This window comes from Schistocerca serialis, chromosome 3 (assembly GCF_023864345.2).
Source record: "Schistocerca serialis cubense isolate TAMUIC-IGC-003099 chromosome 3, iqSchSeri2.2, whole genome shotgun sequence".
Classification (NCBI taxonomy): Eukaryota; Metazoa; Arthropoda; class Insecta; order Orthoptera; family Acrididae; genus Schistocerca; species Schistocerca serialis.
In genome coordinates this window covers 972,067,146-972,139,234 of record NC_064640.1, presented here as the reverse complement: position 1 = coordinate 972,139,234, position 72,089 = coordinate 972,067,146, and positions in this window count along the sequence as shown.

Sequence of the window (72,089 nt, the reverse complement as noted above, 5' to 3'; positions counted from 1 at the left end):
AGTCTATAGGTTGACAAATAATGGCGTATCGCTTCAGGGGAACTGGCGAGAGGAAGCTTAAAATTGTGACTGTGGTGAAACGGGGAGCAACTGACAGGAGTAACTATGACTCTCTTAAGGTAGCCAAATGCCTCGTCAACAGGCGAAATACATCGGCAAACTCGAGAAGCTCCTGGCAAGAGTACTGTGAAAGACATTAGGTTGACAGACAATGGCGTATCGCGTCAGGTGAACTGGCTAGAGGAAGCTTGAAAATGTGACTTAGGTAAAACGGGGAGCAACTGACAGGAGTAACTATGACCCTCTTAAGGTAGCCAAATGCCTCGTCAACCGGAGAAATACATCGGCAAACTCGAGAAGCTCCCATCAGGAGTGCTGTGAAAGTCTTTAGGTTGACAGATAATAGCGTATCGCGTCAGGGGACTGGCTCGTGGAACGTTGAAAATGTGACAGTGGTAAAACGGGGAGCAACTGACAGGAGTAACTATGACTCTCTTAAGGTAGCCATATGCCTCGTCAACAGGCGAAATACATCGGCAATCTCGAGAAGCTCCCACCAGGAGTACTGTGACAGTCTATAGGTTGACAGATAATGGCGTATCGCTTCAGGGGAACTGGCTAGTGGAACCTTGAAAATGTGACTGTGGTAAAACGGGGAGCAACTGACAGGAGTAACTATGACTCTCTTAAGGTAGCCATATGCCTCGTCAACAGGCGAAATACATCGGCAATCTCGAGAAGCTCCCACCAGGAGTACTGTGACAGTCTATAGGTTGACAGATAATGGCGTATCGCTTCAGAGGAACTGGCTAGTGGAACGTTGAAAATGTGACTGTGGTAAAACGGGGAGCAACTGACAGGAGTAACTATGACTCTCTTAAGGTAGCCATATGCCTCGTCAACAGGCGAAAAACATCGGCAATCTCGAGAAGCTCCCACCAGGAGTACTGTGACAGTCTATAGGTTGACAGATAATGGCGTATCGCTTCAGGGGAACTGGCTAGTGGAACCTTGAAAATGTGACTGTGGTAAAACGGGGAGCAACTGACAGGAGTAACTATGACTCTCTTAAGGTAGCCAAATGCTTCGTCAACAGGCGAAATACATCGGCAAACTCGAGAAGCTCACGGCAGGAGTACTGTGAAAGACATTAGGTTGACAGACAATGGCGTATCGCGTCAGGTGAACTGGCTAGAGGAAGCTTGAAAATGTGACTGTGGTAAAACGGGGAGCAACTGACAGGAGTAACTATGATCTCTTAAGGTAGCCAAATGCCTCGTCAACAGGCGAAATACATCGGCAAACTCGAGAATCTCCCACCAGGAGTACTGTGACAGTCTATAGGTTGACAAATAATGGCGTATCGCTTCAGGGGAACTGGCTCGTGGAACGTTGAAAATGTGACAGTGGTAAAACGGGGATCAACTGACAGGAGTAACTATGACTCTCTTAAGGTATCCATATGTCTCGTCAACAGGCGAAATACATCGGCAATCTCGAGAAGCTCCCACCAGGAGTACTGTGACAGTCTATAGGTTGACAGATAATGGCGTATCGCTTCAGGGGAACTGGCTAGTGGAACCTTGAAAATGTGACTGTGGTAAAACGGGGAGCAACTGACAGGAGTAACTATGACTCTCTTAAGGTAGCCATATGCCTCGTCAACAGGCGAAATACATCGGCAATCTCGAGAAGCTCCCACCAGGAGTACTGTGACAGTCTATAGGTTGACAGATAATGGCGTATCGCTTCAGGGGAACTGGCTAGTGGAACCTTGAAAATGTGACTGTGGTAAAACGGGGAGCAACTGACAGGAGTAACTATGACTCTCTTAAGGTAGCCAAATGCTTCGTCAACAGGCGAAATACATCGGCAAACTCGAGAAGCTCACGGCAGGAGTACTGTGAAAGACATTAGGTTGACAGACAATGGCGTATCGCGTCAGGTGAACTGGCTAGAGGAAGCTTGAAAATGTGACTGTGGTAAAACGGGGAGCAACTGACAGGAGTAACTATGATCTCTTAAGGTAGCCAAATGCCTCGTCAACAGGCGAAATACATCGGCAAACTCGAGAATCTCCCACCAGGAGTACTGTGACAGTCTATAGGTTGACAAATAATGGCGTATCGCTTCAGGGGAACTGGCGAGAGGAAGCTTAAAATTGTGACTGTGGTGAAACGGGGAGCAACTGACAGGAGTTACTATGACTCTCTTAAGGTAGCCAAATGCCTCGTCAACAGGCGAAATACATCGGCAAACTCGAGAAGCTCCTGGCAAGAGTACTGTGAAAGACATTAGGTTGACAGACAATGGCGTATCGCGTCAGGTGAACTGGCTAGAGGAAGCTTGAAAATGTGACTTAGGTAAAACGGGGAGCAACTGACAGGAGTAACTATGACTCTCTTAAGGTAGCCAAATGCCTCGTCAACCGGAGAAATACATCGGCAAACTCGAGAAGCTCCCATCAGGAGTGCTGTGAAAGTCTTTAGGTTGACAGATAATAGCGTATCGCGTCAGGGGACTGGCTCGTGGAACGTTGAAAATGTGACAGTGGTAAAACGGGGAGCAACTGACAGGAGTAACTATGACTCTCTTAAGGTAGCCATATGACTCGTCAACAGGCGAAATACATCGGCAATCTCGAGAAGCTCCCACCAGGAGTACTGTGACAGTCTATAGGTTGACAGATAATGGCGTATCGCTTCAGGGGAACTGGCTAGTGGAACCTTGAAAATGTGACTGTGGTAAAACGGGGAGCAACTGACAGGAGTAACTATGACTCTCTTAAGGTAGCCATATGCCTCGTCAACAGGCGAAATACATCGGCAATCTCGAGAAGCTCCCACCTGGAGTACTGTGACAGTCTATAGGTTGACAGATAATGGCGTATCGCTTCAGAGGAACTGGCTAGTGGAACGTTGAAAATGTGACTGTGGTAAAACGGGGAGCAACTGACAGGAGTAACTATGACTCTCTTAAGGTAGCCATATGCCTCGTCAACAGGCGAAATACATCGGCAATCTCCAGAAGCTCCCACCAGGAGTACTGAGACAGTCTATAGGTTGACAGATAATGGCGTATCGCTTCAGGGGAACTGGCTAGTGGAACCTTGAAAATGTGACTGTGGTAAAACGGGGAGCAACTGACAGGAGTAACTATGACTCTCTTAAGGTAGCCAAATGCTTCGTCAACAGGCGAAATACATCGGCAAACTCGAGAAGCTCACGGCAGGAGTACTGTGAAAGACATTAGGTTGACAGACAATGGCGTATCGCGTCAGGTGAACTGGCTAGAGGAAGCTTGAAAATGTGACTGTGGTAAAACGGGGAGCAACTGACAGGAGTAACTATGATCTCTTAAGGTAGCCAAATGCCTCGTCAACAGGCGAAATACATCGGCAAACTCGAGAATCTCCCACCAGGAGTACTGTGACAGTCTATAGGTTGACAAATAATGGCGTATCGCTTCAGGGGAACTGGCGAGAGGAAGCTTAAAATTGTGACTGTGGTGAAACGGGGAGCAACTGACAGGAGTAACTATGACTCTCTTAAGGTAGCCAAATGCCTCGTCAACAGGCGAAATACATCGGCAAACTCGAGAAGCTCCTGGCAAGAGTACTGTGAAAGACATTAGGTTGACAGACAATGGCGTATCGCGTCAGGTGAACTGGCTAGAGGAAGCTTGAAAATGTGACTTAGGTAAAACGGGGAGCAACTGACAGGAGTAACTATGACTCTCTTAAGGTAGCCAAATGCCTCGTCAACCGGAGAAATACATCGGCAAACTCGAGAAGCTCCCATCAGGAGTGCTGTGAAAGTCTTTAGGTTGACAGATAATAGCGTATCGCGTCAGGGGACTGGCTCGTGGAACGTTGAAAATGTGACAGTGGTAAAACGGGGAGCAACTGACAGGAGTAACTATGACTCTCTTAAGGTAGCCATATGCCTCGTCAACAGGCGAAATACATCGGCAATCTCGAGAAGCTCCCACCAGGAGTACTGTGACAGTCTATAGGTTGACAGATAATTGCGTATCGCTTCAGGGGAACTGGCTAGTGGAACCTTGAAAATGTGACTGTGGTAAAACGGGGAGCAACTGACAGGAGTAACTATGACTCTCTTAAGGTAGCCATATGCCTCGTCAACAGGCGAAATACATCGGCAATCTCGAGAAGCTCCCACCAGGAGTACTGTGACAGTCTATAGGTTGACAGATAATGGCGTATCGCTTCAGGGGAACTGGCTAGTGGAACGTTGAAAATGTGACTGTGGTAAAACGGGGAGCAACTGACAGGAGTAACTATGACTCTCTTAAGGTAGCCATATGCCTCGTCAACAGGCGAAATACATCGGCAAACTCGAGAAGCTCCTGGCAAGAGTACTGTGAAAGACATTAGGTTGACAGACAATGGCGTATCGCGTCAGGTGAACTGGCTAGAGGAAGCTTGAAAATGTGACTTAGGTAAAACGGGGAGCAACTGACAGGAGTAACTATGACTCTCTTAAGGTAGCCAAATGCCTCGTCAACCGGAGAAATACATTGGCAAACTCGAGAAGCTCCCATCAGGAGTGCTGTGAAAGTCTTTAGGTTGACAGATAATAGCGTATCGCTTCAGGGGAACTGGCTCGTGGAACGTTGAAAATGTGACAGTGGTAAAACGGGGAGCAACTGACAGGAGTAACTATGACTCTCTTAAGGTAGCCATATGCCTCGTCAACAGGCGAAATACATCGGCAATCTCGAGAAGCTCCCACCAGGAGTACTGTGACAGTCTATAGGTTGACAGATAATGGCGTATCGCTTCAGGGGAACTGGCTAGTGGAAAGTTGAAAATGTGACTGTGGTAAAACGGGGAGCAACTGACAGGAGTAACTATGACTCTCTTAAGGTAGCCATATGCCTCGTCAACAGGCGAAATACATCGGCAATCTCGAGAAGCTCCCACCAGGAGTACTGTGACAGTCTATAGGTTGACAGATAATGGCGTATCGCTTCAGGGGAACTGGCGAGAGGAAGCTTAAAATTGTGACTGTGGTGAAACGGGGAGCAACTGACAGGAGTAACTATGACTCTCTTAAGGTAGCCAAATGCCTCGTCAACAGGCGAAATACATCGGCAAACTCGAGAAGCTCACGGCAGGAGTACTGTGAAAGACATTAGGTTGACAGACAATGGCGTATCGCGTCAGGTGAACTGGCTAGAGGAAGCTTGAAAATGTGACTGTGGTAAAACGGGGAGCAACTGACAGGAGTAACTATGATCTCTTAAGGTAGCCAAATGCCTCGTCAACAGGCGAAATACATCGGCAAACTCGAGAATCTCCCACCAGGAGTACTGTGACAGTCTATAGGTTGACAAATAATGGCGTATCGCTTCAGGGGAACTGGCGAGAGGAAGCTTAAAATTGTGACTGTGGTGAAACGGGGAGCAACTGACAGGAGTAACTATGACTCTCTTAAGGTAGCCAAATGCCTCGTCAACAGGCGAAATACATCGGCAAACTCGAGAAGCTCCTGGCAAGAGTACTGTGAAAGACATTAGGTTGACAGACAATGGCGTATCGCGTCAGGTGAACTGGCTAGAGGAAGCTTGAAAATGTGACTTAGGTAAAACGGGGAGCAACTGACAGGAGTAACTATGACCCTCTTAAGGTAGCCAAATGCCTCGTCAACCGGAGAAATACATCGGCAAACTCGAGAAGCTCCCATCAGGAGTGCTGTGAAAGTCTTTAGGTTGACAGATAATAGCGTATCGCGTCAGGGGACTGGCTCGTGGAACGTTGAAAATGTGACAGTGGTAAAACGGGGAGCAACTGACAGGAGTAACTATGACTCTCTTAAGGTAGCCATATGCCTCGTCAACAGGCGAAATACATCGGCAATCTCGAGAAGCTCCCACCAGGAGTACTGTGACAGTCTATAGGTTGACAGATAATGGCGTATCGCTTCAGGGGAACTGGCTAGTGGAACCTTGAAAATGTGACTGTGGTAAAACGGGGAGCAACTGACAGGAGTAACTATGACTCTCTTAAGGTAGCCATATGCCTCGTCAACAGGCGAAATACATCGGCAATCTCGAGAAGCTCCCACCAGGAGTACTGTGACAGTCTATAGGTTGACAGATAATGGCGTATCGCTTCAGAGGAACTGGCTAGTGGAACGTTGAAAATGTGACTGTGGTAAAACGGGGAGCAACTGACAGGAGTAACTATGACTCTCTTAAGGTAGCCATATGCCTCGTCAACAGGCGAAAAACATCGGCAATCTCGAGAAGCTCCCACCAGGAGTACTGTGACAGTCTATAGGTTGACAGATAATGGCGTATCGCTTCAGGGGAACTGGCTAGTGGAACCTTGAAAATGTGACTGTGGTAAAACGGGGAGCAACTGACAGGAGTAACTATGACTCTCTTAAGGTAGCCAAATGCTTCGTCAACAGGCGAAATACATCGGCAAACTCGAGAAGCTCACGGCAGGAGTACTGTGAAAGACATTAGGTTGACAGACAATGGCGTATCGCGTCAGGTGAACTGGCTAGAGGAAGCTTGAAAATGTGACTGTGGTAAAACGGGGAGCAACTGACAGGAGTAACTATGATCTCTTAAGGTAGCCAAATGCCTCGTCAACAGGCGAAATACATCGGCAAACTCGAGAATCTCCCACCAGGAGTACTGTGACAGTCTATAGGTTGACAAATAATGGCGTATCGCTTCAGGGGAACTGGCGAGAGGAAGCTTAAAATTGTGACTGTGGTGAAACGGGGAGCAACTGACAGGAGTAACTATGACTCTCTTAAGGTAGCCAAATGCCTCGTCAACAGGCGAAATACATCGGCAAACTCGAGAAGCTCCTGGCAAGAGTACTGTGAAAGACATTAGGTTGACAGACAATGGCGTATCGCGTCAGGTGAACTGGCTAGAGGAAGCTTGAAAATGTGACTTAGGTAAAACGGGGAGCAACTGACAGGAGTAACTATGACTCTCTTAAGGTAGCCAAATGCCTCGTCAACCGGAGAAATACATTGGCAAACTCGAGAAGCTCCCATCAGGAGTGCTGTGAAAGTCTTTAGGTTGACAGATAATAGCGTATCGCTTCAGGGGAACTGGCTCGTGGAACGTTGAAAATGTGACAGTGGTAAAACGGGGAGCAACTGACAGGAGTAACTATGACTCTCTTAAGGTAGCCATATGCCTCGTCAACAGGCGAAATACATCGGCAATCTCGAGAAGCTCCCACCAGGAGTACTGTGACAGTCTATAGGTTGACAGATAATGGCGTATCGCTTCAGGGGAACTGGCTAGTGGAAAGTTGAAAATGTGACTGTGGTAAAACGGGGAGCAACTGACAGGAGTAACTATGACTCTCTTAAGGTAGCCATATGCCTCGTCAACAGGCGAAATACATCGGCAATCTCGAGAAGCTCCCACCAGGAGTACTGTGACAGTCTATAGGTTGACAGATAATGGCGTATCGCTTCAGGGGAACTGGCTAGTGGAACCTTGAAAATGTGACTGTGGTAAAACGGGGAGCAACTGACAGGAGTAACTATGACTCTCTTAAGGTAGCCAAATGCTTCGTCAACAGGCGAAATACATCGGCAAACTCGAGAAGCTCACGGCAGGAGTACTGTGAAAGAAATTAGGTTGACAGACAATGGCGTATCGCGTCAGGTGAACTGGCTAGAGGAAGCTTGAAAATGAGACTGTGGTAAAACGGGGAGCAACTGACAGGAGTAACTATGATCTCTTAAGGTAGCCAAATGCCTCGTCAACAGGCGAAATACATCGGCAAACTCGAGAATCTCCCACCAGGAGTACTGTGACAGTCTATAGGTTGACAGATAATGGCGTATCGCTTCAGGGGAACTGGCGAGAGGAAGCTTAAAATTGTGACTGTGGTGAAACGGGGAGCAACTGACAGGAGTAACTATGACTCTCTTAAGGTAGCCAAATGCCTCGTCAACAGGCGAAATACATCGGCAAACTCGAGAAGCTCCTGGCAAGAGTACTGTGAAAGACATTAGGTTGACAGACAATGGCGTATCGCGTCAGGTGAACTGGCTAGAGGAAGCTTGAAAATGTGACTTAGGTAAAACGGGGAGCAACTGACAGGAGTAACTATGACTCTCTTAAGGTAGCCAAATACCTCGTCAACCGGAGAAATACATCGGCAAACTCGAGAAGCTCCCATCAGGAGTGCTGTGAAAGTCTTTAGGTTGACAGATAATAGCGTATCGCGTCAGGGGACTGGCTCGTGGAACGTTGAAAATGTGACAGTGGTAAAACGGGGAGCAACTGACAGGAGTAACTATGACTCTCTTAAGGTAGCCATATGCCTCGTCAACAGGCGAAATACATCGGCAATCTCGAGAAGCTCCCACCAGGAGTACTGTGACAGTCTATAGGTTGACAGATAATGGCGTATCGCTTCAGGGGAACTGGCTAGTGGAACCTTGAAAATGTGACTGTGGTAAAACGGGGAGCAACTGACAGGAGTAACTATGACTCTCTTAAGGTAGCCATATGCCTCGTCAACAGGCGAAATACATCGGCAATCTCGAGAAGCTCCCACCTGGAGTACTGTGACAGTCTATAGGTTGACAGATAATGGCGTATCGCTTCAGAGGAACTGGCTAGTGGAACGTTGAAAATGTGACTGTGGTAAAACGGGGAGCAACTGACAGGAGTAACTATGACTCTCTTAAGGTAGCCATATGCCTCGTCAACAGGCGAAATACATCGGCAATCTCGAGAAGCTCCCACCAGGAGTACTGTGACAGTCTATAGGTTGACAGATAATGGCGTATCGCTTCAGGGGAACTGGCTAGTGGAACCTTGAAAATGTGACTGTGGTAAAACGGGGAGCAACTGACAGGAGTAACTATGACTCTCTTAAGGTAGCCAAATGCTTCGTCAACAGGCGAAATACATCGGCAAACTCGAGAAGCTCACGGCAGGAGTACTGTGAAAGACATTAGGTTGACAGACAATGGCGTATCGCGTCAGGTGAACTGGCTAGAGGAACCTTGAAAATGTGACTGTGGTAAAACGGGGAGCAACTGACAGGAGTAACTATGATCTCTTAAGGTAGCCAAATGCCTCGTCAACAGGCGAAATACATCGGCAAACTCGAGAATCTCCCACCAGGAGTACTGTGACAGTCTATAGGTTGACAAATAATGGCGTATCGCTTCAGGGGAACTGGCGAGAGGAAGCTTAAAATTGTGACTGTGGTGAAACGGGGAGCAACTGACAGGAGTAACTATGACTCTCTTAAGGTAGCCAAATGCCTCGTCAACAGGCGAAATACATCGGCAAACTCGAGAAGCTCCTGGCAAGAGTACTGTGAAAGACATTAGGTTGACAGACAATGGCGTATCGCGTCAGGTGAACTGGCTAGAGGAAGCTTGAAAATGTGACTTAGGTAAAACGGGGAGCAACTGACAGGAGTAACTATGACTCTCTTAAGGTAGCCAAATGCCTCGTCAACCGGAGAAATACATCGGCAAACTCGAGAAGCTCCCATCAGGAGTGCTGTGAAAGTCTTTAGGTTGACAGATAATAGCGTATCGCGTCAGGGGACTGGCTCGTGGAACGTTGAAAATGTGACAGTGGTAAAACGGGGAGCAACTGACAGGAGTAACTATGACTCTCTTAAGGTAGCCATATGCCTCGTCAACAGGCGAAATACATCGGCAATCTCGAGAAGCTCCCACCAGGAGTACTGTGACAGTCTATAGGTTGACAGATAATGGCGTATCGCGTCAGGTGAACTGGCTAGAGGAAGCTTGAAAATGTGACTTAGGTAAAACGGGGAGCAACTGACAGGAGTAACTATGACTCTCTTAAGGTAGCCAAATGCCTCGTCAACCGGAGAAATACATTGGCAAACTCGAGAAGCTCCCATCAGGAGTGCTGTGAAAGTCTTTAGGTTGACAGATAATAGCGTATCGCTTCAGGGGAACTGGCTCGTGGAACGTTGAAAATGTGACAGTGGTAAAACGGGGAGCAACTGACAGGAGTAACTATGACTCTCTTAAGGTAGCCATATGCCTCGTCAACAGGCGAAATACATCGGCAATCTCGAGAAGCTCCCACCAGGAGTACTGTGACAGTCTATAGGTTGACAGATAATGGCGTATCGCTTCAGGGGAACTGGCTAGTGGAACCTTGAAAATGTGACTGTGGTAAAACGGGGAGCAACTGACAGGAGTAACTATGACTCTCTTAAGGTAGCCATATGCCTCGTCAACAGGCGAAATACATCGGCAATCTCGAGAAGCTCCCACCAGGAGTACTGTGACAGTCTATAGGTTGACAGATAATGGCGTATCGCTTCAGAGGAACTGGCTAGTGGAACGTTGAAAATGTGACTGTGGTAAAACGGGGAGCAACTGACAGGAGTAACTATGACTCTCTTAAGGTAGCCATATGCCTCGTCAACAGGCGAAATACATCGGCAATCTCGAGAAGCTCCCACCAGGAGTACTGTGACAGTCTATAGGTTGACAGATAATGGCGTATCGCTTCAGGGGAACTGGCTAGTGGAACCTTGAAAATGTGACTGTGGTAAAACGGGGAGCAACTGACAGGAGTAACTATGACTCTCTTAAGGTAGCCAAATGCTTCGTCAACAGGCGAAATACATCGGCAAACTCGAGAAGCTCACGGCAGGAGTACTGTGAAAGACATTAGGTTGACAGACAATGGCGTATCGCGTCAGGTGAACTGGCTAGAGGAAGCTTGAAAATGTGACTGTGGTAAAACGGGGAGCAACTGACAGGAGTAACTATGATCTCTTAAGGTAGCCAAATGCCTCGTCAACAGGCGAAATACATCGGCAAACTCGAGAATCTCCCACCAGGAGTACTGTGACAGTCTATAGGTTGACAAATAATGGCGTATCGCTTCAGGGGAACTGGCGAGAGGAAGCTTAAAATTGTGACTGTGGTGAAACGGGGAGCAACTGACAGGAGTAACTATGACTCTCTTAAGGTAGCCAAATGCCTCGTCAACAGGCGAAATACATCGGCAAACTCGAGAAGCTCCTGGCAAGAGTACTGTGAAAGACATTAGGTTGACAGACAATGGCGTATCGCGTCAGGTGAACTGGCTAGAGGAAGCTTGAAAATGTGACTTAGGTAAAACGGGGAGCAACTGACAGGAGTAACTATGACTCTCTTAAGGTAGCCAAATGCCTCGTCAACCGGAGAAATACATTGGCAAACTCGAGAAGCTCCCATCAGGAGTGCTGTGAAAGTCTTTAGGTTGACAGATAATAGCGTATCGCTTCAGGGGAACTGGCTCGTGGAACGTTGAAAATGTGACAGTGGTAAAACGGGGAGCAACTGACAGGAGTAACTATGACTCTCTTAAGGTAGCCATATGCCTCGTCAACAGGCGAAATACATCGGCAATCTCGAGAAGCTCCCACCAGGAGTACTGTGACAGTCTATAGGTTGACAGATAATGGCGTATCGCTTCAGGGGAACTGGCTAGTGGAAAGTTGAAAATGTGACTGTGGTAAAACGGGGAGCAACTGACAGGAGTAACTATGACTCTCTTAAGGTAGCCATATGCCTCGTCAACAGGCGAAATACATCGGCAATCTCGAGAAGCTCCCACCAGGAGTACTGTGACAGTCTATAGGTTGACAGATAATGGCGTATCGCTTCAGGGGAACTGGCTAGTGGAACCTTGAAAATGTGACTGTGGTAAAACGGGGAGCAACTGACAGGAGTAACTATGACTCTCTTAAGGTAGCCAAATGCTTCGTCAACAGGCGAAATACATCGGCAAACTCGAGAAGCTCACGGCAGGAGTACTGTGAAAGAAATTAGGTTGACAGACAATGGCGTATCGCGTCAGGTGAACTGGCTAGAGGAAGCTTGAAAATGAGACTGTGGTAAAACGGGGAGCAACTGACAGGAGTAACTATGATCTCTTAAGGTAGCCAAATGCCTCGTCAACAGGCGAAATACATCGGCAAACTCGAGAATCTCCCACCAGGAGTACTGTGACAGTCTATAGGTTGACAGATAATGGCGTATCGCTTCAGGGGAACTGGCGAGAGGAAGCTTAAAATTGTGACTGTGGTGAAACGGGGAGCAACTGACAGGAGTAACTATGACTCTCTTAAGGTAGCCAAATGCCTCGTCAACAGGCGAAATACATCGGCAAACTCGAGAAGCTCCTGGCAAGAGTACTGTGAAAGACATTAGGTTGACAGACAATGGCGTATCGCGTCAGGTGAACTGGCTAGAGGAAGCTTGAAAATGTGACTTAGGTAAAACGGGGAGCAACTGACAGGAGTAACTATGACTCTCTTAAGGTAGCCAAATACCTCGTCAACCGGAGAAATACATCGGCAAACTCGAGAAGCTCCCATCAGGAGTGCTGTGAAAGTCTTTAGGTTGACAGATAATAGCGTATCGCGTCAGGGGACTGGCTCGTGGAACGTTGAAAATGTGACAGTGGTAAAACGGGGAGCAACTGACAGGAGTAACTATGACTCTCTTAAGGTAGCCATATGCCTCGTCAACAGGCGAAATACATCGGCAATCTCGAGAAGCTCCCACCAGGAGTACTGTGACAGTCTATAGGTTGACAGATAATGGCGTATCGCTTCAGGGGAACTGGCTAGTGGAACCTTGAAAATGTGACTGTGGTAAAACGGGGAGCAACTGACAGGAGTAACTATGACTCTCTTAAGGTAGCCATATGCCTCGTCAACAGGCGAAATACATCGGCAATCTCGAGAAGCTCCCACCTGGAGTACTGTGACAGTCTATAGGTTGACAGATAATGGCGTATCGCTTCAGAGGAACTGGCTAGTGGAACGTTGAAAATGTGACTGTGGTAAAACGGGGAGCAACTGACAGGAGTAACTATGACTCTCTTAAGGTAGCCATATGCCTCGTCAACAGGCGAAATACATCGGCAATCTCGAGAAGCTCCCACCAGGAGTACTGTGACAGTCTATAGGTTGACAGATAATGGCGTATCGCTTCAGGGGAACTGGCTAGTGGAACCTTGAAAATGTGACTGTGGTAAAACGGGGAGCAACTGACAGGAGTAACTATGACTCTCTTAAGGTAGCCAAATGCTTCGTCAACAGGCGAAATACATCGGCAAACTCGAGAAGCTCACGGCAGGAGTACTGTGAAAGACATTAGGTTGACAGACAATGGCGTATCGCGTCAGGTGAACTGGCTAGAGGAAGCTTGAAAATGTGACTGTGGTAAAACGGGGAGCAACTGACAGGAGTAACTATGATCTCTTAAGGTAGCCAAATGCCTCGTCAACAGGCGAAATACATCGGCAAACTCGAGAATCTCCCACCAGGAGTACTGTGACAGTCTATAGGTTGACAAATAATGGCGTATCGCTTCAGGGGAACTGGCGAGAGGAAGCTTAAAATTGTGACTGTGGTGAAACGGGGAGCAACTGACAGGAGTAACTATGACTCTCTTAAGGTAGCCAAATGCCTCGTCAACAGGCGAAATACATCGGCAAACTCGAGAAGCTCCTGGCAAGAGTACTGTGAAAGACATTAGGTTGACAGACAATGGCGTATCGCGTCAGGTGAACTGGCTAGAGGAAGCTTGAAAATGTGACTTAGGTAAAACGGGGAGCAACTGACAGGAGTAACTATGACTCTCTTAAGGTAGCCAAATGCCTCGTCAACCGGAGAAATACATCGGCAAACTCGAGAAGCTCCCATCAGGAGTGCTGTGAAAGTCTTTAGGTTGACAGATAATAGCGTATCGCGTCAGGGGACTGGCTCGTGGAACGTTGAAAATGTGACAGTGGTAAAACGGGGAGCAACTGACAGGAGTAACTATGACTCTCTTAAGGTAGCCATATGCCTCGTCAACAGGCGAAATACATCGGCAATCTCGAGAAGCTCCCACCAGGAGTACTGTGACAGTCTATAGGTTGACAGATAATGGCGTATCGCGTCAGGTGAACTGGCTAGAGGAAGCTTGAAAATGTGACTTAGGTAAAACGGGGAGCAACTGACAGGAGTAACTATGACTCTCTTAAGGTAGCCAAATGCCTCGTCAACCGGAGAAATACATTGGCAAACTCGAGAAGCTCCCATCAGGAGTGCTGTGAAAGTCTTTAGGTTGACAGATAATAGCGTATCGCTTCAGGGGAACTGGCTCGTGGAACGTTGAAAATGTGACAGTGGTAAAACGGGGAGCAACTGACAGGAGTAACTATAACTCTCTTAAGGTAGCCATATGCCTCGTCAACAGGCGAAATACATCGGCAATCTCGAGAAGCTCCCACCAGGAGTACTGTGACAGTCTATAGGTTGACAGATAATGGCGTATCGCTTCAGGGGAACTGGCTAGTGGAAAGTTGAAAATGTGACTGTGGTAAAACGGGGAGCAACTGACAGGAGTAACTATGACTCTCTTAAGGTAGCCATATGCCTCGTCAACAGGCGAAATACATCGGCAATCTCGAGAAGCTCCCACCAGGAGTACTGTGACAGTCTATAGGTTGACAGATAATGGCGTATCGCTTCAGGGGAACTGGCTAGTGGAACCTTGAAAATGTGACTGTGGTAAAACGGGGAGCAACTGACAGGAGTAACTATGACTCTCTTAAGGTAGCCAAATGCTTCGTCAACAGGCGAAATACATCGGCAAACTCGAGAAGCTCACGGCAGGAGTACTGTGAATGACATTAGGTTGACAGACAATGGCGTATCGCGTCAGGTGAACTGGCTAGAGGAAGCTTGAAAATGAGACTGTGGTAAAACGGGGAGCAACTGACAGGAGTAACTATGATCTCTTAAGGTAGCCAAATGCCTCGTCAACAGGCGAAATACATCGGCAAACTCGAGAATCTCCCACCAGGAGTACTGTGACAGTCTATAGGTTGACAGATAATGGCGTATCGCTTCAGGGGAACTGGCGAGAGGAAGCTTAAAATTGTGACTGTGGTGAAACGGGGAGCAACTGACAGGAGTAACTATGACTCTCTTAAGGTAGCCAAATGCCTCGTCAACAGGCGAAATACATCGGCAAACTCGAGAAGCTCCTGGCACGAGTACTGTGAAAGACATTAGGTTGACAGACAATGGCGTATCGCGTCAGGTGAACTGGCTAGAGGAAGCTTGAAAATGTGACTTAGGTAAAACGGGGAGCAACTGACAGGAGTAACTATGACTCTCTTAAGGTAGCCATATGCCTCGTCAACAGGCGAAATACATCGGCAATCTCGAGAAGCTCCCACCAGGAGTACTGTGACAGTCTATAGGTTGACAGATAATGGCGTATCGCTTCAGGGGAACTGGCTAGTGGAACCTTGAAAATGTGACTGTGGTAAAACGGGGAGCAAGTGACAGGAGTAACTATGACTCTCTTAAGGTAGCCAAATGCTTCGTCAACAGGCGAAATACATCGGCAAACTCGAGAAGCTCACGGCAGGAGTACTGTGAAAGACATTAGGTTGACAGACAATGGCGTATCGCGTCAGGTGAACTGGCTAGAGGAAGCTTGAAAATGTGACTGTGGTAAAACGGGGAGCAACTGACAGGAGTAACTATGATCTCTTAAGGTAGCCAAATGCCTCGTCAACAGGCGAAATACATCGGCAAACTCGAGAATCTCCCACCAGGAGTACTGTGACAGTCTATAGGTTGACAAATAATGGCGTATCGCTTCAGGGGAACTGGCGAGAGGAAGCTTAAAATTGTGACTGTGGTGAAACGGGGAGCAACTGACAGGAGTAACTATGACTCTCTTAAGGTAGCCAAATGCCTCGTCAACAGGCGAAATACATCGGCAAACTCGAGAAGCTCCTGGCAAGAGTACTGTGAAAGACATTAGGTTGACAGACAATGGCGTATCGCGTCAGGTGAACTGGCTAGAGGAAGCTTGAAAATGTGACTTAGGTAAAACGGGGAGCAACTGACAGGAGTAACTATGACTCTCTTAAGGTAGCCAAATGCCTCGTCAACCGGAGAAATACATCGGCAAACTCGAGAAGCTCCCATCAGGAGTGCTGTGAAAGTCTTTAGGTTGACAGATAATAGCGTATCGCTTCAGGGGAACTGGCTCGTGGAACGTTGAAAATGTGACAGTGGTAAAACGGGGAGCAACTGACAGGAGTAACTATGACTCTCTTAAGGTAGCCATATGCCTCGTCAACAGGCGAAATACATCGGCAATCTCGAGAAGCTCCCACCAGGAGTACTGTGACAGTCTATAGGTTGACAGATAATGGCGTATCGCTTCAGGGGAACTGGCTAGTGGAAAGTTGAAAATGTGACTGTGGTAAAACGGGGAGCAACTGACAGGAGTAACTATGACTCTCTTAAGGTAGCCATATGCCTCGTCAACAGGCGAAATACATCGGCAATCTCGAGAAGCTCCCACCAGGAGTACTGTGACAGTCTATAGGTTGACAGATAATGGCGTATCGCTTCAGGGGAACTGGCTAGTGGAACCTTGAAAATGTGACTGTGGTAAAACGGGGAGCAACTGACAGGAGTAACTATGACTCTCTTAAGGTAGCCAAATGCTTCGTCAACAGGCGAAATACATCGGCAAACTCGAGAAGCTCACGGCAGGAGTACTGTGAAAGACATTAGGTTGACAGACAATGGCGTATCGCGTCAGGTGAACTGGCTAGAGGAAGCTTGATAATGTGACTGTGGTAAAACGGGGAGCAACTGACAGGAGTAACTATGATCTCTTAAGGTAGCCAATTGCCTCGTCAACAGGCGAAATACATCGGCAAACTCGAGAAGCTCCTGGCAAGAGTACTGTGAAAGACATTAGGTTGACAGACAATGGCGTATCGCGTCAGGTGAACTGGCTAGAGGAAGCTTGAAAATGTGACTTAGGTAAAACGGGGAGCAACTGACAGGAGTAACTATGACTCTCTTAAGGTAGCCAAATGCCTCGTCAACCGGAGAAATACATCGGCAAACTCGAGAAGCTCCCATCAGGAGTGCTGTGAAAGTCTTTAGGTTGACAGATAATAGCGTATCGCTTCAGGGGAACTGGCTCGTGGAACGTTGAAAATGTGACAGTGGTAAAACGGGGAGCAACTGACAGGAGTAACTATGACTCTCTTAAGGTAGCCATATGCCTCGTCAACAGGCGAAATACATCGGCAATCTCGAGAAGCTCCCACCAGGAGTACTGTGACAGTCTATAGGTTGACAGATAATGGCGTATCGCTTCAGGGGAACTGGCTAGTGGAAAGTTGAAAATGTGACTGTGGTAAAACGGGGAGCAACTGACAGGAGTAACTATGACTCTCTTAAGGTAGCCATATGCCTCGTCAACAGGCGAAATACATCGGCAATCTCGAGACAGTCTATAGGTTGACAGATAATTGCGTATCGCTTCAGGGGAAGTGGCGAGAGGAAGCTTAAAATTGTGACTGTGGTGAAACGGGGAGCAACTGACAGGAGTAACTATGACTCTCTTAAGGTAGCCATATGCCTCGTCAACAGGCGAAATACATCGGCAATCTCGAGAAGCTCCCACCAGGAGTACTGTGACAGTCTATAGGTTGACAGATAATGGCGTATCGCTTCAGGGGAACTGGCTAGTGGAACCTTGAAAATGTGACTGTTGTAAAACGGGGAGCAACTGACAGGAGTAACTATGACTCTCTTAAGGTAGCCATATGCCTCGTCAACAGGCGAAATACATCGGCAATCTCGAGAAGCTCCCACCAGGAGTACTGTGACAGTCTATAGGTTGACAGATAATGGCGTATCGCTTCAGGGGAACTGGCTAGTGGAACCTTGAAAATGTGACTGTGGTAAAACGGGGAGCAACTGACAGGAGTAACTATGACTCTCTTAAGGTAGCCAAATGCTTCGTCAACAGGCGAAATACATCGGCAAACTCGAGAAGCTCACGGCAGGAGTACTGTGAAAGACATTAGGTTGACAGACAATGGCGTATCGCGTCAGGTGAACTGGCTAGAGGAAGCTTGAATATGTGACTGTGGTAAAACGGGGAGCAACTGACAGGAGTAACTATGATCTCTTAAGGTAGCCAAATGCCTCGTCAACAGGCGAAATACATCGGCAAACTCGAGAATCTCCCACCAGGAGTACTGTGACAGTCTATAGGTTGACAGATAATGGCGTATCGCTTCAGGGGAACTGGCGAGGGGAAGCTTAAAATTGTGACTGTGGTGAAACGGGGAGCAACTGACAGGAGTAACTATGACTCTCTTAAGGTAACCAAATGCCTCGTCAACAGGCGAAATACATCGGCAAACTCGAGAAGCTCCTGGCAAGAGTACTGTGAAAGACATTAGGTTGACAGACAATGGCGTATCGCGTCAGGTGAACTGGCTAGAGGAAGCTTGAAAATGTGACTTAGGTAAAACGGGGAGCAACTGACAGGAGTAACTATGACTCTCTTAAGGTAGCCAAATGCCTCGTCAACCGGAGAAATACATCGGCAAACTCGAGAAGCTCCCATCAGGAGTACTGTGAAAGTCTTTAGGTTGACAGATAATAGCGTATCGCTTCAGGGGAACTGGCTCGTGGAACGTTGAAAATGTGACAGTGGTAAAACGGGGATCAACTGACAGGAGTAACTATGACTCTCTTAAGGTATCCATATGTCTCGTCAACAGGCGAAATACATCGGCAATCTCGAGAAGCTCCCACCAGGAGTACTGTGACAGTCTATAGGTTGACAGATAATGGCGTATCGCTTCAGGGGAACTGGCTAGTGGAACCTTGAAAATGTGACTGTGGCAAAACGGGGAGCAACTGACAGGAGTAACTATGACTCTCTTAAGGTAGCCATATGCCTCGTCAACAGGCGAAATACATCGGCAATCTCGAGAAGCTCCCACCAGGAGTACTGTGACAGTCTATAGGTTGACAGATAATGGCGTATCGCTTCAGGGGAACTGGCTAGTGGAACCTTGAAAATGTGACTGTGGTAAAACGGGGAGCAACTGACAGGAGTATCTATGACTCTCTTAAGGTAGCCAAATGCTTCGTCAACAGGCGAAATACATCGGCAAACTCGAGAAGCTCACGGCAGGAGTACTGTGAAAGACATTAGGTTGACAGACAATGGCGTATCGCGTCAGGTGAACTGGCTAGAGGAAGCTTGAAAATGTGACTGTGGTAAAACGGGGAGCAACTGACAGGAGTAACTATGATCTCTTAAGGTAGCCAAATGCCTCGTCAACAGGCGAAATACATCGGCAAACTCGAGAATCACCCACCAGGAGTACTGTGACAGTCTATAGGTTGACAGATAATGGCGTATCGCTTCAGGGGAACTGGCGAGAGGAAGCTTAAAATTGTGACTGTGGTGAAACGGGGAGCAACTGACAGGAGTAACTATGACTCTCTTAAGGTAGCCAAATGCCTCGTCAACAGGCGAAATACATCGGCAAACTCGAGAAGCTCCTGGCAAGAGTACTGTGAAAGACATTAGGTTGACAGACAATGGCGTATCGCGTCAGGTGAACTGGCTAGAGGAAGCTTGAAAATGTGACTTAGGTAAAACGGGGAGCAACTGACAGGAGTAACTATGACTCTCTTAAGGTAGCCAAATGCCTCGTCAACCGGAGAAATACATCGGCAAACTCGAGAAGCTCCCATCAGGAGTGCTGTGAAAGTCTTTAGGTTGACAGATAATAGCGTATCGCTTCAGGGGAACTGGCTCGTGGAACGTTGAAAATGTGACACTGGTAAAACGGGGAGCAACTGACAGGAGTAACTATGACTCTCTTAAGGTAGCCATATGCCTCGTCAACAGGCGAAATACATCGGCAATCTCGAGAAGCTCCCACCAGGAGTACTGTGACAGTCTATAGGTTGACAGATAATGGCGTATCGCTTCAGGGGAACTGGCTAGTGGAACCTTGAAAATGTGACTGTGGTAAATCGGGGAGCAACTGACAGGAGTAACTATGACTCTCTTAAGGTAGCCATATGCCTCGTCAACAGGCGAAATACATCGGCAATCTCGAGAAGCTCCCACCAGGAGTACTGTGACAGTCTATAGGTTGACAGATAATGGCGTATCGCTTCAGGGGAACTGGCTAGTGGAACGTTGAAAATGTGACTGTGGTAAAACGGGGAGCAACTGACAGGAGTAACTATGACTCTCTTAAGGTGGCCATATGCCTCGTCAACAGGCGAAATACATCGGCAATCTCGAGAAGCTCCCACCAGGAGTACTGTGACAGTCTATAGGTTGACAGATAATGGCGTATCGCTTCAGGGGAACTGGCTAGTGGAACCTTGAAAATGTGACTGTGGTAAAACGGGGAGCAACTGACAGGAGTAACTATGACTCTCTTAAGGTAGCCAAATGCTTCATCAACAGGCGAAACACATCGGCAAACTCGAGAAGCTCACGGCAGGAGTACCGTGAAAGACATTAGGTTGACAGACAATGGCGTATCGCGTCAGGTGAACTGGCTAGAGGAAGCTTGAAAATGTGACTGTGGTAAAACGGGGAGCAACTGACAGGAGTAACTATGACTCTCTTAAGGTAGCCATATGCCTCGTCAACAGGCGAAATACATCGGCAATCTCGAGAAGCTCCCACCAGGAGTACTGTGACAGTCTATAGGTTGACAGATAATGGCGTATCGCTTCAGGGGAACTGGCTAGTGGAACCTTGAAAATGTGACTGTGGTAAAACGGGGAGCAACTGACAGGAGTAACTATGACTCTCTTAAGGTAGCCAAATGCTTCGTCAACAGGCGAAATACATCGGCAAACTCGAGAAGCTCACGGCAGGAGTACTGTGAAAGACATTAGGTTGACAGACAATGGCGTATCGCGTCAGGTGAACTGGCTAGAGGAAGCTTGAAAATGTGACTGTGGTAAAACGGGGAGCAACTGACAGGAGTAACTATGATCTCTTAAGGTAGCCAAATGCCTCGTCAACAGGCGAAATACATCGGCAAACTCGAGAATCTCCCACCAGGAGTACTGTGACAGTCTATAGGTTGACAGATAAAGGCGTATCGCTTCAGGGGAACTGGCGAGAGGAAGCTTAAAATTGTGACTGTGGTGAAACGGGGAGCAACTGACAGGAGTAACTATGACTCTCTTAAGGTAGCCAAATGCCTCGTCAACAGGCGAAATACATCGGCAAACTCGAGAAGCTCCTGGCACGAGTACTGTGAAAGACATTAGGTTGACAGACAATGGCGTATCGCGTCAGGTGAACTGGCTAGAGGAAGCTTGAAAATGTGACTTAGGTAAAACGGGGAGCAACTGACAGGAGTAACTATGACTCTCTTAAGGTAGCCAAATGCCTCGTCAACCGGAGAAATACATCGGCAAACTCGAGAAGCTCCCATCAGGAGTGCTGTGAAAGTCTTTAGGTTGACAGATAATAGCGTATCGCGTCAGGGGAACTGGCTCGTGGAACGTTGAAAATGTGACAGTGGTAAAACGGGGAGCAACTGACAGGAGTAACTATGACTCTCTTAAGGTAGCCAAATGCCTCGTCAACCGGAGAAATACATCGGCAAACTCGAGAAGCTCCCATCAGGAGTGCTGTGAAAGTCTTTAGGTTGACAGATAATAGCGTATCGCGTCAGGGGAACTGGCTCGTGGAACGTTGAAAATGTGACAGTGGTAAAACGGGGAGCAACTGACAGGAGTAACTATGACTCTCTTAAGGTAGCCATATGCCTCGTCAACAGGCGAAATACATCGGCAATCTCGAGAAGCTCCCACCAGGAGTACTGTGACAGTCTATAGGTTGACAGATAATGGCGTATCGCTTCAGGGGAACTGGCTAGTGGAACCTTGAAAATGTGACTGTGGTAAAACGGGGAGCAACTGACAGGAGTAACTATGACTCTCTTAAGGTAGCCAAATGCTTCGTCAACCGGAGAAATACATCGGCAAACTCGAGAAGCTCCCATCAGGAGTGCTGTGAAAGTCTTTAGGTTGACAGATAATGGCGTATCGCTTCAGGGGAACTGGCTAGTGGAACCTTGAAAATGTGACTGTGGTAAAACGGGGAGCAACTGACAGGAGTAACTGTGACTCTCTTAAGGTAGCCAAATGCTTCGTCAACAGGCGAAATACATCGGCAAACTCGAGATGCTCACGTCAGGAGTACTGTGAAAGACATTAGGTTGACAGACAATGGCGTATCGCGTCAGGTGAACTGGCTAGAGGAAGCTTGAAAATGTGACTTAGGTAAAACGGGGAGCAACTGACAGGAGTAACTATGACTCTCTTAAGGTAGCCAAATGCATCGTCAACCGGAGAAATACATCGGCAAACTCGAGAAGCTCCCATCAGGAGTGCTGTGAAAGTCTTTAGGTTGACAGATAATAGCGTATCGCTTCAGAGGAACTGGCTAGCGGAACCTTGAAAATGTGACTGTGGTAAAACGGGGAGCAACTAACAGGAATAACTATGACTCTCTTAAGGTAGCCAAATGCTTCGTCAACCGGAGAAATACATCGGCAAACTCGAGAAGCTCCCATCAGGAGTGCTGTGAAAGTCTTTAGGTTGACAGATAATGGCGTATCGCTTCAGGGGAACTGGCTAGTGGAACCTTGAAAATGTGACTGTGGTAAAACGGGGAGCAACTGACAGGAGTAACTGTGACTCTCTTAAGGTAGCCAAATGCTTCGTCAACAGGCGAAATACATCGGCAAACTCGAGATGCTCACGGCAGGAGTACTGTGAAAGACATTAGGTTGACAGACAATGGCGTATCGCGTCAGGTGAACTGGCTAGAGGAAGCTTGAAAATGTGACTTAGGTAAAACGGGGAGCAACTGACAGGAGTAACTATGACTCTCTTAAGGTAGCCAAATGCATCGTCAACCGGAGAAATACATCGGCAAACTCGAGAAGCTCCCATCAGGAGTGCTGTGAAAGTCTTTAGGTTGACAGATAATAGCGTATCGCTTCAGGGGAACTGGCTAGCGGAACCTTGAAAATGTGACTGTGGTAAAACGGGGAGCAACTAACAGGAATAACTATGACTCTCTTAAGGTAGCCAAATGCCTCGTCAACAGGCGAAATATATCGGCAAACTCGAGAAGCTCCCACCAGGAGTACTGTGACAGTCTATAGGTTGACAGATAATGGCGTATCGCTTCAGGGGAACTGGCGAGAGGAAGCTTAAAATTGTGACTGTGGTGAAACGGGGAGCAACTGACAGGAGTAACTATGACTCTCTTAAGGTAGCCAAATGCCTCGTCAACAGGCGAAATACATCGGCAAACTCGAGAAGCTCCTGGCAAGAGTACTGTGAAAGACATTAGGTTGACAGACAATGGCGTATCGCGTCAGGTGAACTGGCTAGAGGAAGCTTGAAAATGTGACTTAGGTAAAACGGGGAGCAACTGACAGGAGTAACTATGACTCTCTTAAGGTAGCCAAATGCCTCGTCAACCGGAGAAATACATCGGCAAACTCGAGAAGCTCCCATCAGGAGTGCTGTGAAAGTCTTTAGGTTGACAGATAATAGCGTATCGCTTCAGGGGAACTGGCTCGTGGAACGTTGAAAATGTGACAGTGGTAAAACGGGGAGCAACTGACAGGAGTAACTATGACTCTCTTAAGGTAGCCATATGCCTCGTCAACAGGCGAAATACATCGGCAATCTCGAGAAGCTCCCACCAGGAGTACTGTGACAGTCTATAGGTTGACAGATAATGGCGTATCGCTTCAGGGGAACTGGCTAGTGGAACCTTGAAAATGTGACTGTGGTAAATCGGGGAGCAACTGACAGGAGTAACTATGACTCTCTTAAGGTAGCCATATGCCTCGTCAACAGGCGAAATACATCGGCAATCTCGAGAAGCTCCCACCAGGAGTACTGTGACAGTCTATAGGTTGACAGATAATGGCGTATCGCTTCAGGGGAACTGGCTAGTGGAACGTTGAAAATGTGACTGTGGTAAAACGGGGAGCAACTGACAGGAGTAACTATGACTCTCTTAAGGTAGCCATATGCCTCGTCAACAGGCGAAATACATCGGCAATCTCGAGAAGCTCCCACCAGGAGTACTGTGACAGTCTATAGGTTGACAGATAATGGCGTATCGCTTCAGGGGAACTGGCTAGAGGAAGCTTGAAAATGTGACTGTGGTAAAACGGGGAGCAACTGACAGGAGTAACTATGACTCTCTTAAGGTAGCCATATGCCTCGTCAACAGGCGAAATACATCGGCAATCTCGAGAAGCTCCCACCAGGAGTACTGTGACAGTCTATAGGTTGACAGATAATGGCGTATCGCTTCAGGGGAACTGGCTAGTGGAACCTTGAAAATGTGACTGTGGTAAAACGGGGAGCAACTGACAGGAGTAACTATGACTCTCTTAAGGTAGCCAAATGCTTCGTCAACAGGCGAAATACATCGGCAAACTCGAGAAGCTCACGGCAGGAGTACTGTGAAAGACATTAGGTTGACAGACAATGGCGTATCGCGTCAGGTGAACTGGCTAGAGGAAGCTTGAAAATGTGACTGTGGTAAAACGGGGAGCAACTGACAGGAGTAACTATGATCTCTTAAGGTAGCCAAATGCCTCGTCAACAGGCGAAATACATCGGCAAACTCGAGAATCTCCCACCAGGAGTACTGTGGCAGTCTATAGGTTGACAGATAAAGGCGTATCGCTTCAGGGGAACTGGCGAGAGGAAGCTTAAAATTGTGACTGTGGTGAAACGGGGAGCAACTGACAGGAGTAACTATGACTCTCTTAAGGTAGCCAAATGCCTCGTCAACAGGCGAAATACATCGGCAAACTCGAGAAGCTCCTGGCACGAGTACTGTGAAAGACATTAGGTTGACAGACAATGGCGTATCGCGTCAGGTGAACTGGCTAGAGGAAGCTTGAAAATGTGACTTAGGTAAAACGGGGAGCAACTGACAGGAGTAACTATGACTCTCTTAAGGTAGCCAAATGCCTCGTCAACCGGAGAAATACATCGGCAAACTCGAGAAGCTCCCATCAGGAGTGCTGTGAAAGTCTTTAGGTTGACAGATAATAGCGTATCGCGTCAGGGGAACTGGCTCGTGGAACGTTGAAAATGTGACAGTGGTAAAACGGGGAGCAACTGACAGGAGTAACTATGACTCTCTTAAGGTAGCCAAATGCCTCGTCAACCGGAGAAATACATCGGCAAACTCGAGAAGCTCCCATCAGGAGTGCTGTGAAAGTCTTTAGGTTGACAGATAATAGCGTATCGCGTCAGGGGAACTGGCTCGTGGAACGTTGAAAATGTGACAGTGGTAAAACGGGGAGCAACTGACAGGAGTAACTATGACTCTCTTAAGGTAGCCATATGCCTCGTCAACAGGCGAAATACATCGGCAATCTCGAGAAGCTCCCACCAGGAGTACTGTGACAGTCTATAGGTTGACAGATAATGGCGTATCGCTTCAGGGGAACTGGCTAGTGGAACCTTGAAAATGTGACTGTGGTAAAACGGGGAGCAACTGACAGGAGTAACTATGACTCTCTTAAGGTAGCCAAATGCTTCGTCAACCGGAGAAATACATCGGCAAACTCGAGAAGCTCCCATCAGGAGTGCTGTGAAAGTCTTTAGGTTGACAGATAATGGCGTATCGCTTCAGGGGAACTGGCTAGTGGAACCTTGAAAATGTGACTGTGGTAAAACGGGGAGCAACTGACAGGAGTAACTGTGACTCTCTTAAGGTAGCCAAATGCTTCGTCAACAGGCGAAATACATCGGCAAACTCGAGATGCTCACGTCAGGAGTACTGTGAAAGACATTAGGTTGACAGACAATGGCGTTTCGCGTCAGGTGAACTGGCTAGAGGAAGCTTGAAAATGTGACTTAGGTAAAACGGGGAGCAACTGACAGGAGTAACTATGACTCTCTTAAGGTAGCCAAATGCATCGTCAACCGGCGAAATACATCGGCAAACTCGAGAAGCTCCCATCAGGAGTGCTGTGAAAGTCTTTAGGTTGACAGATAATAGCGTATCGCTTCAGAGGAACTGGCTAGCGGAACCTTGAAAATGTGACTGTGGTAAAACGGGGAGCAACTAACAGGAATAACTATGACTCTCTTAAGGTAGCCAAATGCTTCGTCAACCGGAGAAATACATCGGCAAACTCGAGAAGCTCCCATCAGGAGTGCTGTGAAAGTCTTTAGGTTGACAGATAATGGCGTATCGCTTCAGGGGAACTGGCTAGTGGAACCTTGAAAATGTGACTGTGGTAAAACGGGGAGCAACTGACAGGAGTAACTGTGACTCTCTTAAGGTAGCCAAATGCTTCGTCAACAGGCGAAATACATCGGCAAACTCGAGATGCTCACGGCAGGAGTACTGTGAAAGACATTAGGTTGACAGACAATGGCGTATCGCGTCAGGTGAACTGGCTAGAGGAAGCTTGAAAATGTGACTTAGGTAAAACGGGGAGCAACTGACAGGAGTAACTATGACTCTCTTAAGGTAGCCAAATGCATCGTCAACCGGAGAAATACATCGGCAAACTCGAGAAGCTCCCATCAGGAGTGCTGTGAAAGTCTTTAGGTTGACAGATAATAGCGTATCGCTTCAGGGGAACTGGCTAGCGGAACCTTGAAAATGTGACTGTGGTAAAACGGGGAGCAACTAACAGGAATAACTATGACTCTCTTAAGGTAGCCAAATGCCTCGTCAACAGGCGAAATATATCGGCAAACTCGAGAAGCTCCCACCAGGAGTACTGTGACAGTCTATAGGTTGACAGATAATGGCGTATCGCTTCAGGGGAACTGGCGAGAGGAAGCTTAAAATTGTGACTGTGGTGAAACGGGGAGCAACTGACAGGAGTAACTATGACTCTCTTAAGGTAGCCAAATGCCTCGTCAACAGGCGAAATACATCGGCAAACTCGAGAAGCTCACGGCAGGAGTACTGTGAAAGACATTAGGTTGACAGACAATGGCGTATCGCGTCAGGTGAACTGGCTAGAGGAAGCTTGAAAATGTGACTGTGGTAAAACGGGGAGCAACTGACAGGAGTAACTATGATCTCTTAAGGTAGCCAAATGCCTCGTCAACAGGCGAAATACATCGGCAAACTCGAGAATCTCCCACCAGGAGTACTGTGACAGTCTATAGGTTGACAGATAATGGCGTATCGCTTCAGGGGAACTGGCGAGAGGAAGCTTAAAATTGTGACTGTGGTGAAACGGGGAGCAACTGACAGGAGTAACTATGACTCTCTTAAGGTAGCCAAATGCCTCGTCAACAGGCGAAATACATCGGCAAACTCGAGAAGCTCCTGGCAAGAGTACTGTGAAAGACATTAGGTTGACAGACAATGGCGTATCGCGTCAGGTGAACTGGCTAGAGGAAGCTTGAAAATGTGACAGTGGTAAAACGGGGAGCAACAGACAGGAGTAACTATGACTCTCTTAAGGTAGCCATATGCCTCGTCAACAGGCGAAATACATCGGCAATCTCGAGAAGCTCCCACCAGGAGTACTGTGACAGTCTATAGGTTGACAGATAATGGCGTATCGCTTCAGGGGAACTGGCTAGTGGAACCTTGAAAATGTGACTGTGGTAAATCGGGGAGCAACTGACAGGAGTAACTATGACTCTCTTAAGGTAGCCATATGCCTCGTCAACAGGCGAAATACATCGGCAATCTCGAGAAGCTCCCACCAGGAGTACTGTGACAGTCTATAGGTTGACAGATAATGGCGTATCGCTTCAGGGGAACTGGCTAGTGGAACCTTGAAAATGTGACTGTGGTAAAACGGGGAGCAACTGACAGGAGTAACTATGACTCTCTTAAGGTAGCCAAATGCTTCGTCAACCGGAGAAATACATCGGCAAACTCGAGAAGCTCCCATCAGGAGTGCTGTGAAAGTCTTTAGGTTGACAGATAATGGCGTATCGCTTCAGGGGAACTGGCTAGTGGAACCTTGAAAATGTGACTGTGGTAAAACGGGGAGCAACTGACAGGAGTAACTGTGACTCTCTTAAGGTAGCCAAATGCTTCGTCAACAGGCGAAATACATCGGCAAACTCGAGATGCTCACGTCAGGAGTACTGTGAAAGACATTAGGTTGACAGACAATGGCGTATCGCGTCAGGTGAACTGGCTAGAGGAAGCTTGAAAATGTGACTTAGGTAAAACGGGGAGCAACTGACAGGAGTAACTATGACTCTCTTAAGGTAGCCAAATGCATCGTCAACCGGAGAAATACATCGGCAAACTCGAGAAGCTCCCATCAGGAGTGCTGTGAAAGTCTTTAGGTTGACAGATAATAGCGTATCGCTTCAGAGGAACTGGCTAGCGGAACCTTGAAAATGTGACTGTGGTAAAACGGGGAGCAACTAACAGGAATAACTATGACTCTCTTAAGGTAGCCAAATGCTTCGTCAACCGGAGAAATACATCGGCAAACTCGAGAAGCTCCCATCAGGAGTGCTGTGAAAGTCTTTAGGTTGACAGATAATGGCGTATCGCTTCAGGGGAACTGGCTAGTGGAACCTTGAAAATGTGACTGTGGTAAAACGGGGAGCAACTGACAGGAGTAACTGTGACTCTCTTAAGGTAGCCAAATGCTTCGTCAACAGGCGAAATACATCGGCAAACTCGAGATGCTCACGGCAGGAGTACTGTGAAAGACATTAGGTTGACAGACAATGGCGTATCGCGTCAGGTGAACTGGCTAGAGGAAGCTTGAAAATGTGACTTAGGTAAAACGGGGAGCAACTGACAGGAGTAACTATGACTCTCTTAAGGTAGCCAAATGCATCGTCAACCGGAGAAATACATCGGCAAACTCGAGAAGCTCCCATCAGGAGTGCTGTGAAAGTCTTTAGGTTGACAGATAATAGCGTATCGCTTCAGGGGAACTGGCTAGCGGAACCTTGAAAATGTGACTGTGGTAAAACGGGGAGCAACTAACAGGAATAACTATGACTCTCTTAAGGTAGCCAAATGCCTCGTCAACAGGCGAAATATATCGGCAAACTCGAGAAGCTCCCACCAGGAGTACTGTGACAGTCTATAGGTTGACAGATAATGGCGTATCGCTTCAGGGGAACTGGCGAGAGGAAGCTTAAAATTGTGACTGTGGTGAAACGGGGAGCAACTGACAGGAGTAACTATGACTCTCTTAAGGTAGCCAAATGCCTCGTCAACAGGCGAAATACATCGGCAAACTCGAGAAGCTCCTGGCAAGAGTACTGTGAAAGACATTAGGTTGACAGACAATGGCGTATCGCGTCAGGTGAACTGGCTAGAGGAAGCTTGAAAATGTGACTTAGGTAAAACGGGGAGCAACTGACAGGAGTAACTATGACTCTCTTAAGGTAGCCAAATGCCTCGTCAACCGGAGAAATACATCGGCAAACTCGAGAAGCTCCCATCAGGAGTGCTGTGAAAGTCTTTAGGTTGACAGATAATAGCGTATCGCTTCAGGGGAACTGGCTCGTGGAACGTTGAAAATGTGACAGTGGTAAAACGGGGAGCAACTGACAGGAGTAACTATGACTCTCTTAAGGTAGCCATATGCCTCGTCAACAGGCGAAATACATCGGCAATCTCGAGAAGCTCCCACCAGGAGTACTGTGACAGTCTATAGGTTGACAGATAATGGCGTATCGCTTCAGGGGAACTGGCTAGTGGAACCTTGAAAATGTGACTGTGGTAAATCGGGGAGCAACTGACAGGAGTAACTATGACTCTCTTAAGGTAGCCATATGCCTCGTCAACAGGCGAAATACATCGGCAATCTCGAGAAGCTCCCACCAGGAGTACTGTGACAGTCTATAGGTTGACAGATAATGGCGTATCGCTTCAGGGGAACTGGCTAGTGGAACGTTGAAAATGTGACTGTGGTAAAACGGGGAGCAACTGACAGGAGTAACTATGACTCTCTTAAGGTAGCCATATGCCTCGTCAACAGGCGAAATACATCGGCAATCTCGAGAAGCTCCCACCAGGAGTACTGTGACAGTCTATAGGTTGACAGATAATGGCGTATCGCTTCAGGGGAACTGGCTAGTGGAACCTTGAAAATGTGACTGTGGTAAAACGGGGAGCAACTGACAGGAGTAACTATGACTCTCTTAAGGTAGCCAAATGCTTCATCAACAGGCGAAACACATCGGCAAACTCGAGAAGCTCACGGCAGGAGTACCGTGAAAGACATTAGGTTGACAGACAATGGCGTATCGCGTCAGGTGAACTGGCTAGAGGAAGCTTGAAAATGTGACTGTGGTAAAACGGGGAGCAACTGACAGGAGTAACTATGACTCTCTTAAGGTAGCCATATGCCTCGTCAACAGGCGAAATACATCGGCAATCTCGAGAAGCTCCCACCAGGAGTACTGTGACAGTCTATAGGTTGACAGATAATGGCGTATCGCTTCAGGGGAACTGGCTAGTGGAACCTTGAAAATGTGACTGTGGTAAAACGGGGAGCAACTGACAGGAGTAACTATGACTCTCTTAAGGTAGCCAAATGCTTCGTCAACAGGCGAAATACATCGGCAAACTCGAGAAGCTCACGGCAGGAGTACTGTGAAAGACATTAGGTTGACAGACAATGGCGTATCGCGTCAGGTGAACTGGCTAGAGGAAGCTTGAAAATGTGACTGTGGTAAAACGGGGAGCAACTGACAGGAGTAACTATGATCTCTTAAGGTAGCCAAATGCCTCGTCAACAGGCGAAATACATCGGCAAACTCGAGAATCTCCCACCAGGAGTACTGTGACAGTCTATAGGTTGACAGATAAAGGCGTATCGCTTCAGGGGAACTGGCGAGAGGAAGCTTAAAATTGTGACTGTGGTGAAACGGGGAGCAACTGACAGGAGTAACTATGACTCTCTTAAGGTAGCCAAATGCCTCGTCAACAGGCGAAATACATCGGCAAACTCGAGAAGCTCCTGGCACGAGTACTGTGAAAGACATTAGGTTGACAGACAATGGCGTATCGCGTCAGGTGAACTGGCTAGAGGAAGCTTGAAAATGTGACTTAGGTAAAACGGGGAGCAACTGACAGGAGTAACTATGACTCTCTTAAGGTAGCCAAATGCCTCGTCAACCGGAGAAATACATCGGCAAACTCGAGAAGCTCCCATCAGGAGTGCTGTGAAAGTCTTTAGGTTGACAGATAATAGCGTATCGCGTCAGGGGAACTGGCTCGTGGAACGTTGAAAATGTGACAGTGGTAAAACGGGGAGCAACTGACAGGAGTAACTATGACTCTCTTAAGGTAGCCAAATGCCTCGTCAACCGGAGAAATACATCGGCAAACTCGAGAAGCTCCCATCAGGAGTGCTGTGAAAGTCTTTAGGTTGACAGATAATAGCGTATCGCGTCAGGGGAACTGGCTCGTGGAACGTTGAAAATGTGACAGTGGTAAAACGGGGAGCAACTGACAGGAGTAACTATGACTCTCTTAAGGTAGCCATATGCCTCGTCAACAGGCGAAATACATCGGCAATCTCGAGAAGCTCCCACCAGGAGTACTGTGACAGTCTATAGGTTGACAGATAATGGCGTATCGCTTCAGGGGAACTGGCTAGTGGAACCTTGAAAATGTGACTGTGGTAAAACGGGGAGCAACTGACAGGAGTAACTATGACTCTCTTAAGGTAGCCAAATGCTTCGTCAACCGGAGAAATACATCGGCAAACTCGAGAAGCTCCCATCAGGAGTGCTGTGAAAGTCTTTAGGTTGACAGATAATGGCGTATCGCTTCAGGGGAACTGGCTAGTGGAACCTTGAAAATGTGACTGTGGTAAAACGGGGAGCAACTGACAGGAGTAACTGTGACTCTCTTAAGGTAGCCAAATGCTTCGTCAACAGGCGAAATACATCGGCAAACTCGAGATGCTCACGTCAGGAGTGCTGTGAAAGTCTTTAGGTTGACAGATAATGGCGTATCGCTTCAGGGGAACTGGCTAGTGGAACCTTGAAAATGTGACTGTGGTAAAACGGGGAGCAACTGACAGGAGTAACTGTGACTCTCTTAAGGTAGCCAAATGCTTCGTCAACAGGCGAAATACATCGGCAAACTCGAGATGCTCACGTCAGGAGTACTGTGAAAGACATTAGGTTGACAGACAATGGCGTATCGCGTCAGGTGAACTGGCTAGAGGAAGCTTGAAAATGTGACTTAGGTAAAACGGGGAGCAACTGACAGGAGTAACTATGACTCTCTTAAGGTAGCCAAATGCATCGTCAACCGGAGAAATACATCGGCAAACTCGAGAAGCTCCCATCAGGAGTGCTGTGAAAGTCTTTAGGTTGACAGATAATAGCGTATCGCTTCAGAGGAACTGGCTAGCGGAACCTTGAAAATGTGACTGTGGTAAAACGGGGAGCAACTAACAGGAATAACTATGACTCTCTTAAGGTAGCCAAATGCTTCGTCAACCGGAGAAATACATCGGCAAACTCGAGAAGCTCCCATCAGGAGTGCTGTGAAAGTCTTTAGGTTGACAGATAATGGCGTATCGCTTCAGGGGAACTGGCTAGTGGAACCTTGAAAATGTGACTGTGGTAAAACGGGGAGCAACTGACAGGAGTAACTGTGACTCTCTTAAGGTAGCCAAATGCTTCGTCAACAGGCGAAATACATCGGCAAACTCGAGATGCTCACGGCAGGAGTACTGTGAAAGACATTAGGTTGACAGACAATGGCGTATCGCGTCAGGTGAACTGGCTAGAGGAAGCTTGAAAATGTGACTTAGGTAAAACGGGGAGCAACTGACAGGAGTAACTATGACTCTCTTAAGGTAGCCAAATGCATCGTCAACCGGAGAAATACATCGGCAAACTCGAGAAGCTCCCATCAGGAGTGCTGTGAAAGTCTTTAGGTTGACAGATAATAGCGTATCGCTTCAGGGGAACTGGCTAGCGGAACCTTGAAAATGTGACTGTGGTAAAACGGGGAGCAACTAACAGGAATAACTATGACTCTCTTAAGGTAGCCAAATGCCTCGTCAACAGGCGAAATATATCGGCAAACTCGAGAAGCTCCCACCAGGAGTACTGTGACAGTCTATAGGTTGACAGATAATGGCGTATCGCTTCAGGGGAACTGGCGAGAGGAAGCTTAAAATTGTGACTGTGGTGAAACGGGGAGCAACTGACAGGAGTAACTATGACTCTCTTAAGGTAGCCAAATGCCTCGTCAACAGGCGAAATACATCGGCAAACTCGAGAAGCTCACGGCAGGAGTACTGTGAAAGACATTAGGTTGACAGACAATGGCGTATCGCGTCAGGTGAACTGGCTAGAGGAAGCTTGAAAATGTGACTGTGGTAAAACGGGGAGCAACTGACAGGAGTAACTATGATCTCTTAAGGTAGCCAAATGCCTCGTCAACAGGCGAAATACATCGGCAAACTCGAGAATCTCCCACCAGGAGTACTGTGACAGTCTATAGGTTGACAGATAATGGCGTATCGCTTCAGGGGAACTGGCGAGAGGAAGCTTAAAATTGTGACTGTGGTGAAACGGGGAGCAACTGACAGGAGTAACTATGACTCTCTTAAGGTAGCCAAATGCCTCGTCAACAGGCGAAATACATCGGCAAACTCGAGAAGCTCCTGGCAAGAGTACTGTGAAAGACATTAGGTTGACAGACAATGGCGTATCGCGTCAGGTGAACTGGCTAGAGGAAGCTTGAAAATGTGACTTAGGTAAAACGGGGAGCAACTGACAGGAGTAACTATGACTCTCTTAAGGTAGCCAAATGCCTCGTCAACCGGAGAAATACATCGGCAAACTCGAGAAGCTCCCATCAGGAGTGCTGTGAAAGTCTTTAGGTTGACAGATAATAGCGTATCGCTTCAGGGGAACTGGCTCGTGGAACGTTGAAAATGTGACAGTGGTAAAACGGGGAGCAACTGACAGGAGTAACTATGACTCTCTTAAGGTAGCCATATGCCTCGTCAACAGGCGAAATACATCGGCAATCTCGAGAAGCTCCCACCAGGAGTACTGTGACAGTCTATAGGTTGACAGATAATGGCGTATCGCTTCAGGGGAACTGGCTAGTGGAACCTTGAAAATGTGACTGTGGTAAATCGGGGAGCAACTGACAGGAGTAACTATGACTCTCTTAAGGTAGCCATATGCCTCGTCAACAGGCGAAATACATCGGCAATCTCGAGAAGCTCCCACCAGGAGTACTGTGACAGTCTATAGGTTGACAGATAATGGCGTATCGCTTCAGGGGAACTGGCTAGTGGAACGTTGAAAATGTGACTGTGGTAAAACGGGGAGCAACTGACAGGAGTAACTATGACTCTCTTAAGGTAGCCATATGCCTCGTCAACAGGCGAAATACATCGGCAATCTCGAGAAGCTCCCACCAGGAGTACTGTGACAGTCTATAGGTTGACAGATAATGGCGTATCGCTTCAGGGGAACTGGCTAGTTGAACCTTGAAAATGTGACTGTGGTAAAACGGGGAGCAACTGACAGGAGTAACTATGACTCTCTTAAGGTAGCCAAATGCTTCATCAACAGGCGAAACACATCGGCAAACTCGAGAAGCTCACGGCAGGAGTACTGTGAAAGACATTAGGTTGACAGACAATGGCGTATCGCGTCAGGTGAACTGGCTAGAGGAAGCTTGAAAATGTGACTGTGGTAAAACGGGGAGCAACTGACAGGAGTAACTATGACTCTCTTAAGGTAGCCATATGCCTCGTCAACAGGCGAAATACATCGGCAATCTCGAGAAGCTCCCACCAGGAGTACTGTGACAGTCTATAGGTTGACAGATAATGGCGTATCGCTTCAGGGGAACTGGCTAGTGGAACCTTGAAAATGTGACTGTGGTAAAACGGGGAGCAACTGACAGGAGTAACTATGACTCTCTTAAGGTAGCCAAATGCTTCGTCAACAGGCGAAATACATCGGCAAACTCGAGAAGCTCACGTCAGGAGTACTGTGAAAGACATTAGGTTGACAGACAATGGCGTATCGCGTCAGGTGAACTGGCTAGAGGAAGCTTGAAAATGTGACTTAGGTAAAACGGGGAGCAACTGACAGGAGTAACTATGACTCTCTTAAGGTAGCCAAATGCATCGTCAACCGGAGAAATACATCGGCAAACTCGAGAAGCTCCCATCAGGAGTGCTGTGAAAGTCTTTAGGTTGACAGATAATAGCGTATCGCTTCAGAGGAACTGGCTAGCGGAACCTTGAAAATGTGACTGTGGTAAAACGGGGAGCAACTAACAGGAATAACTATGACTCTCTTAAGGTAGCCAAATGCTTCGTCAACCGGAGAAATACATCGGCAAACTCGAGAAGCTCCCATCAGGAGTGCTGTGAAAGTCTTTAGGTTGACAGATAATGGCGTATCGCTTCAGGGGAACTGGCTAGTGGAACCTTGAAAATGTGACTGTGGTAAAACGGGGAGCAACTGACAGGAGTAACTGTGACTCTCTTAAGGTGGCCAAATGCTTCGTCAACAGGCGAAATACATCGGCAAACTCGAGATGCTCACGGCAGGAGTACTGTGAAAGACATTAGGTTGACAGACAATGGCGTATCGCGTCAGGTGAACTGGCTAGAGGAAGCTTGAAAATGTGACTTAGGTAAAACGGGGAGCAACTGACAGGAGTAACTATGACTCTCTTAAGGTAGCCAAATGCATCGTCAACCGGAGAAATACATCGGCAAACTCGAGAAGCTCCCATCAGGAGTGCTGTGAAAGTCTTTAGGTTGACAGATAATAGCGTATCGCTTCAGGGGAACTGGCTAGCGGAACCTTGAAAATGTGACTGTGGTAAAACGGGGAGCAACTAACAGGAATAACTATGACTCTCTTAAGGTAGCCAAATGCCTCGTCAACAGGCGAAATATATCGGCAAACTCGAGAAGCTCCCACCAGGAGTACTGTGACAGTCTATAGGTTGACAGATAATGGCGTATCGCTTCAGGGGAACTGGCTAGTTGAACCTTGAAAATGTGACTGTGGTAAAACGGGGAGCAACTGACAGGAGTAACTATGACTCTCTTAAGGTAGCCAAATGCTTCATCAACAGGCGAAACACATCGGCAAACTCGAGAAGCTCACGGCAGGAGTACTGTGAAAGACATTAGGTTGACAGACAATGGCGTATCGCGTCAGGTGAACTGGCTAGAGGAAGCTTGAAAATGTGACTGTGGTAAAACGGGGAGCAACTGACAGGAGTAACTATGACTCTCTTAAGGTAGCCATATGCTTCGTCAACAGGCGAAATACATCGGCAAACTCGAGAAGCTCACGGCAGGAGTACTGTGAAAGACATTAGGTTGACAGACAATGGCGTATCGCGTCAGGTGAACTGGCTAGAGGAAGCTTGAAAATGTGACTGTGGTAAAACGGGGAGCAACTGACAGGAGTAACTATGATCTCTTAAGGTAGCCAAATGCCTCGTCAACAGGCGAAATACATCGGCAAACTCGAGAATCTCCCACCAGGAGTACTGTGACAGTCTATAGGTTGACAGATAATGGCGTATCGCTTCAGGGGAACTGGCGAGAGGAAGCTTAAAATTGTGACTGTGGTGAAACGGGGAGCAACTGACAGGAGTAACTATGACTCTCTTAAGGTAGCCAAATGCCTCGTCAACAGGCGAAATACATCGGCAAACTCGAGAAGCTCCTGGCACGAGTACTGTGAAAGACATTAGGTTGACAGACAATGGCGTATCGCGTCAGGTGAACTGGCTAGAGGAAGCTTGAAAATGTGACTTAGGTAAAACGGGGAGCAACTGACAGGAGTAACTATGACTCTCTTAAGGTAGCCAAATGCCTCGTCAACCGGAGAAATACATCGGCAAACTCGAGAAGCTCCCATCAGGAGTGCTGTGAAAGTCTTTAGGTTGACAGATAATAGCGTATCGCGTCAGGGGAACTGGCTCGTGGAACGTTGAAAATGTGACAGTGGTAAAACGGGGAGCAACTGACAGGAGTAACTATGACTCTCTTAAGGTAGCCAAATGCCTCGTCAACCGGAGAAATACATCGGCAAACTCGAGAAGCTCCCATCAGGAGTGCTGTGAAAGTCTTTAGGTTGACAGATAATGGCGTATCGCTTCAGGGGAACTGGCTAGTGGAACCTTGAAAATGTGACTGTGGTAAAACGGGGAGCAACTGACAGGAGTAACTGTGACTCTCTTAAGGTAGCCAAATGCTTCGTCAACAGGCGAAATACATCGGCAAACTCGAGATGCTCACGTCAGGAGTGCTGTGAAAGTCTTTAGGTTGACAGATAATGGCGTATCGCTTCAGGGGAACTGGCTAGTGGAACCTTGAAAATGTGACTGTGGTAAAACGGGGAGCAACTGACAGGAGTAACTGTGACTCTCTTAAGGTAGCCAAATGCTTCGTCAACAGGCGAAATACATCGGCAAACTCGAGATGCTCACGTCAGGAGTACTGTGAAAGACATTAGGTTGACAGACAATGGCGTATCGCGTCAGGTGAACTGGCTAGAGGAAGCTTGAAAATGTGACTTAGGTAAAACGGGGAGCAACTGACAGGAGTAACTATGACTCTCTTAAGGTAGCCAAATGCATCGTCAACCGGAGAAATACATCGGCAAACTCGAGAAGCTCCCATCAGGAGTGCTGTGAAAGTCTTTAGGTTGACAGATAATAGCGTATCGCTTCAGAGGAACTGGCTAGCGGAACCTTGAAAATGTGACTGTGGTAAAACGGGGAGCAACTAACAGGAATAACTATGACTCTCTTAAGGTAGCCAAATGCTTCGTCAACCGGAGAAATACATCGGCAAACTCGAGAAGCTCCCATCAGGAGTGCTGTGAAAGTCTTTAGGTTGACAGATAATGGCGTATCGCTTCAGGGGAACTGGCTAGTGGAACCTTGAAAATGTGACTGTGGTAAAACGGGGAGCAACTGACAGGAGTAACTGTGACTCTCTTAAGGTAGCCAAATGCTTCGTCAACAGGCGAAATACATCGGCAAACTCGAGATGCTCACGGCAGGAGTACTGTGAAAGACATTAGGTTGACAGACAATGGCGTATCGCGTCAGGTGAACTGGCTAGAGGAAGCTTGAAAATGTGACTTAGGTAAAACGGGAAGCAACTGACAGGAGTAACTATGACTCTCTTAAGGTAGCCAAATGCATCGTCAACCGGAGAAATACATCGGCAAACTCGAGAAGCTCCCATCAGGAGTGCTGTGAAAGTCTTTAGGTTGACAGATAATAGCGTATCGCTTCAGGGGAACTGGCTAGCGGAACCTTGAAAATGTGACTGTGGTAAAACGGGGAGCAACTAACAGGAATAACTATGACTCTCTTAAGGTAGCCAAATGCCTCGTCAACAGGCGAAATATATCGGCAAACTCGAGAAGCTCCCACCAGGAGTACTGTGACAGTCTATAGGTTGACAGATAATGGCGTATCGCTTCAGGGGAACTGGCGAGAGGAAGCTTAAAATTGTGACTGTGGTGAAACGGGGAGCAACTGACAGGAGTAACTATGACTCTCTTAAGGTAGCCAAATGCCTCGTCAACAGGCGAAATACATCGGCAAACTCGAGAAGCTCACGGCAGGAGTACTGTGAAAGACATTAGGTTGACAGACAATGGCGTATCGCGTCAGGTGAACTGGCTAGAGGAAGCTTGAAAATGTGACTGTGGTAAAACGGGGAGCAACTGACAGGAGTAACTATGATCTCTTAAGGTAGCCAAATGCCTCGTCAACAGGCGAAATACATCGGCAAACTCGAGAATCTCCCACCAGGAGTACTGTGACAGTCTATAGGTTGACAGATAATGGCGTATCGCTTCAGGGGAACTGGCGAGAGGAAGCTTAAAATTGTGACTGTGGTGAAACGGGGAGCAACTGACAGGAGTAACTATGACTCTCTTAAGGTAGCCAAATGCCTCGTCAACAGGCGAAATACATCGGCAAACTCGAGAAGCTCCTGGCAAGAGTACTGTGAAAGACATTAGGTTGACAGACAATGGCGTATCGCGTCAGGTGAACTGGCTAGAGGAAGCTTGAAAATGTGACTTAGGTAAAACGGGGAGCAACTGACAGGAGTAACTATGACTCTCTTAAGGTAGCCAAATGCCTCGTCAACCGGAGAAATACATCGGCAAACTCGAGAAGCTCCCATCAGGAGTGCTGTGAAAGTCTTTAGGTTGACAGATAATAGCGTATCGCTTCAGGGGAACTGGCTCGTGGAACGTTGAAAATGTGACAGTGGTAAAACGGGGAGCAACTGACAGGAGTAACTATGACTCTCTTAAGGTAGCCATATGCCTCGTCAACAGGCGAAATACATCGGCAATCTCGAGAAGCTCCCACCAGGAGTACTGTGACAGTCTATAGGTTGACAGATAATGGCGTATCGCTTCAGGGGAACTGGCTAGTGGAACCTTGAAAATGTGACTGTGGTAAATCGGGGAGCAACTGACAGGAGTAACTATGACTCTCTTAAGGTAGCCATATGCCTCGTCAACAGGCGAAATACATCGGCAATCTCGAGAAGCTCCCACCAGGAGTACTGTGACAGTCTATAGGTTGACAGATAATGGCGTATCGCTTCAGGGGAACTGGCTAGTGGAACGTTGAAAATGTGACTGTGGTAAAACGGGGAGCAACTGACAGGAGTAACTATGACTCTCTTAAGGTAGCCATATGCCTCGTCAACAGGCGAAATACATCGGCAATCTCGAGAAGCTCCCACCAGGAGTACTGTGACAGTCTATAGGTTGACAGATAATGGCGTATCGCTTCAGGGGAACTGGCTAGTTGAACCTTGAAAATGTGACTGTGGTAAAACGGGGAGCAACTGACAGGAGTAACTATGACTCTCTTAAGGTAGCCAAATGCTTCATCAACAGGCGAAACACATCGGCAAACTCGAGAAGCTCACGGCAGGAGTACTGTGAAAGACATTAGGTTGACAGACAATGGCGTATCGCGTCAGGTGAACTGGCTAGAGGAAGCTTGAAAATGTGACTGTGGTAAAACGGGGAGCAACTGACAGGAGTAACTATGACTCTCTTAAGGTAGCCATATGCCTCGTCAACAGGCGAAATACATCGGCAATCTCGAGAAGCTCCCACCAGGAGTACTGTGACAGTCTATAGGTTGACAGATAATGGCGTATCGCTTCAGGGGAACTGGCTAGTGGAACCTTGAAAATGTGACTGTGGTAAAACGGGGAGCAACTGACAGGAGTAACTATGACTCTCTTAAGGTAGCCAAATGCTTCGTCAACAGGCGAAATACATCGGCAAACTCGAGAAGCTCACGTCAGGAGTACTGTGAAAGACATTAGGTTGACAGACAATGGCGTATCGCGTCAGGTGAACTGGCTAGAGGAAGCTTGAAAATGTGACTTAGGTAAAACGGGGAGCAACTGACAGGAGTAACTATGACTCTCTTAAGGTAGCCAAATGCATCGTCAACCGGAGAAATACATCGGCAAACTCGAGAAGCTCCCATCAGGAGTGCTGTGAAAGTCTTTAGGTTGACAGATAATAGCGTATCGCTTCAGAGGAACTGGCTAGCGGAACCTTGAAAATGTGACTGTGGTAAAACGGGGAGCAACTAACAGGAATAACTATGACTCTCTTAAGGTAGCCAAATGCTTCGTCAACCGGAGAAATACATCGGCAAACTCGAGAAGCTCCCATCAGGAGTGCTGTGAAAGTCTTTAGGTTGACAGATAATGGCGTATCGCTTCAGGGGAACTGGCTAGTGGAACCTTGAAAATGTGACTGTGGTAAAACGGGGAGCAACTGACAGGAGTAACTGTGACTCTCTTAAGGTGGCCAAATGCTTCGTCAACAGGCGAAATACATCGGCAAACTCGAGATGCTCACGGCAGGAGTACTGTGAAAGACATTAGGTTGACAGACAATGGCGTATCGCGTCAGGTGAACTGGCTAGAGGAAGCTTGAAAATGTGACTTAGGTAAAACGGGGAGCAACTGACAGGAGTAACTATGACTCTCTTAAGGTAGCCAAATGCATCGTCAACCGGAGAAATACATCGGCAAACTCGAGAAGCTCCCATCAGGAGTGCTGTGAAAGTCTTTAGGTTGACAGATAATAGCGTATCGCTTCAGGGGAACTGGCTAGCGGAACCTTGAAAATGTGACTGTGGTAAAACGGGGAGCAACTAACAGGAATAACTATGACTCTCTTAAGGTAGCCAAATGCCTCGTCAACAGGCGAAATATATCGGCAAACTCGAGAAGCTCCCACCAGGAGTACTGTGACAGTCTATAGGTTGACAGATAATGGCGTATCGCTTCAGGGGAACTGGCGAGAGGAAGCTTAAAATTGTGACTGTGGTGAAACGGGGAGCAACTGACAGGAGTAACTATGACTCTCTTAAGGTAGCCAAATGCCTCGTCAACAGGCGAAATACATCGGCAAACTCGAGAAGCTCACGGCAGGAGTACTGTGAAAGACATTAGGTTGACAGACAATGGCGTATCGCGTCAGGTGAACTGGCTAGAGGAAGCTTGAAAATGTGACTGTGGTAAAACGGGGAGCAACTGACAGGAGTAACTATGATCTCTTAAGGTAGCCAAATGCCTCGTCAACAGGCGAAATACATCGGCAAACTCGAGAATCTCCCACCAGGAGTACTGTGACAGTCTATAGGTTGACAGATAATGGCGTATCGCTTCAGGGGAACTGGCGAGAGGAAGCTTAAAATTGTGACTGTGGTGAAACGGGGAGCAACTGACAGGAGTAACTATGACTCTCTTAAGGTAGCCAAATGCCTCGTCAACAGGCGAAATACATCGGCAAACTCGAGAAGCTCCTGGCAAGAGTACTGTGAAAGACATTAGGTTGACAGACAATGGCGTATCGCGTCAGGTGAACTGGCTAGAGGAAGCTTGAAAATGTGACTTAGGTAAAACGGGGAGCAACTGACAGGAGTAACTATGACTCTCTTAAGGTAGCCAAATGCCTCGTCAACCGGAGAAATACATCGGCAAACTCGAGAAGCTCCCATCAGGAGTGCTGTGAAAGTCTTTAGGTTGACAGATAATAGCGTATCGCTTCAGGGGAACTGGCTCGTGGAACGTTGAAAATGTGACAGTGGTAAAACGGGGAGCAACTGACAGGAGTAACTATGACTCTCTTAAGGTAGCCATATGCCTCGTCAACAGGCGAAATACATCGGCAATCTCGAGAAGCTCCCACCAGGAGTACTGTGACAGTCTATAGGTTGACAGATAATGGCGTATCGCTTCAGGGGAACTGGCTAGTGGAACCTTGAAAATGTGACTGTGGTAAATCGGGGAGCAACTGACAGGAGTAACTATGACTCTCTTAAGGTAGCCATATGCCTCGTCAACAGGCGAAATACATCGGCAATCTCGAGAAGCTCCCACCAGGAGTACTGTGACAGTCTATAGGTTGACAGATAATGGCGTATCGCTTCAGGGGAACTGGCTAGTGGAACGTTGAAAATGTGACTGTGGTAAAACGGGGAGCAACTGACAGGAGTAACTATGACTCTCTTAAGGTAGCCATATGCCTCGTCAACAGGCGAAATACATCGGCAATCTCGAGAAGCTCCCACCAGGAGTACTGTGACAGTCTATAGGTTGACAGATAATGGCGTATCGCTTCAGGGGAACTGGCTAGTTGAACCTTGAAAATGTGACTGTGGTAAAACGGGGAGCAACTGACAGGAGTAACTATGACTCTCTTAAGGTAGCCAAATGCTTCATCAACAGGCGAAACACATCGGCAAACTCGAGAAGCTCACGGCAGGAGTACTGTGAAAGACATTAGGTTGACAGACAATGGCGTATCGCGTCAGGTGAACTGGCTAGAGGAAGCTTGAAAATGTGACTGTGGTAAAACGGGGAGCAACTGACAGGAGTAACTATGACTCTCTTAAGGTAGCCATATGCCTCGTCAACAGGCGAAATACATCGGCAATCTCGAGAAGCTCCCACCAGGAGTACTGTGACAGTCTATAGGTTGACAGATAATGGCGTATCGCTTCAGGGGAACTGGCTAGTGGAACCTTGAAAATGTGACTGTGGTAAAACGGGGAGCAACTGACAGGAGTAACTATGACTCTCTTAAGGTAGCCAAATGCTTCGTCAACAGGCGAAATACATCGGCAAACTCGAGAAGCTCACGGCAGGAGTACTGTGAAAGACATTAGGTTGACAGACAATGGCGTATCGCGTCAGGTGAACTGGCTAGAGGAAGCTTGAAAATGTGACTGTGGTAAAACGGGGAGCAACTGACAGGAGTAACTATGATCTCTTAAGGTAGCCAAATGCCTCGTCAACAGGCGAAATACATCGGCAAACTCGAGAATCTCCCACCAGGAGTACTGTGACAGTCTATAGGTTGACAGATAATGGCGTATCGCTTCAGGGGAACTGGCGAGAGGAAGCTTAAAATTGTGACTGTGGTGAAACGGGGAGCAACTGACAGGAGTAACTATGACTCTCTTAAGGTAGCCAAATGCCTCGTCAACAGGCGAAATACATCGGCAAACTCGAGAAGCTCCTGGCACGAGTACTGTGAAAGACATTAGGTTGACAGACAATGGCGTATCGCGTCAGGTGAACTGGCTAGAGGAAGCTTGAAAATGTGACTTAGGTAAAACGGGGAGCAACTGACAGGAGTAACTATGACTCTCTTAAGGTAGCCAAATGCCTCGTCAACCGGAGAAATACATCGGCAAACTCGAGAAGCTCCCATCAGGAGTGCTGTGAAAGTCTTTAGGTTGACAGATAATAGCGTATCGCGTCAGGGGAACTGGCTCGTGGAACGTTGAAAATGTGACAGTGGTAAAACGGGGAGCAACTGACAGGAGTAACTATGACTCTCTTAAGGTAGCCAAATGCCTCTTCAACCGGAGAAATACATCGGCAAACTCGAGAAGCTCCCATCAGGAGTGCTGTGAAAGTCTTTAGGTTGACAGATAATAGCGTATCGCGTCAGGGGAACTGGCTCGTGGAACGTTGAAAATGTGACAGTGGTAAAACGGGGAGCAACTGACAGGAGTAACTATGACTCTCTTAAGGTAGCCATATGCCTCGTCAACAGGCGAAATACATCGGCAATCTCGAGAAGCTCCCACCAGGAGTACTGTGACAGTCTATAGGTTGACAGATAATGGCGTATCGCTTCAGGGGAACTGGCTAGTGGAACCTTGAAAATGTGACTGTGGTAAAACGGGGAGCAACTGACAGGAGTAACTATGACTCTCTTAAGGTAGCCAAATGCTTCGTCAACCGGAGAAATACATCGGCAAACTCGAGAAGCTCCCATCAGGAGTGCTGTGAAAGTCTTTATGTTGACAGATAATGGCGTATCGCTTCAGGGGAACTGGCTAGTGGAACCTTGAAAATGTGACTGTGGTAAAACGGGGAGCAACTGACAGGAGTAACTGTGACTCTCTTAAGGTAGCCAAATGCTTCGTCAACAGGCGAAATACATCGGCAAACTCGAGATGCTCACGGCAGGAGTACTGTGAAAGACATTAGGTTGACAGACAATGGCGTATCGCGTCAGGTGAACTGGCTAGAGGAAGCTTGAAAATGTGACTTAGGTAAAACGGGGAGCAACTGACAGGAGTAACTATGACTCTCTTAAGGTAGCCAAATGCATCGTCAACCGGAGAAATACATCGGCAAACTCGAGAAGCTCCCATCAGGAGTGCTGTGAAAGTCTTTAGGTTGACAGATAATAGCGTATCGCTTCAGAGGAACTGGCTAGCGGAACCTTGAAAATGTGACTGTGGTAAAACGGGGAGCAACTAACAGGAATAACTATGACTCTCTTAAGGTAGCCAAATGCTTCGTCAACCGGAGAAATACATCGGCAAACTCGAGAAGCTCCCATCAGGAGTGCTGTGAAAGTCTTTAGGTTGACAGATAATGGCGTATCGCTTCAGGGGAACTGGCTAGTGGAACCTTGAAAATGTGACTGTGGTAAAACGGGGAGCAACTGACAGGAGTAACTGTGACTCTCTTAAGGTAGCCAAATGCTTCGTCAACAGGCGAAATACATCGGCAAACTCGAGATGCTCACGGCAGGAGTACTGTGAAAGACATTAGGTTGACAGACAATGGCGTATCGCGTCAGGTGAACTGGCTAGAGGAAGCTTGAAAATGTGACTTAGGTAAAACGGGGAGCAACTGACAGGAGTAACTATGACTCTCTTAAGGTAGCCAAATGCATCGTCAACCGGAGAAATACATCGGCAAACTCGAGAAGCTCCCATCAGGAGTGCTGTGAAAGTCTTTAGGTTGACAGATAATAGCGTATCGCTTCAGGGGAACTGGCTAGCGGAACCTTGAAAATGTGACTGTGGTAAAACGGGGAGCAACTAACAGGAATAACTATGACTCTCTTAAGGTAGCCAAATGCCTCGTCAACAGGCGAAATATATCGGCAAACTCGAGAAGCTCCCACCAGGAGTACTGTGACAGTCTATAGGTTGACAGATAATGGCGTATCGCTTCAGGGGAACTGGCTAGTGGAACGTTGAAAATGTGACTGTGGTAAAACGGGGAGCAACTGACAGGAGTAACTATGACTCTCTTAAGGTAGCCATATGCCTCGTCAACAGGCGAAATACATCGGCAATCTCGAGAAGCTCCCACCAGGAGTACTGTGACAGTCTATAGGTTGACAGATAATGGCGTATCGCTTCAGGGGAACTGGCTAGTTGAACCTTGAAAATGTGACTGTGGTAAAACGGGGAGCAACTGACAGGAGTAACTATGACTCTCTTAAGGTAGCCAAATGCTTCATCAACAGGCGAAACACATCGGCAAACTCGAGAAGCTCACGGCAGGAGTACTGTGAAAGACATTAGGTTGACAGACAATGGCGTATCGCGTCAGGTGAACTGGCTAGAGGAAGCTTGAAAATGTGACTGTGGTAAAACGGGGAGCAACTGACAGGAGTAACTATGACTCTCTTAAGGTAGCCATATGCCTCGTCAACAGGCGAAATACATCGGCAATCTCGAGAAGCTCCCACCAGGAGTACTGTGACAGTCTATAGGTTGACAGATAATGGCGTATCGCTTCAGGGGAACTGGCTAGTGGAACCTTGAAAATGTGACTGTGGTAAAACGGGGAGCAACTGACAGGAGTAACTATGACTCTCTTAAGGTAGCCAAATGCTTCGTCAACAGGCGAAATACATCGGCAAACTCGAGAAGCTCACGGCAGGAGTACTGTGAAAGACATTAGGTTGACAGACAATGGCGTATCGCGTCAGGTGAACTGGCTAGAGGAAGCTTGAAAATGTGACTGTGGTAAAACGGGGAGCAACTGACAGGAGTAACTATGATCTCTTAAGGTAGCCAAATGCCTCGTCAACAGGCGAAATACATCGGCAAACTCGAGAATCTCCCACCAGGAGTACTGTGACAGTCTATAGGTTGACAGATAATGGCGTATCGCTTCAGGGGAACTGGCGAGAGGAAGCTTAAAATTGTGACTGTGGTGAAACGGGGAGCAACTGACAGGAGTAACTATGACTCTCTTAAGGTAGCCAAATGCCTCGTCAACAGGCGAAATACATCGGCAAACTCGAGAAGCTCCTGGCACGAGTACTGTGAAAGACATTAGGTTGACAGACAATGGCGTATCGCGTCAGGTGAACTGGCTAGAGGAAGCTTGAAAATGTGACTTAGGTAAAACGGGGAGCAACTGACAGGAGTAACTATGACTCTCTTAAGGTAGCCAAATGCCTCGTCAACCGGAGAAATACATCGGCAAACTCGAGAAGCTCCCATCAGGAGTGCTGTGAAAGTCTTTAGGTTGACAGATAATAGCGTATCGCGTCAGGGGAACTGGCTCGTGGAACGTTGAAAATGTGACAGTGGTAAAACGGGGAGCAACTGACAGGAGTAACTATGACTCTCTTAAGGTAGCCAAATGCCTCGTCAACCGGAGAAATACATCGGCAAACTCGAGAAGCTCCCATCAGGAGTGCTGTGAAAGTCTTTAGGTTGACAGATAATAGCGTATCGCGTCAGGGGAACTGGCTCGTGGAACGTTGAAAATGTGACAGTGGTAAAACGGGGAGCAACTGACAGGAGTAACTATGACTCTCTTAAGGTAGCCATATGCCTCGTCAACAGGCGAAATACATCGGCAATCTCGAGAAGCTCCCACCAGGAGTACTGTGACAGTCTATAGGTTGACAGATAATGGCGTATCGCTTCAGGGGAACTGGCTAGTGGAACCTTGAAAATGTGACTGTGGTAAAACGGGGAGCAACTGACAGGAGTAACTATGACTCTCTTAAGGTAGCCAAATGCTTCGTCAACCGGAGAAATACATCGGCAAACTCGAGAAGCTCCCATCAGGAGTGCTGTGAAAGTCTTTAGGTTGACAGATAATGGCGTATCGCTTCAGGGGAACTGGCTAGTGGAACCTTGAAAATGTGACTGTGGTAAAACGGGGAGCAACTGACAGGAGTAACTGTGACTCTCTTAAGGTAGCCAAATGCTTCGTCAACAGGCGAAATACATCGGCAAACTCGAGATGCTCACGGCAGGAGTACTGTGAAAGACATTAGGTTGACAGACAATGGCGTATCGCGTCAGGTGAACTGGCTAGAGGAAGCTTGAAAATGTGACTTAGGTAAAACGGGGAGCAACTGACAGGAGTAACTATGACTCTCTTAAGGTAGCCAAATGCATCGTCAACCGGAGAAATACATCGGCAAACTCGAGAAGCTCCCATCAGGAGTGCTGTGAAAGTCTTTAGGTTGACAGATAATAGCGTATCGCTTCAGAGGAACTGGCTAGCGGAACCTTGAAAATGTGACTGTGGTAAAACGGGGAGCAACTAACAGGAATAACTATGACTCTCTTAAGGTAGCCAAATGCTTCGTCAACCGGAGAAATACATCGGCAAACTCGAGAAGCTCCCATCAGGAGTGCTGTGAAAGTCTTTAGGTTGACAGATAATGGCGTATCGCTTCAGGGGAACTGGCTAGTGGAACCTTGAAAATGTGACTGTGGTAAAACGGGGAGCAACTGACAGGAGTAACTGTGACTCTCTTAAGGTAGCCAAATGCTTCGTCAACAGGCGAAATACATCGGCAAACTCGAGATGCTCACGGCAGGAGTACTGTGAAAGACATTAGGTTGACAGACAATGGCGTATCGCGTCAGGTGAACTGGCTAGAGGAAGCTTGAAAATGTGACTTAGGTAAAACGGGGAGCAACTGACAGGAGTAACTATGACTCTCTTAAGGTAGCCAAATGCATCGTCAACCGGAGAAATACATCGGCAAACTCGAGAAGCTCCCATCAGGAGTGCTGTGAAAGTCTTTAGGTTGACAGATAATAGCGTATCGCTTCAGGGGAACTGGCTAGCGGAACCTTGAAAATGTGACTGTGGTAAAACGGGGAGCAACTAACAGGAATAACTATGACTCTCTTAAGGTAGCCAAATGCCTCGTCAACAGGCGAAATATATCGGCAAACTCGAGAAGCTCCCACCAGGAGTACTGTGACAGTCTATAGGTTGACAGATAATGGCGTATCGCTTCAGGGGAACTGGCGAGAGGAAGCTTAAAATTGTGACTGTGGTGAAACGGGGAGCAACTGACAGGAGTAACTATGACTCTCTTAAGGTAACCAAATGCCTCGTCAACAGGCGAAATACATCGGCAAACTCGAGAAGCTCCTGGCAAGAGTACTGTGAAAGACATTAGGTTGACAGACAATGGCGTATCGCGTCATGTGAACTGGCTAGAGGAAGCTTGAAAATGTGACTTAGGTAAAACGGGGAGCAACTGACAGGAGTAACTATGACTCTCTTAAGGTAGCCAAATGCCTCGTCAACCGGAGAAATACATCGGCAAACTCGAGAAGCTCCCATCAGGAGTACTGTGAAAGTCTTTAGGTTGACAGATAACAGCGTATCGCTTCAGGGGAACTGGCTCGTGGAACGTTGAAAATGTGACAGTGGTAAAACGGGGATCAACTGACAGGAGTAACTATGACTCTCTTAAGGTATCCATATGTCTCGTCAACAGGCGAAATACATCGGCAATCTCGAGAAGCTCCCACCAGGAGTACTGTGACAGTCTATAGGTTGACAGATAATGGCGTATCGCTTCAGGGGAACTGGCTAGTGGAACCTTGAAAATGTGACTGTGGTAAAACGGGGAGCAACTGACAGGAGTAACTATGACTCTCTTAAGGTAGCCATATGCCTCGTCAACAGGCGAAATACATCGGCAATCTCGAGAAGCTCCCACCAGGAGTACTGTGACAGTCTATAGGTTGACAGATAATGGCGTATCGCTTCAGGGGAACTGGCTAGTGGAACCTTGAAAATGTGACTGTGGTAAAACGGGGAGCAACTGACAGGAGTATCTATGACTCTCTTAAGGTAGCCAAATGCTTCGTCAACAGGCGAAATACATCGGCAAACTCGAGAAGCTCACGGCAGGAGTACTGTGAAAGACATTAGGTTGACAGACAATGGCGTATCGCGTCAGGTGAACTGGCTAGAGGAAGCTTGAAAATGTGACTGTGGTAAAACGGGGAGCAACTGACAGGAGTAACTATGATCTCTTAAGGTAGCCAAATGCCTCGTCAACAGGCGAAATACATCGGCAAACTCGAGAATCTCCCACCAGGAGTACTGTGACAGTCTATAGGTTGACAGATAATGGCGTATCGCTTCAGGGGAACTGGCGAGAGGAAGCTTAAAATTGTGACTGTGGTGAAACGGGGAGCAACTGACAGGAGTAACTATGACTCTCTTAAGGTAGCCAAATGCCTCGTCAACAGGCGAAATACATCGGCAAACTCGAGAAGCTCCTGGCAAGAGTACTGTGAAAGACATTAGGTTGACAGACAATGGCGTATCGCGTCAGGTGAACTGGCTAGAGGAAGCTTGAAAATGTGACTTAGGTAAAACGGGGAGCAACTGACAGGAGTAACTATGACTCTCTTAAGGTAGCCAAATGCCTCGTCAACCGGAGAAATACATCGGCAAACTCGAGAAGCTCCCATCAGGAGTGCTGTGAAAGTCTTTAGGTTGACAGATAATAGCGTATCGCGTCAGGGGAACTGGCTCGTGGAACGTTGAAAATGTGACAGTGGTAAAACGGGGAGCAACTGACAGGAGTAACTATGACTCTCTTAAGGTAGCCAAATGCCTCGTCAACCGGAGAAATACATCGGCAAACTCGAGAAGCTCCCATCAGGAGTGCTGTGAAAGTCTTTAGGTTGACAGATAATAGCGTATCGCGTCAGGGGAACTGGCTCGTGGAACGTTGAAAATGTGACAGTGGTAAAACGGGGAGCAACTGACAGGAGTAACTATGACTCTCTTAAGGTAGCCATATGCCTCGTCAACAGGCGAAATACATCGGCAATCTCGAGAAGCTCCCACCAGGAGTACTGTGACAGTCTATAGGTTGACAGATAATGGCGTATCGCTTCAGGGGAACTGGCTAGTGGAACCTTGAAAATGTGACTGTGGTAAAACGGGGAGCAACTGACAGGAGTAACTATGACTCTCTTAAGGTAGCCAAATGCTTCGTCAACCGGAGAAATACATCGGCAAACTCGAGAAGCTCCCATCAGGAGTGCTGTGAAAGTCTTTAGGTTGACAGATAATGGCGTATCGCTTCAGGGGAACTGGCTAGTGGAACCTTGAAAATGTGACTGTGGTAAAACGGGGAGCAACTGACAGGAGTAACTGTGACTCTCTTAAGGTAGCCAAATGCTTCGTCAACAGGCGAAATACATCGGCAAACTCGAGATGCTCACGGCAGGAGTACTGTGAAAGACATTAGGTTGACAGACAATGGCGTATCGCGTCAGGTGAACTGGCTAGAGGAAGCTTGAAAATGTGACTTAGGTAAAACGGGGAGCAACTGACAGGAGTAACTATGACTCTCTTAAGGTAGCCAAATGCATCGTCAACCGGAGAAATACATCGGCAAATTCGAGAAGCTCCCATCAGGAGTGCTGTGAAAGTCTTTAGGTTGACAGATAATGGCGTATCGCTTCAGGGGAACTGGCTAGTGGAACCTTGAAAATGTGACTGTGGTAAAACGGGGAGCAACTGACAGGAGTAACTGTGACTCTCTTAAGGTAGCCAAATGCTTCGTCAACAGGCGAAATACATCGGCAAACTCGAGATGCTCACGGCAGGAGTACTGTGAAAGACATTAGGTTGACAGACAATGGCGTATCGCGTCAGGTGAACTGGCTAGAGGAAGCTTGAAAATGTGACTTAGGTAAAACGGGGAGCAACTGACAGGAGTAACTATGACTCTCTTAAGGTAGCCAAATGCATCGTCAACCGGAGAAATACATCGGCAAACTCGAGAAGCTCCCATCAGGAGTGCTGTGAAAGTCTTTAGGTTGACAGATAATAGCGTATCGCTTCAGGGGAACTGGCTAGCGGAACCTTGAAAATGTGACTGTGGTAAAACGGGGAGCAACTAACAGGAATAACTATGACTCTCTTAAGGTAGCCAAATGCCTCGTCAACAGGCGAAATATATCGGCAAACTCGAGAAGCTCCCACCAGGAGTACTGTGACAGTCTATAGGTTGACAGATAATGGCGTATCGCTTCAGGGGAACTGGCGAGAGGAAGCTTAAAATTGTGACTGTGGTGAAACGGGGAGCAACTGACAGGAGTAACTATGACTCTCTTAAGGTAACCAAATGCCTCGTCAACAGGCGAAATACATCGGCAAACTCGAGAAGCTCCTGGCAAGAGTACTGTGAAAGACATTAGGTTGACAGACAATGGCGTATCGCGTCATGTGAACTGGCTAGAGGAAGCTTGAAAATGTGACTTAGGTAAAACGGGGAGCAACTGACAGGAGTAACTATGACTCTCTTAAGGTAGCCAAATGCCTCGTCAACCGGAGTAATACATCGGCAAACTCGAGAAGCTCCCATCAGGAGTACTGTGAAAGTCTTTAGGTTGACAGATAATAGCGTATCGCTTCAGGGGAACTGGCTCGTGGAACGTTGAAAATGTGACAGTGGTAAAACGGGGATCAACTGACAGGAGTAACTATGACTCTCTTAAGGTATCCATATGTCTCGTCAACAGGCGAAATACATCGGCAATCTCGAGAAGCTCCCACCAGGAGTACTGTGACAGTCTATAGGTTGACAGATAATGGCGTATCGCTTCAGGGGAACTGGCTAGTGGAACCTTGAAAATGTGACTGTGGTAAAACGGGGAGCAACTGACAGGAGTAACTATGACTCTCTTAAGGTAGCCATATGCCTCGTCAACAGGCGAAATACATCGGCAATCTCGAGAAGCTCCCACCAGGAGTACTGTGACAGTCTATAGGTTGACAGGTAATGGCGTATCGCTTCAGGGGAACTGGCTAGTGGAACCTTGAAAATGTGACTGTGGTAAAACGGGGAGCAACTGACAGGAGTATCTATGACTCTCTTAAGGTAGCCAAATGCTTCGTCAACAGGCGAAATACATCGGCAAACTCGAGAAGCTCACGGCAGGAGTACTGTGAAAGACATTAGGTTGACAGACAATGGCGTATCGCGTCAGGTGAACTGGCTAGAGGAAGCTTGAAAATGTGACTGTGGTAAAACGGGGAGCAACTGACAGGAGTAACTATGATCTCTTAAGGTAGCCAAATGCCTCGTCAACAGGCGAAATACATCGGCAAACTCGAGAATCTCCCACCAGGAGTACTGTGACAGTCTATAGGTTGACAGATAATGGCGTATCGCTTCAGGGGAACTGGCGAGAGGAAGCTTAAAATTGTGACTGTGGTGAAACGGGGAGCAACTGACAGGAGTAACTATGACTCTCTTAAGGTAGCCAAATGCCTCGTCAACAGGCGAAATACATCGGCAAACTCGAGAAGCTCCTGGCAAGAGTACTGTGAAAGACATTAGGTTGACAGACAATGGCGTATCGCGTCAGGTGAACTGGCTAGAGGAAGCTTGAAAATGTGACTTAGGTAAAACGGGGAGCAACTGACAGGAGTAACTATGACTCTCTTAAGGTAGCCAAATGCCTCGTCAACCGGAGAAATACATCGGCAAACTCGAGAAGCTCCCATCAGGAGTACTGTGAAAGTCTTTAGGTTGACAGATAATAGCGTATCGCTTCAGGGGAACTGGCTCGTGGAACGTTGAAAATGTGACAGTGGTAAAACGGGGATCAACTGACAGGAGTAACTATGACTCTCTTAAGGTATCCATATGTCTCGTCAACAGGCGAAATACATCGGCAATCTCGAGAAGCTCCCACCAGGAGTACTGTGACAGTCTATAGGTTGACAGATAATGGCGTATCGCTTCAGGGGAACTGGCTAGTGGAACCTTGAAAATGTGACTGTGGTAAAACGGGGAGCAACTGACAGGAGTAACTATGACTCTCTTAAGGTAGCCATATGCCTCGTCAACAGGCGAAATACATCGGCAATCTCGAGAAGCTCCCACCAGGAGTACTGTGACAGTCTATAGGTTGACAGATAATGGCGTATCGCTTCAGGGGAACTGGCTAGTGGAACCTTGAAAATGTGACTGTGGTAAAACGGGGAGCAACTGACAGGAGTATCTATGACTCTCTTAAGGTAGCCAAATGCTTCGTCAACAGGCGAAATACATCGGCAAACTCGAGAAGCTCACGGCAGGAGTACTGTGAAAGACATTAGGTTGACAGACAATGGCGTATCGCGTCAGGTGAACTGGCTAGAGGAAGCTTGAAAATGTGACTGTGGTAAAACGGGGAGCAACTGACAGGAGTAACTATGATCTCTTAAGGTAGCCAAATGCCTCGTCAACAGGCGAAATACATCGGCAAACTCGAGAATCTCCCACCAGGAGTACTGTGACAGTCTATAGGTTGACAGATAATGGCGTATCGCTTCAGGGGAACTGGCTAGTGGAACCTTGAAAATGTGACTGTGGTGAAACGGGGAGCAACTGACAGGAGTAACTATGACTCTCTTAAGGTAGCCAAATGCCTCGTCAACAGGCGAAATACATCCGCAAACTCGAGAAGCTCCTGGCAAGAGTACTGTGAAAGACATTAGGTTGACAGACAATGGCGTATCGCGTCAGGTGAACTGGCTAGAGGAAGCTTGAAAATGTGACTTAGGTAAAACGGGGAGCAACTGACAGGAGTAACTATGACTCTCTTAAGGTAGCCAAATGCCTCGTCAACCGGAGAAATACATCGGCAAACTCGAGAAGCTCCCATCAGGAGTGCTGTGAAAGTCTTTAGGTTGACAGATAATAGCGTATCGCTTCAGGGGAACTGGCTCGTGGAACGTTGAAGATGTGACAGTGGTAAAACGGGGAGCAACTGACAGGAGTAACTATGACTCTCTTAAGGTAGCCATATGCGTCGTCAACAGGCGAAATACATCGGCAATCTCGAGAAGCTCCCACCAGGAGTACTGTGACAGTCTATTGGTTGACAGATAATGGCGTATCGCTTCAGGGGAACTGGCTAGTGGAACGTTGAAAATGTGACTGTGGTAAAACGGGGAGCAACTGACAGGAGTAACTATGACTCTCTTAAGGTAGCCATATGCCTCGTCAACAGGGGAAATACATCGGCAATCTCGAGAAGCTCCCACCAGGAGTACTGTGACAGTCTATAGGTTGACAGATAATGGCGTATCGCTTCAGGGGAACTGGCTAGTGGAACCTTGAAAATGTGACTGTGGTAAAACGGGGAGCAACTGACAGGAGTAACTATGACTCTCTTAAGGTAGCCAAATGCTTCGTCAACAGGCGAAATACATCGGCAAACTCGAGAAGCTCACGGCAGGAGTACTGTGAAAGACATTAGGTTGACAGACAATGGCGTATCGCGTCAGGTGAACTGGCTAGAGGAAGCTTGAAAATGTGACTGTGGTAAAACGGGGAGCAACTGACAGGAGTAACTATGACTCTCTTAAGGTAGCCATATGCCTCGTCAACAGGCGAAATACATCGGCAATCTCGAGAATCTCCCACCAGGAGTACTGTGACAGTCTATAGGTTGACAGATAATGGCGTATCGCTTCAGGGGAACTGGCGAGAGGAAGCTTAAAATTGTGACTGTGGTGAAACGGGGAGCAACTGACAGGAGTAACTATGACTCTCTTAAGGTAGCCAAATGCCTCGTCAACAGGCGAAATACATCGGCAAACTCGAGAAGCTCCTGGCACGAGTACTGTGAAAGACATTAGGTTGACAGACAATGGCGTATCGCGTCAGGTGAACTGGCTAGAGGAAGCTTGAAAATGTGACTTAGGTAAAACGGGGAGCAACTGACAGGAGTAACTATGACTCTCTTAAGGTAGCCAAATGCCTCGTCAACCGGAGAAATACATCGGCAAACTCGAGAAGCTCCCATCAGGAGTGCTGTGAAAGTCTTTAGGTTGACAGATAATAGCGTATCGCGTCAGGGGAACTGGCTCGTGGAACGTTGAAAATGTGACAGTGGTAAAACGGGGAGCAACTGACAGGAGTAACTATGACTCTCTTAAGGTAGCCAAATGCCTCGTCAACCGGAGAAATACATCGGCAAACTCGAGAAGCTCCCATCAGGAGTGCTGTGAAAGTCTTTAGGTTGACAGATAATAGCGTATCGCGTCAGGGGAACTGGCTCGTGGAACGTTGAAAATGTGACAGTGGTAAAACGGGGAGCAACTGACAGGAGTAACTATGACTCTCTTAAGGTAGCCATATGCCTCGTCAACAGGCGAAATACATCGGCAATCTCGAGAAGCTCCCACCAGGAGTACTGTGACAGTCTATAGGTTGACAGATAATGGCGTATCGCTTCAGGGGAACTGGCTAGTGGAACCTTGAAAATGTGACTGTGGTAAAACGGGGAGCAACTGACAGGAGTAACTATGACTCTCTTAAGGTAGCCAAATGCTTCGTCAACCGGAGAAATACATCGGCAAACTCGAGAAGCTCCCATCAGGAGTGCTGTGAAAGTCTTTATGTTGACAGATAATGGCGTATCGCTTCAGGGGAACTGGCTAGTGGAACCTTGAAAATGTGACTGTGGTAAAACGGGGAGCAACTGACAGGAGTAACTGTGACTCTCTTAAGGTAGCCAAATGCTTCGTCAACAGGCGAAATACATCGGCAAACTCGAGATGCTCACGGCAGGAGTACTGTGAAAGACATTAGGTTGACAGACAATGGCGTATCGCGTCAGGTGAACTGGCTAGAGGAAGCTTGAAAATGTGACTTAGGTAAATCGGGGAGCAACTGACAGGAGTAACTATGACTCTCTTAAGGTAGCCAAATGCATCGTCAACCGGAGAAATACATCGGCAAACTCGAGAAGCTCCCATCAGGAGTGCTGTGAAAGTCTTTAGGTTGACAGATAATAGCGTATCGCTTCAGGGGAACTGGCTAGCGGAACCTTGAAAATGTGACTGTGGTAAAACGGGGAGCAACTAACAGGAATAACTATGACTCTCTTAAGGTAGCGAAATGCTTCGTCAACCGGAGAAATACATCGGCAAACTCGAGAAGCTCCCATCAGGAGTGCTGTGAAAGTCTTTAGGTTGACAGATAATGGCGTATCGCTTCAGGGGAACTGGCTAGTGGAACCTTGAAAATGTGACTGTGGTAAAACGGGGAGCAACTGACAGGAGTAACTGTGACTCTCTTAAGGTAGCCAAATGCTTCGTCAACAGGCGAAATACATCGGCAAACTCGAGATGCTCACGGCAGGAGTACTGTGAAAGACATTAGGTTGACAGACAATGGCGTATCGCGTCAGGTGAACTGGCTAGAGGAAGCTTGAAAATGTGACTTAGGTAAAACGGGGAGCAACTGACAGGAGTAACTATGACTCTCTTAAGGTAGCCAAATGCATCGTCAACCGGAGAAATACATCGGCAAATTCGAGAAGCTCCCATCAGGAGTGCTGTGAAAGTCTTTAGGTTGACAGATAATGGCGTATCGCTTCAGGGGAACTGGCTAGTGGAACCTTGAAAATGTGACTGTGGTAAAACGGGGAGCAACTGACAGGAGTAACTGTGACTCTCTTAAGGTAGCCATATGCTTCGTCAACAGGCGAAATACATCGGCAAACTCGAGATGCTCACGGCAGGAGTACTGTGAAAGACATTAGGTTGACAGACAATGGCGTATCGCGTCAGGTGAACTGGCTAGAGGAAGCTTGAAAATGTGACTTAGGTAAAACGGGGAGCAACTGACAGGAGTAACTATGACTCTCTTAAGGTAGCCAAATGCATCGTCAACCGGAGAAATACATCGGCAAACTCGAGAAGCTCCCATCAGGAGTGCTGTGAAAGTCTTTAGGTTGACAGATAATAGCGTATCGCTTCAGGGGAACTGGCTAGCGGAACCTTGAAAATGTGACTGTGGTAAAACGGGGAGCAACTAACAGGAATAACTATGACTCTCTTAAGGTAGCCAAATGCCTCGTCAACAGGCGAAATATATCGGCAAACTCGAGAAGCTCCCACCAGGAGTACTGTGACAGTCTATAGGTTGACAGATAATGGCGTATCGCTTCAGGGGAACTGGCGAGAGGAAGCTTAAAATTGTGACTGTGGTGAAACGGGGAGCAACTGACAGGAGTAACTATGACTCTCTTAAGGTAACCAAATGCCTCGTCAACAGGCGAAATACATCGGCAAACTCGAGAAGCTCCTGGCAAGAGTACTGTGAAAGACATTAGGTTGACAGACAATGGCGTATCGCGTCATGTGAACTGGCTAGAGGAAGCTTGAAAATGTGACTTAGGTAAAACGGGGAGCAACTGACAGGAGTAACTATGACTCTCTTAAGGTAGCCAAATGCCTCGTCAACCGGAGTAATACATCGGCAAACTCGAGAAGCTCCCATCAGGAGTACTGTGAAAGTCTTTAGGTTGACAGATAATAGCGTATCGCTTCAGGGGAACTGGCTCGTGGAACGTTGAAAATGTGACAGTGGTAAAACGGGGATCAACTGACAGGAGTAACTATGACTCTCTTAAGGTATCCATATGTCTCGTCAACAGGCGAAATACATCGGCAATCTCGAGAAGCTCCCACCAGGAGTACTGTGACAGTCTATAGGTTGACAGATAATGGCGTATCGCTTCAGGGGAACTGGCTAGTGGAACCTTGAAAATGTGACTGTGGTAAAACGGGGAGCAACTGACAGGAGTAACTATGACTCTCTTAAGGTAGCCATATGCCTCGTCAACAGGCGAAATACATCGGCAATCTCGAGAAGCTCCCACCAGGAGTACTGTGACAGTCTATAGGTTGACAGATAATGGCGTATCGCTTCAGGGGAACTGGCTAGTGGAACCTTGAAAATGTGACTGTGGTAAAACGGGGAGCAACTGACAGGAGTATCTATGACTCTCTTAAGGTAGCCAAATGCTTCGTCAACAGGCGAAATACATCGGCAAACTCGAGAAGCTCACGGCAGGAGTACTGTGAAAGACATTAGGTTGACAGACAATGGCGTATCGCGTCAGGTGAACTGGCTAGAGGAAGCTTGAAAATGTGACTGTGGTAAAACGGGGAGCAACTGACAGGAGTAACTATGATCTCTTAAGGTAGCCAAATGCCTCGTCAACAGGCGAAATACATCGGCAAACTCGAGAATCTCCCACCAGGAGTACTGTGACAGTCTATAGGTTGACAGATAATGGCGTATCGCTTCAGGGGAACTGGCGAGAGGAAGCTTAAAATTGTGACTGTGGTGAAACGGGGAGCAACTGACAGGAGTAACTATGACTCTCTTAAGGTAGCCAAATGCCTCGTCAACAGGCGAAATACATCGGCAAACTCGAGAAGCTCCTGGCAAGAGTACTGTGAAAGACATTAGGTTGACAGACAATGGCGTATCGCGTCAGGTGAACTGGCTAGAGGAAGCTTGAAAATGTGACTTAGGTAAAACGGGGAGCAACTGACAGGAGTAACTATGACTCTCTTAAGGTAGCCAAATGCCTCGTCAACCGGAGAAATACATCGGCAAACTCGAGAAGCTCCCATCAGGAGTACTGTGAAAGTCTTTAGGTTGACAGATAATAGCGTATCGCTTCAGGGGAACTGGCTCGTGGAACGTTGAAAATGTGACAGTGGTAAAACGGGGATCAACTGACAGGAGTAACTATGACTCTCTTAAGGTATCCATATGTCTCGTCAACAGGCGAAATACATCGGCAATCTCGAGAAGCTCCCACCAGGAGTACTGTGACAGTCTATAGGTTGACAGATAATGGCGTATCGCTTCAGGGGAACTGGCTAGTGGAACCTTGAAAATGTGACTGTGGTAAAACGGGGAGCAACTGACAGGAGTAACTATGACTCTCTTAAGGTAGCCATATGCCTCGTCAACAGGCGAAATACATCGGCAATCTCGAGAAGCTCCCACCAGGAGTACTGTGACAGTCTATAGGTTGACAGATAATGGCGTATCGCTTCAGGGGAACTGGCTAGTGGAACCTTGAAAATGTGACTGTGGTAAAACGGGGAGCAACTGACAGGAGTATCTATGACTCTCTTAAGGTAGCCAAATGCTTCGTCAACAGGCGAAATACATCGGCAAACTCGAGAAGCTCACGGCAGGAGTACTGTGAAAGACATTAGGTTGACAGACAATGGCGTATCGCGTCAGGTGAACTGGCTAGAGGAAGCTTGAAAATGTGACTGTGGTAAAACGGGGAGCAACTGACAGGAGTAACTATGATCTCTTTAGGTAGCCAAATGCCTCGTCAACAGGCGAAATACATCGGCAAACTCGAGAATCTCCCACCAGGAGTACTGTGACAGTCTATAGGTTGACAGATAATGGCGTATCGCTTCAGGGGAACTGGCTAGTGGAACCTTGAAAATGTGACTGTGGTGAAACGGGGAGCAACTGACAGGAGTAACTATGACTCTCTTAAGGTAGCCAAATGCCTCGTCAACAGGCGAAATACATCCGCAAACTCGAGAAGCTCCTGGCAAGAGTACTGTGAAAGACATTAGGTTGACAGACAATGGCGTATCGCGTCAGGTGAACTGGCTAGAGGAAGCTTGAAAATGTGACTTAGGTAAAACGGGGAGCAACTGACAGGAGTAACTATGACTCTCTTAAGGTAGCCAAATGCCTCGTCAACCGGAGAAATACATCGGCAAACTCGAGAAGCTCCCATCAGGAGTGCTGTGAAAGTCTTTAGGTTGACAGATAATAGCGTATCGCTTCAGGGGAACTGGCTCGTGGAACGTTGAAGATGTGACAGTGGTAAAACGGGGAGCAACTGACAGGAGTAACTATGACTCTCTTAAGGTAGCCATATGCGTCGTCAACAGGCGAAATACATCGGCAATCTCGAGAAGCTCCCACCAGGAGTACTGTGACAGTCTATTGGTTGACAGATAATGGCGTATCGCTTCAGGGGAACTGGCTAGTGGAACGTTGAAAATGTGACTGTGGTAAAACGGGGAGCAACTGACAGGAGTAACTATGACTCTCTTAAGGTAGCCATATGCCTCGTCAACAGGGGAAATACATCGGCAATCTCGAGAAGCTCCCACCAGGAGTACTGTGACAGTCTATAGGTTGACAGATAATGGCGTATCGCTTCAGGGGAACTGGCTAGTGGAACCTTGAAAATGTGACTGTGGTAAAACGGGGAGCAACTGACAGGAGTAACTATGACTCTCTTAAGGTAGCCAAATGCTTCGTCAACAGGCGAAATACATCGGCAAACTCGAGAAGCTCACGGCAGGAGTACTGTGAAAGACATTAGGTTGACAGACAATGGCGTATCGCGTCAGGTGAACTGGCTAGAGGAAGCTTGAAAATGTGACTGTGGTAAAACGGGGAGCAACTGACAGGAGTAACTATGACTCTCTTAAGGTAGCCATATGCCTCGTCAACAGGCGAAATACATCGGCAATCTCGAGAATCTCCCACCAGGAGTACTGTGACAGTCTATAGGTTGACAGATAATGGCGTATCGCTTCAGGGGAACTGGCGAGAGGAAGCTTAAAATTGTGACTGTGGTGAAACGGGGAGCAACTGACAGGAGTAACTATGACTCTCTTAAGGTAGCCAAATGCCTCGTCAACAGGCGAAATACATCGGCAAACTCGAGAAGCTCCTGGCACGAGTACTGTGAAAGACATTAGGTTGACAGACAATGGCGTATCGCGTCAGGTGAACTGGCTAGAGGAAGCTTGAAAATGTGACTTAGGTAAAACGGGGAGCAACTGACAGGAGTAACTATGACTCTCTTAAGGTAGCCAAATGCCTCGTCAACCGGAGAAATACATCGGCAAACTCGAGAAGCTCCCATCAGGAGTGCTGTGAAAGTCTTTAGGTTGACAGATAATAGCGTATCGCGTCAGGGGAACTGGCTCGTGGAACGTTGAAAATGTGACAGTGGTAAAACGGGGAGCAACTGACAGGAGTAACTATGACTCTCTTAAGGTAGCCAAATGCCTCGTCAACCGGAGAAATACATCGGCAAACTCGAGAAGCTCCCATCAGGAGTGCTGTGAAAGTCTTTAGGTTGACAGATAATAGCGTATCGCGTCAGGGGAACTGGCTCGTGGAACGTTGAAAATGTGACAGTGGTAAAACGGGGAGCAACTGACAGGAGTAACTATGACTCTCTTAAGGTAGCCATATGCCTCGTCAACAGGCGAAATACATCGGCAATCTCGAGAAGCTCCCACCAGGAGTACTGTGACAGTCTATAGGTTGACAGATAATGGCGTATCGCTTCAGGGGAACTGGCTAGTGGAACCTTGAAAATGTGACTGTGGTAAAACGGGGAGCAACTGACAGGAGTAACTATGACTCTCTTAAGGTAGCCAAATGCTTCGTCAACCGGAGAAATACATCGGCAAACTCGAGAAGCTCCCATCAGGAGTGCTGTGAAAGTCTTTATGTTGACAGATAATGGCGTATCGCTTCAGGGGAACTGGCTAGTGGAACCTTGAAAATGTGACTGTGGTAAAACGGGGAGCAACTGACAGGAGTAACTGTGACTCTCTTAAGGTAGCCAAATGCTTCGTCAACAGGCGAAATACATCGGCAAACTCGAGATGCTCACGGCAGGAGTACTGTGAAAGACATTAGGTTGACAGACAATGGCGTATCGCGTCAGGTGAACTGGCTAGAGGAAGCTTGAAAATGTGACTTAGGTAAATCGGGGAGCAACTGACAGGAGTAACTATGACTCTCTTAAGGTAGCCAAATGCATCGTCAACCGGAGAAATACATCGGCAAACTCGAGAAGCTCCCATCAGGAGTGCTGTGAAAGTCTTTAGGTTGACAGATAATAGCGTATCGCTTCAGGGGAACTGGCTAGCGGAACCTTGAAAATGTGACTGTGGTAAAACGGGGAGCAACTAACAGGAATAACTATGACTCTCTTAAGGTAGCGAAATGCTTCGTCAACCGGAGAAATACATCGGCAAACTCGAGAAGCTCCCATCAGGAGTGCTGTGAAAGTCTTTAGGTTGACAGATAATGGCGTATCGCTTCAGGGGAACTGGCTAGTGGAACCTTGAAAATGTGACTGTGGTAAAACGGGGAGCAACTGACAGGAGTAACTGTGACTCTCTTAAGGTAGCCAAATGCTTCGTCAACAGGCGAAATACATCGGCAAACTCGAGATGCTCACGGCAGGAGTACTGTGAAAGACATTAGGTTGACAGACAATGGCGTATCGCGTCAGGTGAACTGGCTAGAGGAAGCTTGAAAATGTGACTTAGGTAAAACGGGGAGCAACTGACAGGAGTAACTATGACTCTCTTAAGGTAGCCAAATGCATCGTCAACCGGAGAAATACATCGGCAAACTCGAGAAGCTCCCATCAGGAGTGCTGTGAAAGTCTTTAGGTTGACAGATAATAGCGTATCGCTTCAGGGGAACTGGCTAGCGGAACCTTGAAAATGTGACTGTGGTTAAACGGGGAGCAACTAACAGGAATAACTATGACTCTCTTAAGGTAGCCAAATGCCTCGTCAACAGGCGAAATATATCGGCAAACTCGAGAAGCTCCCACCAGGAGTACTGTGACAGTCTATAGGTTGACAGATAATGGCGTATCGCTTCAGGGGAACTGGCTAGTGGAACCTTGAAAATGTGACTGTGGTGAAACGGGGAGCAACTGACAGGAGTAACTATGACTCTCTTAAGGTAACCAAATGCCTCGTCAACAGGCGAAATACATCGGCAAACTCGAGAAGCTCCTGGCAAGAGTACTGTGAAAGACATTAGGTTGACAGACAATGGCGTATCGCGTCAGGTGAACTGGCTAGAGGAAGCTTGAAAATGTGACTTAGGTAAAACGGGGAGCAACTGACAGGAGTAACTATGACTCTCTTAAGGTAGCCAAATGCCTCGTCAACCGGAGAAATACATCGGCAAACTCGAGAAGCTCCCATCAGGAGTACTGTGAAAGTCTTTAGGTTGACAGATAATAGCGTATCGCTTCAGGGGAACTGGCTCGTGGAACGTTGAAAATGTGACAGTGGTAAAACGGGGATCAACTGACAGGAGTAACTATGACTCTCTTAAGGTATCCATATGTCTCGTCAACAGGCGAAATACATCGGCAATCTCGAGAAGCTCCCACCAGGAGTACTGTGACAGTCTATAGGTTGACAGATAATGGCGTATCGCTTCAGGGGAACTGGCTAGTGGAACCTTGAAAATGTGACTGTGGTAAAACGGGGAGCAACTGACAGGAGTAACTATGACTCTCTTAAGGTAGCCATATGCCTCGTCAACAGGCGAAATACATCGGCAATCTCGAGAAGCTCCCACCAGGAGTACTGTGACAGTCTATAGGTTGACAGATAATGGCGTATCGCTTCAGGGGAACTGGCTAGTGGAACCTTGAAAATGTGACTGTGGTAAAACGGGGAGCAACTGACAGGAGTATCTATGACTCTCTTAAGGTAGCCAAATGCTTCGTCAACAGGCGAAATACATCGGCAAACTCGAGAAGCTCACGGCAGGAGTACTGTGAAAGACATTAGGTTGACAGACAATGGCGTATCGCGTCAGGTGAACTGGCTAGAGGAAGCTTGAAAATGTGACTGTGGTAAAACGGGGAGCAACTGACAGGAGTAACTATGATCTCTTAAGGTAGCCAAATGCCTCGTCAACAGGAGAAATACATCGGCAAACTCGAGAAGCTCCCATCAGGAGTGCTGTGAAAGTCTTTAGGTTGACAGATAATAGCGTATCGCTTCAGGGGAACTGGCTAGCGGAACTCGAGAAGCTCCTGGCAAGAGTACTGTGAAAGACATTAGGTTGACAGACAATGGCGTATCGCGTCAGGTGAACTGGCTAGAGGAAGCTTGAAAATGTGACTTAGGTAAAACGGGGAGCAACTGACAGGAGTAACTATGACTCTCTTAAGGTAGCCAAATGCCTCGTCAACCGGAGAAATACATCGGCAAACTCGAGAAGCTCCCATCAGGAGTGCTGTGAAAGTCTTTAGGTTGACAGATAATGGCGTATCGCTTCAGGGGAACTGGCTAGTGGAACCTTGAAAATGTGACTGTGGTAAAACGGGGAGCAACTGACAGGAGTAACTGTGACTCTCTTAAGGTAGCCAAATGCTTCGTCAACAGGCGAAATACATCGGCAAACTCGAGAAGCTCCCATCAGGAGTGCTGTGAAAGTCTTTAGGTTGACAGATAATAGCGTATCGCGTCAGGGGAACTTGCTCGTGGAACGTTGAAAATGTGACAGTGGTAAAACGGGGAGCAACTGACAGGAGTAACTATGACTCTCTTAAGGTAGCCATATGCCTCGTCAACAGGCGAAATACATCGGCAATCTCGAGAAGCTCCCACCAGGAGTACTGTGACAGTCTATAGGTTGACAGATAATGGCGTATCGCTTCAGGGGAACTGGCTAGTGGAACCTTGAAAATGTGACTGTGGTAAAACGGGGAGCAACTGACAGGAGTAACTATGACTCTCTTAAGGTAGCCAAATGCTTCGTCAACCGGAGAAATACATCGGCAAACTCGAGAAGCTCCCATCAGGAGTGCTGTGAAAGTCTTTATGTTGACAGATAATGGCGTATCGCTTCAGGGGAACTGGCTAGTGGAACCTTGAAAATGTGACTGTGGTAAAACGGGGAGCAACTGACAGGAGTAACTGTGACTCTCTTAAGGTAGCCAAATGCTTCGTCAACAGGCGAAATACATCGGCAAACTCGAGATGCTCACGGCAGGAGTACTGTGAAAGACATTAGGTTGACAGACAATGGCGTATCGCGTCAGGTGAACTGGCTAGAGGAAGCTTGAAAATGTGACTTAGGTAAATCGGGGAGCAACTGACAGGAGTAACTATGACTCTCTTAAGGTAGCCAAATGCATCGTCAACCGGAGAAATACATCGGCAAACTCGAGAAGCTCCCATCAGGAGTGCTGTGAAAGTCTTTAGGTTGACAGATAATAGCGTATCGCTTCAGGGGAACTGGCTAGCGGAACCTTGAAAATGTGACTGTGGTAAAACGGGGAGCAACTAACAGGAATAACTATGACTCTCTTAAGGTAGCGAAATGCTTCGTCAACCGGAGAAATACATCGGCAAACTCGAGAAGCTCCCATCAGGAGTGCTGTGAAAGTCTTTAGGTTGACAGATAATGGCGTATCGCTTCAGGGGAACTGGCTAGTGGAACCTTGAAAATGTGACTGTGGTAAAACGGGGAGCAACTGACAGGAGTAACTGTGACTCTCTTAAGGTAGCCAAATGCTTCGTCAACAGGCGAAATAAATCGGCAAACTCGAGATGCTCACGGCAGGAGTACTGTGAAAGACATTAGGTTGACAGACAATGGCGTATCGCGTCAGGTGAACTGGCTAGAGGAAGCTTGAAAATGTGACTTAGGTAAAACGGGGAGCAACTGACAGGAGTAACTATGACTCTCTTAAGGTAGCCAAATGCATCGTCAACCGGAGAAATACATCGGCAAACTCGAGAAGCTCCCATCAGGAGTGCTGTGAAAGTCTTTAGGTTGACAGATAATAGCGTATCGCTTCAGGGGAACTGGCTAGCGGAACCTTGAAAATGTGACTGTGGTAAAACGGGGAGCAACTAACAGGAATAACTATGACTCTCTTAAGGTAGCCAAATGCCTCGTCAACAGGCGAAATATATCGGCAAACTCGAGAAGCTCCCACCAGGAGTACTGTGACAGTCTATAGGTTGACAGATAATGGCGTATCGCTTCAGGGGAACTGGCTAGTGGAACCTTGAAAATGTGACTGTGGTGAAACGGGGAGCAACTGACAGGAGTAACTATGACTCTCTTAAGGTAACCAAATGCCTCGTCAACAGGCGAAATACATCGGCAAACTCGAGAAGCTCCTGGCAAGAGTACTGTGAAAGACATTAGGTTGACAGACAATGGCGTATCGCGTCAGGTGAACTGGCTAGAGGAAGCTTGAAAATGTGACTTAGGTAAAACGGGGAGCAACTGACAGGAGTAACTATGACTCTCTTAAGGTAGCCAAATGCCTCGTCAACCGGAGAAATACATCGGCAAACTCGAGAAGCTCCCATCAGGAGTACTGTGAAAGTCTTTAGGTTGACAGATAATAGCGTATCGCTTCAGGGGAACTGGCTCGTGGAACGTTGAAAATGTGACAGTGGTAAAACGGGGATCAACTGACAGGAGTAACTATGACTCTCTTAAGGTATCCATATGTCTCGTCAACAGGCGAAATACATCGGCAATCTCGAGAAGCTCCCACCAGGAGTACTGTGACAGTCTATAGGTTGACAGATAATGGCGTATCGCTTCAGGGGAACTGGCTAGTGGAACCTTGAAAATGTGACTGTGGTAAAACGGGGAGCAACTGACAGGAGTAACTATGACTCTCTTAAGGTAGCCATATGCCTCGTCAACAGGCGAAATACATCGGCAATCTCGAGAAGCTCCCACCAGGAGTACTGTGACAGTCTATAGGTTGACAGATAATGGCGTATCGCTTCAGGGGAACTGGCTAGTGGAACCTTGAAAATGTGACTGTGGTAAAACGGGGAGCAACTGACAGGAGTATCTATGACTCTCTTAAGGTAGCCAAATGCTTCGTCAACAGGCGAAATACATCGGCAAACTCGAGAAGCTCACGGCAGGAGTACTGTGAAAGACATTAGGTTGACAGACAATGGCGTATCGCGTCAGGTGAACTGGCTAGAGGAAGCTTGAAAATGTGACTGTGGTAAAACGGGGAGCAACTGACAGGAGTAACTATGATCTCTTAAGGTAGCCAAATGCCTCGTCAACAGGCGAAATACATCGGCAAACTCGAGAATCTCCCACCAGGAGTACTGTGACAGTCTATAGGTTGACAGATAATGGCGTATCGCTTCAGGGGAACTGGCGAGAGGAAGCTTAAAATTGTGACTGTGGTGAAACGGGGAGCAACTGACAGGAGTAACTATGACTCTCTTAAGGTAGCCAAATGCCTCGTCAACAGGCGAAATACATCGGCAAACTCGAGAAGCTCCTGGCACGAGTACTGTGAAAGACATTAGGTTGACAGACAATGGCGTATCGCGTCAGGTGAACTGGCTAGAGGAAGCTTGAAAATGTGACTTAGGTAAAACGGGGAGCAACTGACAGGAGTAACTATGACTCTCTTAAGGTAGCCAAATGCCTCGTCAACCGGAGAAATACATCGGCAAACTCGAGAAGCTCCCATCAGGAGTGCTGTGAAAGTCTTTAGGTTGACAGATAATAGCGTATCGCGTCAGGGGAACTGGCTCGTGGAACGTTGAAAATGTGACAGTGGTAAAACGGGGAGCAACTGACAGGAGTAACTATGACTCTCTTAAGGTAGCCAAATGCCTCGTCAACCGGAGAAATACATCGGCAAACTCGAGAAGCTCCCATCAGGAGTGCTGTGAAAGTCTTTAGGTTGACAGATAATAGCGTATCGCGTCAGGGGAACTGGCTCGTGGAACGTTGAAAATGTGACAGTGGTAAAACGGGGAGCAACTGACAGGAGTAACTATGACTCTCTTAAGGTAGCCATATGCCTCGTCAACAGGCGAAATACATCGGCAATCTCGAGAAGCTCCCACCAGGAGTACTGTGACAGTCTATAGGTTGACAGATAATGGCGTATCGCTTCAGGGGAACTGGCTAGTGGAACCTTGAAAATGTGACTGTGGTAAAACGGGGAGCAACTGACAGGAGTAACTATGACTCTCTTAAGGTAGCCAAATGCTTCGTCAACCGGAGAAATACATCGGCAAACTCGAGAAGCTCCCATCAGGAGTGCTGTGAAAGTCTTTATGTTGACAGATAATGGCGTATCGCTTCAGGGGAACTGGCTAGTGGAACCTTGAAAATGTGACTGTGGTAAAACGGGGAGCAACTGACAGGAGTAACTGTGACTCTCTTAAGGTAGCCAAATGCTTCGTCAACAGGCGAAATACATCGGCAAACTCGAGATGCTCACGGCAGGAGTACTGTGAAAGACATTAGGTTGACAGACAATGGCGTATCGCGTCAGGTGAACTGGCTAGAGGAAGCTTGAAAATGTGACTTAGGTAAATCGGGGAGCAACTGACAGGAGTAACTATGACTCTCTTAAGGTAGCCAAATGCATCGTCAACCGGAGAAATACATCGGCAAACTCGAGAAGCTCCCATCAGGAGTGCTGTGAAAGTCTTTAGGTTGACAGATAATAGCGTATCGCTTCAGGGGAACTGGCTAGCGGAACCTTGAAAATGTGACTGTGGTAAAACGGGGAGCAACTAACAGGAATAACTATGACTCTCTTAAGGTAGCGAAATGCTTCGTCAACCGGAGAAATACATCGGCAAACTCGAGAAGCTCCCATCAGGAGTGCTGTGAAAGTCTTTAGGTTGACAGATAATGGCGTATCGCTTCAGGGAAACTGGCTAGTGGAACCTTGAAAATGTGACTGTGGTAAAACGGGGAGCAACTGACAGGAGTAACTGTGACTCTCTTAAGGTAGCCAAATGCTTCGTCAACAGGCGAAATACATCGGCAAACTCGAGATGCTCACGGCAGGAGTACTGTGAAAGACATTAGGTTGACAGACAATGGCGTATCGCGTCAGGTGAACTGGCTAGAGGAAGCTTGAAAATGTGACTTAGGTAAAACGGGGAGCAACTGACAGGAGTAACTATGACTCTCTTAAGGTAGCCAAATGCATCGTCAACCGGAGAAATACATCGGCAAACTCGAGAAGCTCCCATCAGGAGTGCTGTGAAAGTCTTTAGGTTGACAGATAATAGCGTATCGCTTCAGGGGAACTGGCTAGCGGAACCTTGAAAATGTGACTGTGGTAAAACGGGGAGCAACTAACAGGAATAACTATGACTCTCTTAAGGTAGCCAAATGCCTCGTCAACAGGCGAAATATATCGGCAAACTCGAGAAGCTCCCACCAGGAGTACTGTGACAGTCTATAGGTTGACAGATAATGGCGTATCGCTTCAGGGGAACTGGCTAGTGGAACCTTGAAAATGTGACTGTGGTGAAACGGGGAGCAACTGACAGGAGTAACTATGACTCTCTTAAGGTAACCAAATGCCTCGTCAACAGGCGAAATACATCGGCAAACTCGAGAAGCTCCTGGCAAGAGTACTGTGAAAGACATTAGGTTGACAGACAATGGCGTATCGCGTCAGGTGAACTGGCTAGAGGAAGCTTGAAAATGTGACTTAGGTAAAACGGGGAGCAACTGACAGGAGTAACTATGACTCTCTTAAGGTAGCCAAATGCCTCGTCAACCGGAGAAATACATCGGCAAACTCGAGAAGCTCCCATCAGGAGTACTGTGAAAGTCTTTAGGTTGACAGATAATAGCGTATCGCTTCAGGGGAACTGGCTCGTGGAACGTTGAAAATGTGACAGTGGTAAAACGGGGATCAACTGACAGGAGTAACTATGACTCTCTTAAGGTATCCATATGTCTCGTCAACAGGCGAAATACATCGGCAATCTCGAGAAGCTCCCACCAGGAGTACTGTGACAGTCTATAGGTTGACAGATAATGGCGTATCGCTTCAGGGGAACTGGCTAGTGGAACCTTGAAAATGTGACTGTGGTAAAACGGGGAGCAACTGACAGGAGTAACTATGACTCTCTTAAGGTAGCCATATGCCTCGTCAACAGGCGAAATACATCGGCAATCTCGAGAAGCTCCCACCAGGAGTACTGTGACAGTCTATAGGTTGACAGATAATGGCGTATCGCTTCAGGGGAACTGGCTAGTGGAACCTTGAAAATGTGACTGTGGTAAAACGGGGAGCAACTGACAGGAGTAACTATGACTCTCTTAAGGTAGCCAAATGCTTCGTCAACCGGAGAAATACATCGGCAAACTCGAGAAGCTCCCATCAGGAGTGCTGTGAAAGTCTTTATGTTGACAGATAATGGCGTATCGCTTCAGGGGAACTGGCTAGTGGAACCTTGAAAATGTGACTGTGGTAAAACGGGGAGCAACTGACAGGAGTAACTGTGACTCTCTTAAGGTAGCCAAATGCTTCGTCAACAGGCGAAATACATCGGCAAACTCGAGATGCTCACGGCAGGAGTACTGTGAAAGACATTAGGTTGACAGACAATGGCGTATCGCGTCAGGTGAACTGGCTAGAGGAAGCTTGAAAATGTGACTTAGGTAAATCGGGGAGCAACTGACAGGAGTAACTATGACTCTCTTAAGGTAGCCAAATGCATCGTCAACCGGAGAAATACATCGGCAAACTCGAGAAGCTCCCATCAGGAGTGCTGTGAAAGTCTTTAGGTTGACAGATAATAGCGTATCGCTTCAGGGGAACTGGCTAGCGGAACCTTGAAAATGTGACTGTGGTAAAACGGGGAGCAACTAACAGGAATAACTATGACTCTCTTAAGGTAGCGAAATGCTTCGTCAACCGGAGAAATACATCGGCAAACTCGAGAAGCTCCCATCAGGAGTGCTGTGAAAGTCTTTAGGTTGACAGATAATGGCGTATCGCTTCAGGGGAACTGGCTAGTGGAACCTTGAAAATGTGACTGTGGTAAAACGGGGAGCAACTGACAGGAGTAACTGTGACTCTCTTAAGGTAGCCAAATGCTTCGTCAACAGGCGAAATACATCGGCAAACTCGAGATGCTCACGGCAGGAGTACTGTGAAAGACATTAGGTTGACAGACAATGGCGTATCGCGTCAGGTGAACTGGCTAGAGGAAGCTTGAAAATGTGACTTAGGTAAAACGGGGAGCAACTGACAGGAGTAACTATGACTCTCTTAAGGTAGCCAAATGCATCGTCAACCGGAGAAATACATCGGCAAACTCGAGAAGCTCCCATCAGGAGTGCTGTGAAAGTCTTTAGGTTGACAGATAATAGCGTATCGCTTCAGGGGAACTGGCTAGCGGAACCTTGAAAATGTGACTGTGGTAAAACGGGGAGCAACTAACAGGAATAACTATGACTCTCTTAAGGTAGCCAAATGCCTCGTCAACAGGCGAAATATATCGGCAAACTCGAGAAGCTCCCACCAGGAGTACTGTGACAGTCTATAGGTTGACAGATAATGGCGTATCGCTTCAGGGGAACTGGCTAGTGGAACCTTGAAAATGTGACTGTGGTGAAACGGGGAGCAACTGACAGGAGTAACTATGACTCTCTTAAGGTAACCAAATGCCTCGTCAACAGGCGAAATACATCGGCAAACTCGAGAAGCTCCTGGCAAGAGTACTGTGAAAGACATTATGTTGACAGACAATGGCGTATCGCGTCAGGTGAACTGGCTAGAGGAAGCTTGAAAATGTGACTTAGGTAAAACGGGGAGCAACTGACAGGAGTAACTATGACTCTCTTAAGGTAGCCAAATGCCTCGTCAACCGGAGAAATACATCGGCAAACTCGAGAAGCTCCCATCAGGAGTACTGTGAAAGTCTTTAGGTTGACAGATAATAGCGTATCGCTTCAGGGGAACTGGCTCGTGGAACGTTGAAAATGTGACAGTGGTAAAACGGGGATCAACTGACAGGAGTAACTATGACTCTCTTAAGGTATCCATATGTCTCGTCAACAGGCGAAATACATCGGCAATCTCGAGAAGCTCCCACCAGGAGTACTGTGACAGTCTATAGGTTGACAGATAATGGCGTATCGCTTCAGGGGAACTGGCTAGTGGAACCTT